Here is a 72089-nt window from a genome sequence, read left to right on the forward strand (position 1 = left end):
GTGACTGGTTTGGGTGTACGTATTTTTTTGTCCTTTGTAATACTAGTTCTTTCTTGTTCCTAACGTCACACCTGCATTGCACACAGTCCAATATTATTTGCTGCAAATAGCCCTTGCACCAGCACTGAACAAGCAGGAGTGTCCAGTGCTCTTACAACTTTGCAGAGAGCCAGACATGATCACATTAAAGACCACTGCTTGATTTATAGCTTGTGCACAAGTCTGGAACTCATTCTGGCTAAGAGAGTCAGCCTCTCCCTGCTAATAGTGCTTGAGAGGCTTGAAATAATGTCTGTTTCTGAACTCTGATTTTTCACTTTACGCACTTTGTAGATGGATATGTTCGTCTTTTATGAGGGTGGTTGTGTCTAGGGTCTTTAAATTTCTTTTTTATCTGCTGTAATATGCCCACAAAAATATATTTTAAAAAGAGCATGTACATAAATCCTCATTATACATAGAAATAGATTTATATTGTCTTGTACCAGCAGAATTTGGCTTACATTTTCCCTAAAAAAATACCTTAGTCAGAGTTGTACATAGTTACTCTTTCTACCCCTACCCTAAAAAAATATTGCAGAAATATTGGGGAACAAGCAAGAGATTTAAGAAAATATGTTGCAAACACTGCATTTTAAGAATCACGGACATTATTTTCCCCCTTGATTTCTGTTTTCCAGAGCATTATTACTAATACAGATTCACAACAGTTAGAGCTGAATGTTTTACTATCAGTTTTTGGCAAAACAGGAAGAATCAGGGAGGTAAGCCACCTTCGCAATTTAAGAAGTTGGACTCATATTTTTACCTGTTAGGTACTTTAATGACTGCTTATTGTCTGACAGTGATTGTTCAAAAAGGTTATGTAGATAGCACTTTTTAAAGTAACCTAGTGAATAATACCCAGATCATGCAACATTTTAACCAACTTCAGCTTGTCTAATGGAGGTATAACTGTGTCTGTCCCTTTAGCTATTTGAATTAACAGGGGAAAGGGGGAAAAGTGATAGACTTATTTTACCATTCAGCTGTTACCTTCCGTCTATTCTCTACTAATGCACTTGAACCCTTGCCTATGGTAAATGCAGGAAAATCACTGAGAAGGTAATTGAATTTATCTCTGCTCAAGGTCACTGCTCAGCACTTGTGCTACCTGATGTGACCTGATCTTTTAGGGGTGCAGGCACATGGCTGCAGAAGACAAGATGAGGATGAGAAGGATTTATTCACTGTACTTATTGCTGAAAAACTAAGTTTTGAATATAATATCATACATTTTACTTTAATCCCCAAAAGATTTAAACACATTGAACTGCTTTTGGGATACAGGGAGTATAAACCTTCTGAACCTTAGAGGCAGCTGAAGTAGTTTAGAGGAAGACAGTAGGTCAGAATTCTGCGTCTGCAGAGAAGGCACTATGTGTTTCATATACACATTACCATCTCCCTTGGCAGCTACTCAGAGCTGTAGCTCTCCAAACAGAATAACAGAAAGAAAAAACAATCACACAAAGAAAACAAAAAACCTAGACCAGCACATTTCACTTTAAGGGGAAAAAAACCAACTAAGGCATATGATAGAGATGAAGTATAAAAACTCCTAATGAAACAGAAGATTACATTTATTTACAAACATGGAAAGGAAATTTCATAATTTTCCTCCTTCTTTCTTTATTTCTAGAGAATAAAGTAGCTACACCCTGAAAATGGCACAAAGAGCCTTAGCAGTGGCATTTTAACAAGCCTAAATGATTTAGAGTACTGATCTTGTTATTTGATTGGATGCAATTAGTATGAGAGATGTATGCCTGAATGCACTGAGTTGTGCACTCTAATAGTCTGACCCATTAAGGGACTTCACTATGAACTGTATGCTGTTGTACTGCAGGCAAGTAGGGCAGTCAATGATTTCAGTTATATCACTGAAAAAGGCAAGAGGTGAGAGTTACTCAGATGATGCTGACTCTCCCTTTCCCCACTGTGACTTTATCTTTTCTGACTACTTATGTAAAATCTGTGAACAGGGAGCTGGGAAATAATATGGCTGTAGTTAAAATCAGAAGGGGGGGGGGGGGGAAGATTAATAGTGAAGTTTATAGAAAACTATAACATTATGCATTAGATGATAGGAATAGGAAGCTAGCTTGCTTCTAGTAACAGAAATCTTAACCCTAGACCTCATCCTAACCAGTGACTTTCAATGTTTTATTTTTTTTTATTTTGCCTTTTTGTTTGTTTAGAAAGCACAAAAAAGTTAAACTATATTAGGAGAGCATAAGTTCTTTGCATTTCACGTCAAGTGCCAGAAAATCAGATCTGACTAACAAAGTGAATTCTATGAAATGTCCCAGGGCAATTTGCTGAAGTTTAAAGTGCAAACAGGCACTTCAAATTTGCTTCAATTGATATGTGCTTTTTGCACTGAAATAGAAGTTGACTACTCACTGAGAGCAGTACTTCTCATTAGTCTCTATGGAGTTATTGCCTCATATGATGATGGGAGTCATTTGGGGTACAGTATATTTTTCATTGTTCACAGTATCTAGCCAAGACAGGATTCTATGCCATGAACATAATTTCAATTCTTTACCTTTTATATTTACATATAAGTAATTAATAAACTTTACACCAAACAAATTAATCCACTTAAGTGGTATTTACATCAACCCAATGTTGTGTATGTTACTGTAGTATTGTTATCAATCTTCCGTAGTCTAAAAATAAAAATTAAAAAAAAGAATGCTCTTCATTCTACTTTTTTAAAGCAATCTGCAAGTACAGTTCAGGTTGTGTTGAAAAGTCTCTTCTCCAGTTTGTACCGTGGAGACTCCAGAGAACAACTGAAATTACATGTAACTTGTATTGTTTTGAGTGTGAACAGAATTTGGTGCCTCAATCATTCTTGTAGGTGGTGTTTGTGCTCTGTGTGTGTTAAGATATAGCTGAAGAGAGCATTGACCACATCTTCCTGAAAACATCTCACCAAAGGAGTCACAGTGCCTCTGTGGACACAGAAATATTCACCACTATGATCGTGGTAGTGTTCAATCACTGGTTTAGGTAAAAACCTTGAGGGTGATTCCTTAAAGAAAAGCTATTGGCAAGCTGAAGGGTGCAGAGAGGGTGGAAAATGGCAGAAAGAAAAAATCCTTGAACTTGAGATGATTTCATGATAGTTTTAATAATGAACTGACACAGTTTCAAATACTGACTTCTGCAAGAGTCAGAATTAAATCTCAACAAAGCAACTAATTTCCCAGTGAAAAGTAACTCAGTACAAACAGAAGTTTCTGGAAGATGACTGTATTGTGACATTGATGAAGACGACATACCAAAATGCTACAAGAAAGAAAACTCACCATGGAAAGCAGGCAGATTGAGTTTGAGGTTGAATTTTAGATAGGAAAAAAGATATCCAGCAGTACAATCTAAAATAATTTCCATCTCCTTGGAAAAAAAAAAAAAAGGGATATTCTAATGGATTACGGCAAGTTGCAAGCATTTGCTGAAGCTGACACAGCATGGACAGAGAGGGCAGAAGCCAGGCGTGATGAGTTCTCCATGGACCAGTGGACAAGATTACAATCAAAGGAAATCAGACAGACAGCCTGAAAAGCAATGGGGCATGTATTGACATTAAGCTGGACACAGACCAGTGTATTGCTGGTGACAGTTACTGGTGCTACTATAAAAAACATTTTGTTGTGGAACAAACATATGAAGCTAAGCGGAAGAGAGAAAGTACATACGTTAGAAATTTATGTATATTAGAAAGATTTCAGTATTTTAGAGAACAAGAAAAATGCGTGGGTGGATGTATGGAAAATGTTCATTTAGAGCTTAAAAACTGTTTTCTCTCTTTCCTTTTTTAAGGTTGCACTTCAAGGAAGAGCAGAGAATGGAGACTAGTTAGCAAGAGTTGGGAGATAACCTCTGTCATGAGATGGTCCTTAGGTGAGCACTGCTGGTCATTCTGTTATCCAAGCAGTACCCGACTTCTGAGTGTGTGTTGTATTTATACCACTCATTTACATTGTGTAAAAGATTTTGGCTTGAAAGTATGATAACAGGGACTGTTGCTTTAATGACCTGTCCAGACAACATCGGGCACGGTCTGAGGTAATACTGTGGTTCCATTCAGCCATCTGGGTTCGGGACTTTTGAGAAGCCAGTCATACAAGCTCCTAAGTGTACATGGGTATCTCACAGAATTGACAGATGGAGCAGCAGGAAAATATCCATTACACGCAAGTGAAAAGAGCCAAAATGAAAGGTCTATGTACAAGAAAAAATAATAAAATAAATACTGACAAGCTGGCAATTAAAAAAAAAGAAATCTGTAAAACTCAATATATCATGGGAAATACGTAACATTGAGAAAGCATGCCAGAGTCTCAAGGGACTGTTTGAGAAACAAGTGAAAAACTGATTTGACTGATTTCTGAACCTGATGAGCTTTAAAGCACTAACGCATTTCCTTTTCATTTGTAGAATTCTTCAGTACCAATCAAATAATATCTGTAGGGGTTTGCTCTACAGAGAATTATATAATTTAAGAATTTGCTGTGGCAAGACTACAGTTATTGCTTGGAGAATTTCTGTGGGAGACCTGGAGGGGAATTAGTTTTAATAAGATATTCTAATTACCACAAACATGTTCTGAGAATCTGGGCTATGGAATAAGAAGACCTGTACACCCTGCAGACCTTAATGTTTTCCATTATTTTGGTGAAAAATATTATTTTGCTTTGCTTTTGTTAAATTTTGTAATTACTTAAATAGCTTTGCAGTAGGGAACCTGTATGGTTGGTAACTTGTTTGGATCCTTCAAGTCTTCCTTCGATTCTGTGAGACTCCTAGGGAGGTATCAGCTGTGTTATTAATATTTGATTTTTCTCTGTAAAATTGGTAATGCTGTCTTGGGTGCTTTATACAAATATACAAGTCCTCAAAAGAGCATATATAAAGTGATAAACTGGAATAAGTAGCTATATTTGAATTAGAAGATATTTTCTCATTTAAAACTGAGAGTACATCAACAGGTCATTGCAAAAACAATCTATTAGCCCACCTCTACTTTTCTTGTTTCCACATTGCACCTAAAAGTACTCCTTTTATAATTAATAATAAATAGGAAAAAGTAAATGCATTTCAGTGGAGTACCCATCAAAAGCCAAGGAATCACCTTGTCTTTAACTCTGGTTCTTGGGGTTCATCCCCAACTAAAAGAAAAAAAAAAAATATATGTACATATATATATATTTTCCTAGATATGGAACCGGGTATATTTTGAAATAACTACATGATGAAAACTTGGTACATTTCTGCTGATGCAGTAATCATTTATGTGTTACCTTTTTACATATTGCCTGCAAGTTCTCTTCAGCTAATTTTTATCTCTCTTGTACAGCTTATGTGTTAGCAAAGAAAAATGATAGTATATATTTTTATAAGTTGGAAATGGAAAGATTGCCATGTATCAGGGTGTCTCTGTTATTCCAGGCAGTTGACAAGATACTGATAGCAAGTGAAAGTTCACCTCTGTTAATATTTCTGTGTACCTCATATATACCTCTATAGAATATTTGTAACTGTTTTGTGCCAGTGGACCTACCTTACTGGAAGGCAGATTTTCACCAAAATATTAATTCAATGAAGTATTATTTCCCCTAGGAGTTCTGAAAAGTCCTGGAGCAATTGCAATGCTAGTATGTGCTGTAACCATAGTCTATGTAAAACCACTTTTAAACTTGATAAAATACATCCTAAACATTCTTTCGAGGGCAAAGCAATGTTGTTATGACAAAAAAAATTATGTAAGAGAACACCTTCTAAACAGCCACCATGTTGACCTATTCATTTGCTGTCTGAAAAGGAAATAAAGCTTTTATATAGTCACAGCATGGGTTGCTTTCTCTAAGAAGTCAAAGTCAGTCTAAGTGGGCTAAGATTTGGTAGATAATATCAGTAGATACCATCTAGAACCATCTCAGATGAAGTAAAAGGTATCAAAATCACACAAAGTGAGAAATTAGGCTTGAATTCTCCTGACACGGGCATCTGTCTCATACAAGTTTTGACTACCTTTAGAGTCTAATGTCGATGGTTTTGTTAGTCGTCCCTAGGCTGTGAATATATGCTGTTGTGTCCACTACAGCTTTCTTCTGTTTAGCACTCAAGATGATCTGGTCCATGACTTTCCCTGGCCCCAAGGTCAGACTGCCAGGCGTATAGTTGTCTGGATTCTCCTTCCCACTCTTCTTGTAGGTGGGCATCACATCTGCCCACTTCCAGTCACCTGAGACCTGCCACGTTGTCCAGGACTGAAGGCAAATGATTGAAAGTTGCTTGGCAATCTCTTCTGCCAGCTTCCTCAGTACCCTTGGGTGGGTATTTGTCATACTCATCATATTCCATGCCATTTTTAACAAGATAAAGACTGGAGTGCATACAGTCAAAATTAATCAAAGAAAGTATTTTTGAAGAAGCTCAACATTTCTGTAACCACAGAGGATGTGAAGAGAATAACTTTGCCTTAGCAACACATCTATTATATTGTAATATGCTCCATCAATTGAAGCTAAAAATTTATCAGATTTTCCAATAAAGATACTGAGTGGATAATTGTGATTGCAATTAACTTCAGCTTAAGGTGAGGTTATGATGAACCCATGTCATAGCCTCAGAGCAGGACATGTATTTAGTACTAGTACTTGACTCAGAAATGAATACAGTTGACATTTGGCCTATCTTCGTTTTGATTTTTTAAAAATCTGTATTTGTGAGTGACTAGTTTGAACTATTTTAGTAGAAATTCTAAATAGATAAAATCTAATTGGAAAAAATTGCTTCCTCGGAATTATTGTTTTATTCAATCAGATGGTTTAATTTATAAACTAATTCTTCATATCTGCATCAAGCTATCTGTGAACATTATGCATTTCATGATTACATGAAGTAAATTTAAGTGTAATGCAAATCTAACTTGTAAATCTTCACAGACCTGGTAAGGTTGAAAACCATTCTTTCTCTTCATGTTCCTCTGAGAGCTTTCATCAAGCAGAAAAAAAAGGGCACAAATCTTGTTTTATAGACCTAAGCCTGTCATCACCCCGTGGACATTTTCATGAAAATCACACAGGATCAGGGTGTGAAGAAACACATAAAGAAGACAAGAAATTCCTCAATGCTCTGGTTACAGAGCTGCTATTGCTCTGCCATGCTTGTGAGAAGCATATGGGTGCTCTGGACAGTAAGCAGACCTTCTAGCAGTCCCACAATGCTCTCTTTCAATATGTCTTTGCAGAGAAGTTACCACCCATGAAAGGGGAGCAGGGAGAGGAAGCAAGAAAGGCACTATAGGCATTGCCTTCATCTATGTTTTCTGTGGCTGCATCTACATAAACCACAAAAGACTACTAACATCCACTCACTTGATAAATTCATCCTAAATCCATCACAGAGACACAATCTGTTTGACTTCATGTACATATACAGAAAGCAAGAAAATGTTATTCTAATATGGTCATTGCCTGCACCAAACATGGTGAAAAATATTTTTTTTCTTTGAAAACAAAATATTTGCACAGCTGGAAAATTTCCACAATGAAAGAAAAACAATGACAATATACTTGAATATTGTTAGACAAGAAAAGGTTCATCTGATTTGTTTTTCATTGTTTTCTTGATAACAAGGTGTACCTTGCTTCCAAATTTCAACAAGAGAATTCTGCCTTCTCAAAATGTCTAACTCAGCTCCAATATTTTGAATAACTTCTGTCCTACGAATAGACAGTAAGTGGATTAGTAAAATCATATTTTCTCTCCTTTCTCTCGTGTCAGGGGTCCATTCTGATTGCTGTATTTGAGTACCTGTGTATTAATTTTGCTGGATCCAAACCAATTTCCAGCAGCTAGAGAGATAGTCCTTTTTCCTCTCTTTCAAAGCAAGTCACATTATTTGGCTGTTCAATAAGGGAAGTAAAAGAGCTATCATCCAAAAAACATAACCAGATATTTGATGAGGATGATTGTGCTAGAAAGTCCATATTACAAACTCATTTTCTCTTTATGTGTGTGCACAAGATCAAAGAGTAATTTTTCTACATGAAAAGCTTGAAGGTCACTCACTTTTTAGAGCATGTAATGCCTGAATAAACTAAAGTTCTGGTACTTCAGTATTACTTACATTTGTATTTTATTCCAAATAAATAGGCATACAACAAAATAAGGATAATTTTTTAGAGTTCTCTCTAATTTATATGTCAAGCAAAAACCAGCTCATGGACTTGGTAAGGATGAAATAAAAACACACTCCCTCAGTGAAGAAATGTTACAGTTAAAAGAAAAGAAGAAGTTGACACAGTCTTATCAATCCTGTTTGCCTGGGGATTATAACAGCTGTTCAATTTCATTTGAGTTGAAAGACAGTTTGTGAGGATTTGCAAGTCAGTTAGAAATTGAAATTTGAAATTTTAAGAGTAACTGTTGCAGTGGTCTAGTGATAAAACCTCAAACTGCATTTGAAGAGCTTTGGTCTGAGTAATGCTGATCCCAGGTGAAACAAGCCAACATCAGATCTTTCACTTTCACTGTGCTATAGACCTTAATCTAGTGGAAGAAAGGCTACATCCTTGTGGGTAGCCATATAGAGTATCTGCAAAGACTGCAGATCTCTGTCTGACAGGAGATTTTGTAGGAATTGTGGAAACCACGTAGGAGAGAGCAGCCAAGGGAACCGGCCTCACATCAAGAGTGGACCAAGGGCTCTTCTGGGGTTGCATTGTATTGAGCCTGGTCAAATTCACTGTGCAGCCAAACACAATCACACTGGCTGTCACTAGGCCGTTGAAACAAAAGAAATATATGGCAGAAAAGTAAGGGTGAAGTGAGCTGTGATAGCTTCCTTTAAGCGCTCTACACTCCTGAAATACATGCATATGTGTATATGGATGCTATTCATGAATATGTTTTAAATAAGTGGAAAGTTACAATTTAATAATTACTGGTCCCACTGAGATTGTATATACTTTTCTAAGCCAGATTGTGTACGGCTTTTCTCAGTGTTAATTTCACAGGATGTTTCATGTTTCAGCAATGCCTTAGCAATGCTAATGTGCAAGAACCTGTTTACATTATGTAACAGCATGCCCTTACTTATAATCTACATTTGAAAAGCTCACTGAGATGTATGTTTATGCAATCAATAAAGTTCCTATGGTCTTCTGGGCAAAGTGAAAAACATCCTTATCACTGATGAAGTAAAAAAGATGAGAACTTCATTTTCAGTTATTTATTGTCATTTCAGTAGAGTTTATTGTCATTTCAGTAGAGTTTATTGTCATTTCAGTAGAGTTTCAAAAGAATAAATATTATTTTCCACCTGAAAATGTTCCAGGGAAAGAGATTAATGTTTCAATGGGTCAGATTGTATTTTCTGAGTTATACCAATTTATCATAGGAGATAAAACCATTGTTCTAGGTAATGTCTTCAAAATTATGAGGATAATGGACTTTATTCCAAGTAGTTCTTCTAACTTTGCCATGACCAAATATTCTGAATTATGCTAGCAGTTTGACAAATCTCAGTAATTTATGAAAGAGTATTTGGTTTGGGGGTCTTTTTGATTCTAATGATTTCTTATGAAACTACTGTAGATTAGATAACTTACTGATCCAATCAACTTTTGGAAGGCTTGTTTTGGGATATTTTTTTTTTTATTTTGCTGGGGAGTTGATTTGTTGCTATTGTGTCTTAGCAGGGGGTTTTTGTGTGTGTGTGTTTTGTTTTATTTGGGGGTTTTTCTGTTGCTGGTGATGGTGTTTGTTTTTTTAAAAATGCAGCTGTATCTCCCTTTTAAAGGAAGGAAATATATTGCTTGTTATACTGTCACCACTGTGGACTTCAGAGATCTTGGATTCTAGTATCACCATTCTGTTGTGACATAACATTAAAGCAGATAGAGCTGTTTCTTGAAAAATCTAGCTTCATGTTATGATAGAAAAGAATGAAGGTTCCTTTTAAGCAGTTGAAATCCAACTATGATAACAGCACAAGTTTTCTCCCATGAGCTTTAACCCTTTGATGATGCTGGAGGTGGTTTCAAGTCTGATCAGAGATTCAGCAGAGACAGAGCAATTTTTTTCATTAACTGTCAGGAAAATAAGAATAGTATGTCCTGGTTCCAGACAGGACAGGGTTAATTTTTTGCAGTATCAGGGGGAGCATATCTGGAGGTTATTCTATACCACCTCGCATAATTTTCCGGGGGCGAGGGAAGGGCTCCCTGCCAGGTCAGAGTAGCATGGTGGAGGGAGAGGTTGAGTATTATCAGGGGTTCCCATGTGAACCGTCTGCCTCTTTCTTGTACCCTCTGTAATGACAGTATTATTGCTTTTACTGTTCTTTTTCTTATCTCATTGGTGTTTCCAGTAAATTGTTCTTCACTCAGTGCGTGATCTTTACTTTTTGTGCCTCCAATTCTCATCTCCATCCCACCACAGTGGGGAGGGGGACGGGGAGTTAGCAAGCAGCATTTGAAATGGTTTCAGTGAAAACACTAAATTGGGGAATACCATTCCTAAATCAGAACTTAGTGTTTATCTATGGTTAGTAGCTAATTGGCACCCACTTTCAAATACTGAATGTGATGAAAAGCAAAGATTTGAAAGTGGTAGCAGACAGTCAGTCCATGAGGTGAAATATTTGGGGCTCTTGATTTGTTTTGCTGAGGGTCATACAGGAGAAGCTACTCATAATAGTGGTCCAGAAAAAGGAGCACTGTCTAGTTCAAATGTAGACAATTTATACAGCTTTTAGAGATATATTACTTCAATCTGTTCAGTTAAAAAAAATTATATAGCAGACTTACTTATGGAAATATAAAACAATTTACAAAACACTTTATCATAACACTTATCTCTGCCTGAAGCTCAGTTTGAGATCCCAGAAACTCTGACAGTTTTTGAACTTTATTTAAAACGATATCCTTCAATACCTTATATATTCAAATAAGTCTTGTTTCCATCAATTTTCAAAGATTAAAGACCCAGCTGGAGGTTTAGCCATATATTAATAAAGCCCCTGGAAGACTATATTACCTAAAAGTTTTACTTAAAAGCATTTTATCATTTTAGAGATCACACTGTTTTTAAATGTCATTTTCCAGCTGTTGGAAAGTCCAGGAAGCTATTGCATTAATTAGCTTATTTTAAAATAAAATGTAGTCCTTATTATGACCTTGATTTCTCCTGAGACCTTCAACTGCAGTTCAAGTAAATCAAAAATATCTTGGTTATTAAGGGAATAGTCAACTGTAATGAACTCAGACAGTTATAATTTTTCTCTTTCATGAACTATTGCTGGCCATCTAAAACACTATTTTCATTAACTTGTCCAAAAGTGTGTAAAGCCTGAACAGCTCTTCTCACTAAACAAAAGACAAAACCAGCTGTGGCTCAGCCTGTGGAATCTGGGCTCAAAAATACACATGGTTGTGTTAGCTGCTACTGATAGCCTGTATAATTGGCATGGACAAGCTTCATAGCCTTATGAGATTTGCTTCACTGACGAAAAGGACGAGAAACTAATACCTTCCCATGAATAATCCAAGCTAAAAAATAACAAAAAGTTGAAACTTAGATTATTACTGGACTAATAAAGTAAAGAAAGCATGAGACTGAGGGGATTTTTTCTCATCTGTCCCTTTGAATGTACAAAATTATCCAAATAGAGCAAGGGCTGGCAGTGAAGAGGCTTGTTTGCTCTGCATGGGTGGGAAGCTGTACTGGAAGAGGCAATCCTCCTTGTCTGTATCTAAGTTCATTAAACTTTGACATTATTGATGCTCATCTTTCTGCCTTTTGGGTGGCAGTAACCAGAATGTCCACTTTTTTGCTTTTTTAAAATTGTGTTTATAGATGCACCTGCAGGGTACATCCAGTGGTCTTGATAGAGCTCTCCTATTTAGGTTATTCCCTATCATCTTAGAAGAGTTTTTTCATTGACAAAAATCTCAAACGAGTGGAAATGGTAAATGTAAGAGAAGGATCTGCCTGCCACAGGCCAGGCAGCCTCGGTTTAACCTCCATCCCTTAGAAAATCAAGAAACATACCTTCACAGAAGGCACTTCCAAATACAGAAGTACAAGAAGGCAATCAGAAATAGCTGGGCTGGATTTACCAAGGACATACAGGACTTGATCTACGTGGTTTAAAGATGAATTGGCTTTAGTTTTATGAGAAAAAAAAAAAAAAAGAAAAAAAAAGTTTTTTATATTGACTTTACCAAACATTTCAATACAGTATTATACCAGTCATTTTAAAGAAATACACTCCTCTGAGTGAGCACAAAAAATGGCTGAATTTTTGAGCCTAAAGAGTAGCATAGCTGGCAGTTGTTTGTGAGTGATATTGCTCGATTCAAAATACGAACATCATCTTCAATGACATTTATGGGAATATTTTCTCATCGAGTTGATGCCAGATTTTGGGAGAGAGGAAGCACTGATAACACAGAATATAAAACCAACTTACCTATAATAAATTGGAGGAAAGGGCTAACAAGAATTCTGTAGTTTTTGATTACACTGAAATTAGGGACCTAGGGTGGAGCAAGTCCATGAGCTGGTACTGGTTGGGGAAGTGTTTATTTCCCTCTATTGGACATTAAGATTTCTTCTGAAATACTTGTGTCAAGTTTTAGACTTCCCAGTGCAGAAAAATTGGAGTGAGACCAGTAAAGGGCCATAGGGTAGATTAGGAGTCTGGGACAGATTACATTTGAGGAGAGATTAAGGGAAATGGGTTTGTTTGGCCAAAAGCAAGCTAATTACAGCCTTTCTGACATAAAGCTGGATCAGGTGGGGCTTACAGAGAAGATGAAGCCAGATTCTTCTCAGAGTTATACAACAAAAGGACCAGAGGCAACACACATGGTTTATAGCAGGGGATATTCTAGCTGTATTTTGGGAAAATGTGGAAAATGAAAGTAGTTAAGCACAGGTTGTCCAGAGAGGCTATAGTATCTCCATCCATGGAGACCTCTAAAACTTGGTATGACACAGCCCTGAGCAACTTGATGTAACTGTGATATTAACCTTGCTTTTGAGACAGATTAACTGACCTCCAGAGGCCCCTTTCAACATAAATTTTTCTGTGGTCTTACTGAATCAATGATAATACAAACACATACTCTAGCTATGAAGTATGAGCAGTGGTTTGCTCCAAGTGATCAAAATCAAAGGCAGCTGATCACTGTAGGGAGGGTCCACTCCAGAGATGGGGCAAGGGCACATCAAGAAATCTAATGTACATAAAAGTCTGGATAGTCATTAGTGCAGATTTGAATTTACTTGCTCTCACTGCCTGTGAGTCCCTCACCAAGAAGTTTCTAGACAGACTTTTTGTTTAAGTACTCGAAGAAACAGTTTCCTTCTTTTCACAGAATCACAGAATATGCTGAGTTGGAAGGGACCCACAACGATCATCCAGTCCTATACGGATACCCACCTAGTTGTTAGATTGTATACTACCTTGATGAACATTTCCAACAGAAATTACTGTGACCAAAGTGAGTACATTTTTTGATTTTAGTTCTAAACTGTAAACTGGCTCTCACAGCATAACATGCCTTTGATACTGTGAACTTCAACAAAGTACTTAAATAGCTTATATCTTCATTTCATAATGATTAATAAAAAATGCTGTATTTATAAGGTTGAAAATGAGAGAGAGAATATTTTAAGTTTCAGTGCTCAGGGAATAAACAGGTAGTAAAGTTCTGATCATAATGAAGCAGGTCACCAAATCAAGACACTGTATGTGACAAAGAAGTCATGACCTCTGAAGTCATTAAATCTTATTTCATGCTGTTTGAGATGAAGACGAGAAACCCAAGCTGAAATAAACCAGTGGGCTTTGAAAGTTTCTCTGGAGGCTTAATGAACTCAAGGAGAGGAAAGGACATTTCAAAATTTTTATAGCTCAATATTAAAGTTTATATTTCATACAGTTACTCTTTTAAACAGAAAGCCCAATAAAGAGTCCCAACGCACAGTAGAATTGTAATTCTGTTATATAGATAACCTCAAATAGTACATCATTTCAATGATAAATGGGCACTTCATCAGACCAGCCGTTCTAGAGAACCCTCTCATGAAGAAAAGGGATTCTACAGAATACTTGTCTGAATGTGTCTTATAGGATTGTGATTACATCCCAGACTCTCCAGATGAGTAATCCCCAATGTCAAAGGACTCATTAGCTGCCATACCAAAGCTCTAGATGGAGCTCAGACTGCTTCCCATGTCTGGGATAGGGCACAAGATGTTTGAAAAAGAGGCTGTTAACAATTGCTTTTTCATTCCTTGCAGCTTTGACTTTATGTTTCCCCAGCTCACACAAACATAATCAATATTAATCATCAGAATAGACACCTTTTCCCAAGCCTTCATCTGCTCTGAGCTTCCAGGGTCCCAGGCAAGTATCAGACCTTGTGAAACAACCTAGGATAGATCTAGTGTACATTCAAAATTATTTTTTCCCCCCTGAACATCTCCAATTTTGGAGTTTTCCAGAAGTCTTTGAATTAAGAGTGAGAGATGTCTAACCCAAGATTTAAATAAGGAAGGCTTTTTGCAGCACTGAACTTGCAGGATTTTGTTATGTTTGGATCTTTTGTTCTTCAAAACATATTTAGTCAATATACAAAAGCATTCTATTTGATTTCAGAGGATTTTGGATAACACTCACAAAGATGAAAGTGTTGGGACAGCTTTCTGCATTCACTGTGTCTGGTTCCTCATGATGGCACACTTTCTTGCAGGTAGCACTTAGATGATACATTTCCTCTGAGTTGTTGTTTCTCATTAGTAGATGGACTTACAGATACAGCTGGCATTTTCTGCCCTGACATCTTTAGCAAGACTGATGTTTTCCCCCTGCGTATTTTGTTGCTTTCACCCTTATAATGATGGCAGTGTCTGTTCCTGCTTCTATTTTTTGCAACAGCAATATTTGTTCTAGATTTTTTCTTTCTTGATAACATTCGCTCTTGCCCCTATTATGGTAGTACTGTACTAGCTTTATTATTCTGTTCACCTGCTTCTACTGCAGTTGCAGCACTTCATCTGACCTCTTTTTTTCTTTTATCACTTTTGATGGTAATGCTTCTGCATTTACCTTCTGCTGTTACCCTTTCCTATGTCTTCATCAATCTGATCTCATCTTTTTCTCAAAAAAACATATTTGCAGAAAATTAAGATAATGGAAAAGAGCTGGGAGACTTTTTCCTTGCTTCCTTCTGCTTCCTAATTTGACTCTCTTGCGTCTAGAGCAAAAATAATACTATTTTTTAAGTGGAAAATAAAAAAAAAAAAAAAAAAAAAAAACCAAAACAAAACAACGGGCAAAAGATAGGAACAAGACTAGTCCTCTTTGCTTTTGTTTAGACTTATATTTATAATTTCAGCATTTACTTCATGTGCTGGTTTAAAGGTAAACCAGCAGGGGAAATGAACTCAACTCAAAAGAGAGATTATAAATCAGAATAACAATTTAATAAAATAATACAATAAGTACAATTATACAGACAAACAATTGGTTTTAACCCACAAAACCCAAACGTATAACCCAGCACCCTGGAGCATGAACAGAGTGGTGTTCTTTGGGCCCCCTGAGTCCAAAGGAAAAGTGAGGGGAAAACCTGTTGGTGGGAGAGCTGTTGCAGTCTGGTCAAGAGTGGTGATTGCAGTCCAGTTGAGGGTGGTGGTCTCAGTCTAGCTGAGAGCGGTGAGCTGCAGTCTTCCTCTGGATCCCACGAGTGATAAAAAGGTTCCAAAACTCCAAGTTTATATATTCTCCAGGTCAGGCAGGAATGCTCAGTCCTTCCCTCAGAGCGGGGAGTTCCACAAAAGGGTATGAGGACAGGAACATCTTCCTATCTTGCAGGCCTCTACTGACAACAGTTTCTGGGAAATGGCATGGAAGGCTATAGAATACACAGTTTTGGGTTACACCCATACCATGATGAACTGGTCTCAGCTGTCCTAACTAGGACACTTCAGAATATCTGAAAGTACATTAATGTACTGATGAAAATTCAGGGTTTTAAGCTTTTTGAAAAATTCTTACAGTCCCTCCAAAATTTTGCAGAAACATTTCAAGAAACTTTAGTTTTAGTTATGTATCTTTATTTCCTACCGGTATAATTGTTTCTTATTTTTAACTACACGACCCAACAAAATTATGAAACTGAGTAGTCGTATATGACAACAAACTTAGCCCATGATGTTCAAATAGAATAAAGAAAGTAAGTTAAAAGTCACCCATTTCTGGTTTTTATTTATGCCCAGAAAAACTCTATAGGACTAATTGGGTTGAACAGATTTGTATAAGAACTAGAATAGGTCCACCATATTTAATTTTAATTTGCTACCTTTTTCTAAACATCGGTCATTATGTTGGGGAGTGTGAATTAACTGAGAAGAACAATTTGTAGCATTACTGTCTGTTACAAATCTATTTAGCTTTTACAGTCATTTTGTTATCACAAAGAAAAAATAGAAATAAAATGCTACAAAGCTATTGCTTATAAAATAAAGATCTGTGTCATAAATTTGTGTCAGAGTGTTTTATCCTTACTGAAAAAGTTCTTTAAAAACGTGGTTTTTATAAAGCAGGTTTATGAGGGCAAATTTTTCTTATAATGTGATTTCCCAAGAACTGAAGTTAATTGAATCTAAGAAGTGCCAGACATCACTAAATATGGTCAAAAAAAGAAACTTAGAGGGTTTCTCAAGCTAAAAATAAGCCTGAAGTTTCAGTGAGTACAGTTTAAAAATGCAGGCATTTTAAATTACAATGTTAAAAAAACAAAAGAAAAAGAAAAAATGCTTTGATCAGCTGCTTGCTTAAAGATTTTGCAAACACCCATTGTATTACATTTTAAATTATAGAAACAATATTTCTGTCTGTTGCTTAGAAAATCCTAGAAGAAAGCACTTCAGTTAATAATTAGTGTAATTAAAAAACTAACGCTAGAACAAAACCCAAACTTATTAAACCCTGGAGAATTCTCCGAATCTTTTTGGTCTATAAAATAAGAAATATGGCTAGATATGAGATATCTATGCCAGAAAGAGATAACATCATTTTTACATGACTTGAGTTTGTATGGCTGAATTCTGCATAGTTTTGATACCCAGTTATCAAAATACATATTTTACAGAAGGAAGTATTCACTATATGCAGTATTTTACTGTTTTAAAAAATATGTAGTTTCAAAGCAAAGGAAGTTACTGGGAAACGTACAATTCAATTTGCATAGTCTATATTCCTCCTGAAATCATATTTTGCAGTAGAATACTATTACCTTGCGTTAAAAATCTAAACATGAACTAACTTCAGAGTATCTGAATCTCAGAAGGCATCATTACAAACCTATCCTGTGAGTTGTTGTCAACACTGGGTCAGAATTTTTGGAGGCAAAAATTCTCTAGCTTATCTGAAAAACATCAGGTCTATTTTTTTGTCAGGTCTATGAGAAAAATATTGTGGGGTGACAAGTATTGTAAACCCTAAAGATAGATGAAAGTGATTGAACAACACTTTAAGTGTTTTTCTAACTTTCAATTCACAATAAACTGATTACTATTTTGTCTTTATTTTCAGTTTTGATGTAATTATAGCAAAACCTGACTCATTTTGCAAGAACCAGTTTAACAGCAGTGCTACCTCCCATCTTACAGAAAGAAATTGCTCTCATTCCTGCAATATACAGGCTGGGAAACTAACCATTACCATGTTCATTAAGCAATTCTATGAAAACCATTGTAAGAAAATACCTAAAGACAGGAAAGAATATTTTCTTTTAGTTTAATTGGATACATCTCCACATAAAGCCAAGAGCAAAAGACTGCTTTGTTGTGAAAAGGCCAGATCAAAAGGGCTGGATTAATTACTGAAACAAATATTTCACAAAATTTTAAAATCTATTAGCAATATGGCAGTACTTATCTAGTGATGAAGGAAAGAAATGTGAGAGCAGCTAACCTTGGCTCTCATCACTTGTGACCTAATCAGAAGGATTCCTGTCCTTGCTTATATCCTTGAATCCTGACTGAATGGTTCAGCTAGTTCTGTGCTTACACAGCTATTTCCAGCTGGTTACTCAATGATACATGAGCCTAGAGGAGGCAAAGGGGAAAGAGTGGCTATACATTTTGAATCTGACCTCATATATAACAAAAGTCTCTTCCAGGCAGGAAAAAAAAATCATTCAAATGTGTCTACTTACTACAAGAATCCCAGTTAAAATATAGAAACCATGATGTTCTGCAGAACTAAATGTGTACATCAACTATTTGTTCAAGGACCTCCTCTCAGAGCTAAGTGTGATGCAAAGGGACTTTAATAAATTTATGAATGCTCAGGGACTTATAAGAGCAGTCAGACTATACCTTTGGTATTTATAATGACTGTAAAACTCTACCAAGTCTTCTCTAGGAAACTTGGACACCTTTGAGTATCTTTGACCTAACCTGAGAGACTTTAATCTAGTAATACCAGGAGACTTAATCTTGTTAATATTGCTGTTTGAATCCTGTGAAAAATTACTACCATGCCTTTGAAGTGATTCTCTGTCAATAAAATGATGAGGATGATTTTGAATCTCAACGTTTACAGCTTTTTAGTGTAGGAAGACAGAGAAGATTTCTTCTTAAATCATTGCTTTCTCTGTAATGGAAACAAACTACAGATTCTTGAGAAGATACTACTCTGCAACAAAATTGTCTTATCAGTAAAATATAAATATGAGGGGTTTACTCGCTGTGTCAGTTTCAACAGGTTTAATAGAAATATCTTCTCCACAGTATTAGATTGTGAAATTTACCCATGTACATTGCAATGTATGTTTAGTATATAACTCAGAGTTTACTATTCAAAAAGCCGATGTAGTCTAGACAGTGAAACAAATAAGGACAGCATAAATGGCCTTAACCATCTGGGCATACCCTGCATTACTTTGCCAAATTCCTTTGTGGAGTGCTGTTAGAAGGGTTTGTTGAGATGCACAGTTCGATTATTAATGGCTTCTGTTCTGATACCTGGAAAAACTTTATTTTGTGCATGTAATTAGGCCTTCTTATTGTTGCATGGCAGTAGTTTGAAACGTACTGCCTGTTCCAACATCTGGGAACATGTAGCAGATAGTTCATAAATTAAGAATAACCACAGCATGGGACTGAACCACACAGATGAAGACAAAGATGAATCATCTCAGCCAGTTTTGCATGACCTCCAGTATGCCTCATTACAAATAGCAAGGATGAAAGTGAACTGAAAGATACTTAAAAAATTGCTACCCAAGAACAACTAGACTAAACCAACCTTTAGCTCATTAAAAATTATAGTAATTTGAGTATTCTGTTTTAAAGTGAAAGATGCCATGAGAAGATCCTCTTTCAGGGAGACAGATGCAAAGCTTTGAGAAACTTCACATGTGAGCATTGCTTAGTTTTTGATCATTTCTAGACCAAAACAATTTTGGAACTTTAATATCCCCTTTAAAAAGCCAAAATATTACATTCAAACCCTCGATAAGTTCATGAAAAAGTAGGCTCCAAACTTTTCACAATTTTTCTTTTGTAATACACTACAGTTGGTTTACAATACAATGAAAATACTTCAAGTTTGCTGCCAGGAGCAAGCCTCTACCCTGTTCCTGATGCTTCTTCCCTTCCAAATGTGTCTTCCTTATTCTCACTGCCATTGACCCTGTTACCTCTCCTACATAATTGAAGTTGTGTTACTACATTTGCTGACAACTAAGATGGCTTTCTGAATTGATTACAATGTTGGAAAGAGTAGCTTTGGAAAAAATTGCTTTTAACTGAGATGATCTACCTTTATCCTACATGACTATCAATTCCTTAAAGTACACAAGAGTTTCTAGATGTGAAAGTTATGCATCCATTTGCTATCCCTTTAAGTGAATGTCCTGTTTTGCTTCATAGGTGCACAACAGGGAGAATGTTGACTGGCATTTGCTACCTCTACATCACACAGACTGACTATCAAGTAGGAGATGGAAGTAAAGGATCCTAAAGAGGGCAAGTCCAACATACAGAGTTTTAAATCACTATCATCAAGCTCCTATCATCGGTAGATGGCGAAATGAATGCCATGCCTAGGTCCTCCTCCATCTTCTCTTCTAATCATTGAGCCTGGTATTACTTTTACACCCAGACTTGCATCCCTCATCACAGGAAGGAGTTTGACAGCTAATGGAGCAAGGTCAAATCAGGCTACTCCCAGAAGGGCTTCTCTAAAACTTTCTAGATAATGGATAGGAGGATAAAATTAAAACAAGTGATCAATGTTTAAATTTTATATTTAATTTTTGTGTGATCTGAATCACCTGAAGTACTCAGATGTGTTAGCAGACTACTGAGTTCTGAACGTTTAGTTAAATGGAGGTCACCTCTTTAGATCTCTGTGTACAAAATATGCTTTGTCAGACCTGCTAATAATCCAAATCCCTAAACTGCAGTAAGCTTAGTTTTATTTCAAATACAAGAACAAAAAACCTGAAAATTGATTTTTCTGGACATTAGCATTAAAGATAGTCAAAGAATGCAATTCATTTGCAGTTTGTGTGAATAACTATTACAGAACCAGCATCAAGTTTAATCTTTTTTTAAGCCCATTTACATGAGAAATGAATTTATAACAAGCTGCTGAGTCCCACAGGATATAATAAATTATTGCTTCCTTTACAGTTTTGGATGTTTTCTCACCCTTCATTGCTTCAAAGGGTGAGTCATAACACAAAGCCCCTAATAATTCCCAGAAAACTTATTTCTATGAAAGAATATATTAAGTGGCACATCTTACATGGGTATGAAAGGAAAAGAGTTTTGTTTAAAAACTGTCTTCCTGTTTTAGAAAAAAAAAAAACCAAAAAATAGTCCTAATAATTAATGGAAATGTCCCCTCAAAGCACAAACTCCTTTTAACCATCCAAATGGATGCTGAGATCAAAAGGTGAATTTCATGCATTACAGGCAGCTGTTGAGTCAGCAGCTCTCATTTAGTCTAACAAAGATTCATTCATGAGCATGAGATGAAAAGACCATTTTACACATGATTACAATCAGCGGTGGTGAAGAGTTCTCCTCATAAATAAGGACTTCCCCTCAGGCTGCATGGTGAACAGCTGGACCTGTATAAAAACAATTATTAAAATCTTTCCAAGATGCTGGAACACTACCCAGAATAAAGTTTTCTGCAGATACTGCCTTCACCCCTTGTTTTCTGTTTAATTAGCCCTACTGAGATGTAGAGATCATTAGCACAGGCAGAGCACAATGTTAATATGCTGTCTTGTGATATGAGGGCGCAACATTGAGGAAATAAAAAGTTTCCCTTTTCTTTCCAAAACTGAATTCAATGAGTAATTTTTTTCCCCCATGAATTATAATAATGGAAAACCAAAGAAAGTAATGTGATCAGAAAAGTTAATCTTTTTGGCAGAGGCATGGACAGAAGCATTGACCTTTTCCCTAAATCCAGGAGGACATTTAAAGGGGAAAAAGGTGACTATAGAATTAATTTCATTGAAAGAGTGTGGAGTTATTTTGTACTTGAAAATGCTGATTTACAGACGTTTGTTAAACCAGGAGGTGTTTATTTTTCTATATATGGCAGCTATAAAGAGCAGAGCAGGTCAAAGCCCCATTCTGCTAAGCACTATTTAAACTGATAGCAAATGACATTCCCCTCCCTGAAGTCATTAGAGTCTAAAATAAATGTTCATAGAATAACCTTCTAAATACAATTTATGTGCAGCATAAAACATTCTATTTTAAGAGAGACATATGGGAAGGAGAAGACTGCTAATAAGGTTACATCTACACGCAAGGTTGCAAGAAGAGATATATTTTCCCTGTTCATGCTCTAAGATGGATTTTAGCCAGTTCTGGCCTGGAGTAACCAGGCCATGTCAGCATAATACTGTTATGGTGGCACAATACTTTGTCTCTTAGCAGGACTTGTTGGCCCTAAAGCTCCTGTGTTTGTATTATGCAAGGACTAGAGCAAGGCCATGCAGTGCATCAAAGAGAACTGAAACGGGAGCTATGCACGGAAAGGTAGATGATAGTAAAATACTGCATTAATAGGAACATTTCATAGAAATTTCAAAGAGTATTGTGAGTTGGAAGGGCATCACAAGGATCATCAAGTCCAACTCTCAGGTGAATGGCCCATATGAGGATCAAACCCATAACCCTGGAGTTATGAGCATGATGTTCTAAACAGCAGAGCTAATCTCAGGACCTTGATACTATTGCTAACCTTGCAACTGCATGCCCCAAAGCTGTATAGCCCTGTCTTCTTGGTTTTCTTTATTAGGAAGACAATATTCCTCTGTAGACAAATGTTCAGAAAGGCATGTTAAAATAAGCCTTCTCTCCTTTGGCTTAACTGAGTAATATTTTTAGACTGGGACCTGTCTCTACCTTTACTATCTTTCATTAAGGCTATATGCAGGCATAGTGTTGTAAGAATGATAAATGTCAGAATAATCAAGTTTAGGATTGTGCAGCAACCATGTTCTTCTTTTGCAGAAGGAGATGTGAGAATGTTGGTAATAAAGGGCAAGTTGTAGTGTCTTAGCTCTTCGACATTATTCATCCTCTACCAATTCTGATTACAGAAGGCAAAAATAAATAAAAAAGCCAAAAAAGCTCCGGAAATGTTCCTCATGAAGCAATTGAACTCACACCATGTGAAAGTAGCCCATAAAGATCAATTACTCAAGAAACTGAGTATAAGGAAATTTGCTCTCACAGGGTCACTAGTGTAGTATTATCAAATGATTTATTATTGAAATACATAGTGAATTGAAATACATAGTGAATTGAAATGTAAGCTATACTGAACTATCTTTGCTTGCTTAAAAGTGAGATTGAACAGTCTAAGATCACAGCTATTCTAGGCTTGCAGTTTGATGAATTTGCGTCCTTCTTAGATTAGGAAAATTTAAAAAAAGAAGGGAAAGGTAGTGGAAAAACAGAAAGGAATCATTCTGATGAAAAAGACAGTACAAACAGATCTCAGTCTTCTTTACTTAAAAAAGTCAAGAACATAAGAGAATGGAACATCACACTGCTGACTGCTCTTGAACCACTAATGTGGCATTCAATTCCTGAACCCAGGTCATGGATCAAAATACTGAACAGCACAGAGGTGAGGATGGAGCCCTGAGGACACTGCTGGTGACAGCTCACCAGCCAGACGTGGAACCCTATGAATCCTGCCATCCAGCTGGCTCTTCATGCAGCACACCATGAACCCCTCACCCACAGCTGGACAACTTGTATAGAAGGATGCTGTGAGGGACAGTATAAAAAGCATCCCTAAAAGCCAGCAAAAAACCACATCCACCACATTCCCTTCATCCACTTGGGTGGGTGATCTTACCCTGGAGGAGATCAGATTTCTTAAACAGAACTTTCCCTTTGTGAACTCATGTTGACTGTGACTGATATTTGAATTGTCCTTCAAATGACTTTCAGTGCTCCCAGTCTACCCTTTTCCTTCATAATTTTTCCAGGTGCTGACGTCAGACTCACAGGTCTGTAGGTTCCTGGGTCTTCTCTGATACCTTTCTTGTACACTGGAATAGCATGGGCCAGCTTCCAGTCAGCAGAGAGTTCCCCAGACTTCTCAGACCTTTGGGAATAGATTAGTCCTGCTGTAACGTTTCCCAGCTCCCTCACCATTCTGGGGTGTATCCCATCAGGCCCCATGGACTTGTGAACATTCCAGTGATACAACAGGTCCCTGACAAGTTCAGTGTCCAAACAAATGGGAAGTCACTGTTCTCATGTGCATGGTCCTCTCATTCAGGGCATTGGGCAATCCTATCCAACCTATGACCTAGTCCAAGGTCTATCAGGATTATTAGAAACTGAGACAAAAAAGCACTGAGTGTCTACTTCTGTCTAGACTTAAGTGGATGCAGGACAGCCTTGACTGAAAAGAGTAGATGAAGCAGGAAAGTAAAGCAAAAACAGATGGATTGCCCATATCTTTCCCAGGTTCTTCCTCTACTGAATCCATCATCCTTGTCTGAAATTCTTCCCTTGGAAAATGGCAAACCTCACTATTGCTCTGGGGAGTATCTCTTTCTCTTTCCTATCATTTATCCACTTCCTTTCTTCTTAACCCTCCTCTCACTCTTATGATATCTTTGAGTTGGAGGAGTCTTCAGAGCTGACTGTCAGCATTAGCACTGAGTTAAAGCTGCCTTAGAAATATTTTACCTCTGCCTAATGTACTGTGACCTGAGTGGCCCTGTTCCCTTGAGTTGCAAGTAGAGAGAGGTCTGGTAAGGATCCTATAAGTTATATATCAAAAGCAAAGCATTTAATGCTGATTTAGGAGCAGACAGGCAGGTGGTTACATTTCAATTAGGTCAGCAATATGAAGTTGAATACTTAGGTGTAAATAGAGACCTACAATGCCTGTCTCTGTCTGTGCTGACCAGTGAAGTCATCTCCAATGAAGTCATCTAAATTCCATCTGAATTTATGGAGAAATATCACCAGTGACTTAGGTGAAATTTGTATCAGGCAACCTAATTCAGACCTTTTTTTTCACATACTAAAAAATACCATTGTCTTTCAGACATTGCCTTGCCCCACACAACTCCAAATGCTAGGAGAAATACTGAAACAGAAAATCTGAGTACACTAAGCACATAAAAAAAGAGGAGGCCTTGTGCATTTTCACTGTTATGTAGATTCACAACTGAGATCACTATCTCAGAGGCAGTTTGCATGTATCTGCCTACATTTTTCAGCTGAGGCATAGGTATTTGCATCTAAAGCTTTATATTAACTCTGATTTTCTTCTCTGAGACTTGGTTAAGACAGGTTGCAGGTTTCCCTGTATTCAAAAATTTGGAGTCAGACTTAGGCAATCAATTGTGTGCTTGTCATCACCTAATTTGGTCATGTAATCATAAGCTTACTTTTTCTCATACATAAAATTACCAGGTATCTAGGACCAGCAATTTCAGTTAGTCGAATGAGGCCTTGCTGTCACACGGTATATTCAGAATTAACAAAGACATACCATCTTTCAAAATTACATTATGACTTAAACTTTAATATACTTACAAGAACAGAGAAGCTACAAAACCTTTAAGGCATTGCTAAATTTTCAGTAATCCAGTCACTCTTTTTAGTCATTACAGATTCAACTTAATTTTTCATTTTTCTGCCTGCCAGAAAACTACTTTCAATCATCATGAATACTAAACCAGATTAAAGCTAAAACATAAGGAACATAGCAATGCATCATTATTTAAAATGGCCACATTCATTTTCAGTAATTCACAACAACAATATGAAACCAAGATACTTCAATTAAGCTGTTATGCATCGTTTTCAGTTCCAGCTTGTTACAGCAAAAAAACCCAAAACAGCAAGGCATGGTGAACAAGGAAAGCAATTACCTAGCTGCTTCAAACACATGTTAAAAATATCAAACCCAAAAATAAACAAACTAACATACAAGCAAAAGATTAATGCTTATGCTTCATAGTAACTACCTACATGGGCAAAGAAAAGACAAATCAGTACTACATACATATAATAGAGAAAATAATGTGAGATTAATTGGCTTCCATTTCTTCAAAATACCAGAATACTTGGATATTAAAGATGAAACATGTGACTTAGTATAATTTGCTTCTTGTGAATGTAGTCCTCAGGAAAATATCTACTTTGTTTTGCATGAGCACTTTCAAACAAATGAACCCTGGAATACCTTTACCAGAACCTCTACATTTCTGGATATTTTCATGTTCCACATAATAAACCATTTTACTTCTTTTCTACTGCAGAGTTCAGAAACATATGCCTTAGTGGCTTTAAGAAAGAAGTCTTTAGTATCCTGTACTCAACATTTAGGCCCCTTATGTATAAACATTCTTTTGCTGACTTGCTAATCTGCCCCCTCTTATTCAACTTCTGATGCTTTCAGCTGTTTTGTGCAACGTGTATGGAATCAAACAAGCTTTTTCAAGGCCAACTACATGAGTTATATGGACGTACTTCTTGCTGGTGGTACAGGTGTCACAATTTTTTCATGCAATATTTTTAATTCATTAAACCAGTTATGACAGGAGACTTGCCCTCAACATTAAGCACAGAAAGACAGACTTGATTTTATTGAGATCATGAGAATAGATTTTGAAATCACAGAATACACATTTATCTTGTATAAGGCAGATTCTGACTTATCTCTTCCTGTGTACTCCAGGCTTGAGCTACTGAAATTTTCACCTAATTTTTTTATCAGTAGGGATGATACACAAAGGTGAGAGAATGGTTGAGTTTATGAAGTGTTCTCAGTTACTGAAGTTAAGCACAAAAACAAATTATTTACTTAAGCTGACACTGCAGCTTTGATTAAATATCTTTTCTCTAAATGATTCAGAGTTTTAAAAAACAAAACAAAAAATAATTTTTAAAGAAACTTTCCAATATGTTGACTTTCTTCAAATTTATGAAAATCTAAAATAATAACATTAAGCAATTAATACTCTCCATATTTCACAAGCTTTATGCCACTGAACCTTGACTGTCTATTTGCAAGTCAGGTAAGTATCCATCATCCCCATATCACCATTGGCCAGTCAGAGCTCAAATCAGTGCAGCAGTTCAACTACCTAGACAGCCTCATCTCCTCAGACAGTAAGATTGATGGAGAGATAGACAACAGGTTAGCAAAGGCATAGAGAGCTTTCGGAAAACTCCATAAAAGAGTCTGGTGTAATAAACACTTGAAGAAAAGTACAAAGATCAGTGTTTACAGAGCCATAGTGTTGTCTACTCTCTTATATGGTTCCGAATCATGGGTCATCTACCGCCACCACCTGCGGCTCCTAGAACGCTTCCATCAACGCTGCCTCCATACAATCCTAAACATCCACTGGTCAGATTGTGTGACTAATACATTTGTTCTAGAACAAGCAGCAGTCACAAGTATAGAGGCCATGTTGCTGAGAACACAGCTGTGATGGGCAGGGCACGTCTCCAGGATGAAGGACCACCGCCTCCCTAAGATCTTGCTCTATGGTGAACTTGCCACTTGCTGCCGCAAGAGAGGAGCCCCGAAGAAAAGACAAAGACTCCCTGAAACAACATCTCAGCCTTGGCCATATTGATCTACATAACTGGTCTACTCTGGCCTCAAATCAGGAGGCCTGGAGACACACCATCTATAACGCTGCTGCTTCCTTTGAGAACGCACGCAGGATCACTCTCGAGGAGAAAAGACAATGCAGAAAGAACTGTGTCTTGCAGAATATACCACCTAAGGAGTCTTTCTGCTGTGCCTTTTGCAATCGGATATGTCTATCTCGCATTGGCCTTATTAGCCACCAGCGTGCCTGTAACAAATGTGGATAGAGCCTTTCCTAAATCTTCGTTCACGAAGCCTAGCCATGATGATGATGATGAAGTAGGTATCATTATCTAAAATATAGAACTGTTCTATGAAGATTTAAGAATAAACACACCATACAACATAGAACAAAGGTAGCTAATGTTTTTTTCTTTATGTAATCTACTCTTTTGAGCACTGAAAGTTTACCAGGAGCACTCAGAGACACACACTCTGAAAAAAATTCCTCTTTTCATGATGAGAGTAAAAGGTGCATTAAGATGCTGAATTTTAGGTTACCAATTCTATTTCCAGTTGAATTCTTCCAAGCCAGTGAAGAAAGAGGCAGAGTTAAATGAGAACACCATAGAGAAACAGCTGGGTTCCCTTTCACAGTGCTACTGTCATTACAACATATATTCTCTCCCAGTCTCTATCAAACAGAAGTGCAGCTACTTACCCATTTTAAAATTTTGAGAAAGTAAAATTAGTATATATTTGCAAGTCAAATGCATATTTTAGGAGCCATGTCTATATGCCTGTAATCAGAAAGTCACCTTCAGAAAGATGACTTGTAATATGCTTAAAGTCATGCTAACTTACACACTGTGAAAATAAAATGTTTTGTGTTTCTCGCTAGTTAACTTTTCTCCAGTTTGTTCTCGTTCTCTTTTTATATGGAAATCGCATTATAACCAATAGGCAATGGAATTTCCACTTTCGCATTATAGAGAATATGTTTTAAGCCTACACAAAAAATCTCACAACATATCAGGCATCTTGATATCAAAATAGTGAATATAGGCTGAATTCTTACACCTAGTCTGAGGATTTTGGAAGTGCCATAGCAAGCTACTGGGCTGACAAAGTCTTCTAAGGTTTTGCTATGGGAGTACCCACCTGTCTTAGAAACTGAGCAGTTCCATGTTATGGCCCTCTCAGCATTCACTGTACATATCTAGACATGAGGATCAATAACCATCATTTGCCAGTTACTCCAACCTTTTAAATGGGCCCTTGAAAGAAAAGACACTCAAGAAATTTCTCTGACATAATGTAGCAGGCATCCTTATTCATCTTGGAATTTTTGCTCTGCTGTGTCCTCATGTCCCTTATGGACCCCAGAAGACTTGAAAACCAGGAGCTATATCCCAGTTTTAAACATTTAAATCTTGAAACAGAAGAGACTTTAACTGTTACCTGAAAATGAGACAGATCTCAGCTACAAAAACCTTTGGTCAAAGGTAACAAAGAGGATTTTTAGTTACTTGACCTTATGTCTATGAGGGAAGGAAATGTTCTTAAAAGGAATTTTTTAAATTCACTTTTCCCTTCAGTTGTTATGTTTCAGCACCAGCAAAAATGAATTACTATTTAAGCCATTCACCCAAGTATTTAGACATTCATGAAACTTATGTTATTAATCTATTAATCTTAAGTATTAGGCAGACTAAACAATTTTCCTGTGTGGTTGTAGAAACCTGTTGCTATTTTTACTTCTATCTCTTTGAGTACATTGCATTCTATGCATATAGGGGCATCTGGAGTTAATGCTGCAGATTTCACAACGGTGCACCTCCATTCTTTGCATAAATTCAGAGTTCATCCATCCCATGACCTTTTTATTGACTCCTTCCTACACATAAAGCACTAGCATCACACATCCCTGATGGAGACTATAACACAGCATTTCTCTCTGACAATGCAGAATTGTGTCTCAGTGACAAAAAGGAAAATGAAGTGAACATTACTGAGACATGGTCTATTTATAGCACCTGTAGCCAGTGGGATCCATATGACATCTGTGTGAATATAGTCCTAGCCCAGAATTTTATCATTGCTGTTAAGGTCAAACAGATTTTTCACTTCTTTTTGTGCTAGGCAGGTAATAAAATTCTGTTTTAATTGGTGTGATTAGTCCACGAAAAATGAGAAAATAAAATACTACTAACTCCTTTGCTTTTTCATTGGTTTGTATCAGCGGAGTAGTAAGGTTATTTCTTTCTCTTATTTTCACTGCAAAAAAATCATAGCTAAAAGTAAAAAATCTAACACTGCAAAGTTCTGAAACTTTTGAAAAGCTGAGATTTCTTAAGTGACATTGAGGGCACACTTGCAATACAACAGGATTGCATAAGTGAAAATTCATCTGGAGACTTGTTACAAAAAACCAACCACACACATTCCGTTCCAAACAGATTTTCAGATCGACAAAAGCGAGCATTCATGTACTTGTAATATGTATCACCTGGAAGTAAAAGAGTAGTACAGACTTTCATACTGTACTTGTAAGATTTTGTTTCCTAACGCAAATGAAAGATATTTGAGTTGGTTTAGGCTGTTTTTCTTCCATTTTGTCTTCCTGAGAATTGTCTTAGATACATTTCTCTGACTTCTCCCATATTTAAAAATTTGCTCCTGAAACAATGTTTCATTATGTTTTTATTACATATTTTTCCTGCTTCTTGTTATGAAATGTTTGAAAACTTTTTCATTTTGATATCCACAGCTCTTTATCCCCATATCACCATTGGCCAATCAGAGCTCAAATCAGTCCAGCAGTTCAACTACCTAGACAGCCTCATCTCCTCAGACAGTAAGATTGATGGAGAGATAGACAACAGGTTAGCAAAGGCATAAAGTGCCTTCGGAAAGCTTCATAAAAGAGTTTGGGGAAACAAACACTTGAAGAAAAGTACAAAAATCAGTGTTTACAGAGCCATAGTGCTGTCTACGCTCTTATATGGATCTGAATCATGGGTCATCTACCACCACCACCTGCGTCTCCTAGAACGCTTCCATCAACGCTGCCTCCGTACAATCCTAAACATCCACTGGTCAGATTATGTGACCAATACATCTGTTCTAGAACAAGCAGCAGTCACAAGTATAGAGGCCATGTTACTGAGAACACAGCTGTGTTGGGCAGGGCACGTCTCCAGGATGAAGGACCACCGCCTCCCTAAGATCTTGCTCTATGGTGAACTTGCCACTTGCTGCCGCAAGAGAGGAGCCCCGAAGAAAAGACAAAGACTCCCTGAAACAACATCTCAGCCTTGGCCATATTGATCTACATAACTGGTCTACTCTGGCCTCAAATCAGGAGGCCTGGAGACACACCATCTATAACGCTGCTGCTTCCTTTGAGAACGCACACAGGATCACTCTCGAGGAGAAAAGACAATGCAGAAAGAACTGTGTCTTGCAGAATATACCATCTAAGGAGTCTTTCTGCTGTGCCTTTTGCAATCGGATATGTCTATCTCGCATTGGCCTTATTAGCCACCAGCGTGCCTGTAACAAATGTGGATAGAGCCTTTCCTAAATCTTCGTTCATGAAGCCTAGCCATGATTTGAGTATTGCTGACAGTCTCAGAAATCTTTCTCTTTTTGTTATTGGGCATGCTGTCAGTGGCCCGGGACGTTATCTTACCCTTATCAGAAAGGGGAGTAACCAACGGTACACTAAGACCTTGATCTGGAAGACATTTGAATAAAAAACAAGAACACTTTTTTCAGTTTAAGAGAAGGGTACATTGACGAGCAGAGGAACCCAGAAATCTCTACAGGATGCTATCTGCCATCCGCACAAAAAAAAAGTAACTTGTAATTTTAATAAAGCTTAACAAAACACCAAGAAAAGTGGTGTGATATTTCTCATTTTTCACATAGTTCCACAAAAAGCTAGAAGGATTTGAAGACTGTGTCAGCATTGCATCGCTAATTTCACCTTCTGATAATGATGTGGAGTGACAATCGAAGCATATTTCCTGAGTTTTTACAGAATGACTTTCAGGACACAACACCAGTTTTAATTAAACTTCTCATAGCATTATAATAAGGACAATTTCCCTAACTTGAAACATTACTAGAGAGTCCCTACAGATCATCTTTTTGTTCAGTAGCAGAGGTGGCTCTCTTGGTCTTCCAGTGCAAGTTCTGATAAGCCCTGACCTATGAGTTGCTGATTGGTTTGGTTGAGTGCAATCATAAATCAGATCTGAAAAAAGGCCCCAGTTCAGTGAGATTTAAACAAGATTCACTGAACAGAATGATAATGATAGATAGATGGAAGAGAAAGATAATAATTTTTTCCCAACAATGTCACAAAAGGACTTATAAACCATTAAGTTGATCGTTCCTAAAGTGGATTGCAGAAAGCCCACATCTGTGTCACATCTGCTCATTGCAACGCAAATTGCTTATAAAGATAATACTTTGCATTTTGATAACTTGCTAATTGAAGAATCCCTTCATCCTTTAAGAATATAAATTATATCTTGATACTATATGCCTCGTTAGATAACAGGTGTTTGGAGGACAGTTGCTTAACAGAAGCTCTTATCTACCTCATACATAAGAAATCTTGCAATCTTAATGTACTCAAATGTTAATATTGTATAAAAGTCCTTCATCTGCTAGTCTGATAAATTGTTCATCAGCATGTAATAATGATTTTAGTCTAAGCATAAAGTGAGCCAGCTTGTTGACTGCTTTGACTCAGTGTGTCTAATCATATAGTTCCTTAGGCTTCAGGTTTCATGATCTGGTACTAATTGTTCTGAAATTGCTTCATTTTAATTGCTGGTATTCCTGTTTTACAGTTAAATCAAACTATATTTTCATTAATACAAATAGCACCTGAGTGGAAGACAATGGGACGTCTTATCTCAATTAGATGAGAAAAATTAAGCCAGAGAAAATGATGCAATTATAACTAAACAAATTTTATGAGGTACCTTAATTTAATATATTATTACATTATACAAGTTGTGCCAGATTTAGTGGACCAGATAAGTTTTATTATCAATCTTAAATAATGACAAAAATAGGATAAGATTCTACATGCATGACTGGTCTTACAAAACAATACCTACATGACAGGCTGAACAAAATATATAATCAAAACCCATAGTTTAGTAACAAAAGAACACTGATAAGTCTGAATTCTGTGTTGTAGCCTAACTAAATTAAGATTTCTCGCATTAGCTATTGTGGAGGTGAAATCATGTTTCCCACCTACCTTGTAGTGAGGAATAACTTCTATAATAGAGAAAGGGCAGTAAGATCCCAAACACAGATAAGTCTTGATCTTGACTTCTGTTGTAGAAATTTTGAATGTCCAGTATTTTACATAGTGTGAACTTCCCCTAGGATTTCTGTTTTAACTATATTAGATTACTTCAATATCAAGTAAGTGTTTTTTATTGCATATTATGTTTAATGTGTTTATATATGTTTACAGTATGTGTTACAGTTGGCTGAAAATTTTAGGTATTTTCCCATTTATCAGAAATAAAGCTTTCTACAGCCTGTTATTATGCAAATTAAGTACATTGCAGAAGGAACAGAAAAAAAGGAGACAAAGCAATTCAATTTGACCAACTTTTTCAGCTTTAATGAATGAAACACTTTGGTTTTCCATTTTCTGCAATGATCTCAGTGTTTTAACATTAAATTATTTCAAATAAGTTGGCACTGATGATTTATAGCATCAAAGTGAATTATTTTTAAAGTACCTTTAAATGAAAATTAATAAAAGTTTAGGGTGATCCTCCTGTTATGCATGAAAGTTACATCTGTGTTTTAAAATACTCTGAAATGAGAAATGAAAGCTTCAGCTAATGTTTATGAAATACGAAACACAAATCCAGTGATAAGATCTTACTATTGTAAAGATCACTGAAATTAATTAAATTTCATGGGGCAAGAAATCAAGGAACTTATCCTGGAGGAGTGAATATATAGGTCTTCCATATAGAAGGCAGAGTGACATCCTTGTTACACATCTAGTTCTCCTGCCCTTTTAAAAACAGCCTCCAGCTGCTCTGTTGTGTTTCATACTTGTTTAGTTGGGATTGGTTTTTCTTAGCAAACAAGAAATGAGGGCTTCCATATTCCAGTCACACTTCAGATACATTCACCTGAGGCAATGCAGAGATGTCTCTTGGAAACAGCATGCAGAAAAACTACATTTCAAGTTCAAGACTTCTCTAGCAATTAGGTTTCTCTTCATAACACATACCAGAGGGATATGTGTGGGGTATTCAGTGTATCTTGATGCAGAATTCATTGTTGGGTTTTGGATGTAGTCTGCTGACTGTGGGATGAAGGAGAAAAATATCTGTGAGTCTGGCATATAAAAAATTTTAGAGTTGTTCTATACTGAATTGTTGTACATTGACTGAAGTGCTAAAGAAACATTAGAAAGAGGAAATTTCCCCAGTTTAGAGCTAAGACAGAATGGATTGTGAATATGAGTCTCCTTTAAGTTTTAGTGATTTTAAATGGAAGGGATGAAAATCTGAAAATGGAACAACACAGATTTATTTGTTCATTTTTTGTCCCTCAAATGTTCACATAAAAAAACACTTACCTTGCTCCATTCTCTGTTTCCCTACATTAAAAATTAATATTCTTTCACTTTAGAGGGCAAAGACATAAATCAGAGATATTAATTCAACACTATGCATAAACAAATTCCTGATCTCCACTTGGAAAGTTGCTCCCTGGGTAGAGGGGAACTAAAGAAATGTCAAACTTTAACATGCATGTGGCAATGCCTTTCAGAAAAGATGCAGGTGGGAGCTGCCTTGCTAAGAATAATGGAAGGACGAGGATTCAGAAGTCATATTTAATAAAAGTAATGTCAACATATACTTTTAGCACACATGACATCTGAAAGATGGGTCTTCAAAGTTCAAGCTATTTCTGTTTCATTTAGGGGAGCAAAAAGTGACAATACATTAAGGCATACAAAATAAGGCCTAAGAAAAGTTTTACATATTTGTGTCATGCATTGAACATACAAGCAAAAACATGTTATCCTCATGCAACAGTTTCCAAAAAGGGAGTCAATCAGAATAATACAATAAAAAAGCAAGAGTGTATCTGGAAATTTATATATATATGTTAATACTACAGTGCTTAATGATGCTGTAAAGTTTTTCTTTCTTTTTAAATATTGATTGTAAAAATATGAATTCGTGAACAAAAAGAGAATGAAAAGTCATCGCTTTCTTAATTACAGCAAATGTCATTGCAGAGCTGAGTGAAATCACTATGTGTACTTTTACATTCCACTAAGAGAGAGTTTTTGATGAGGGTGTTCCATTTGTCAATCAAAATTAAGGACTCAAACACTTTATAAACATCTAATTGATTTTTAAAGTTGGTGCATTGTTGTCATTGGGAAGAAAAACTTTAGTAACACGCTTAACTGTATTGTTTTTCACCTGCTTACATATAAAATAATGGAAAATTTAAAAATCCATTCTCAATAATCAGTATATCTCTGTGGTGTCATATACAAATTTTCCTAATATTGCTGTTTGACCTGTGGTTCTATAGAAGTATTTGATGACTCGTTAGAAATTGCTTTCCTGAATCAGTGAAATGAAACCATGAGAAGAAATCAACAATACTGAAGGAAGGCACTGAATTTTTTCAATTTGATTTTAGATATATAAAATGGTATCACCTTTTTTCAGTCATATGATGCAATTGTTATTTAATTTGTAGTAATTTTAGCAGTAATTTTACAACACAACAGCTGTCCTATGGCACTCCACAGGTGCATATTATTCAATCTTCTGCTTCCAGCTCCATTTGTGAGCAAATGACTTTAAAGGAATGAGAGAGGATAAATCATGTCTCTTCTTCCTAATGCTGCTTGATTCATATTTAACTATATTCAGCACAGAAGACTGCCTGAGTATGTATATTTTGTAATCATTTGTTGATCCCAAGTCTTTAAATAACTTTCTCTTGAAGAACTTGTCCAGTCTGCTGCTTCATTCCCTCATACAAACTTTACAGCACAACAAACTCGGCAGAGAGCACAGCTTGCCCTCTGTTTGATTAGAAGACACCTTCTTTGGTTGTTTTGAACTAGCCTCCCACTAGCATGTCCTAGAGATGGTGAGAAAATCAATTTGCTTCCTCCGTGATTTGTGGACCTGCCTCCTGAAATTTCTCTCATCCCAGTTGAAGAGTGTCAGTTTGCTCAGCCAGACCCAATATAGAAATTGCTTAGTACCTTTGATCTTCCTTGTTGTCCCCTTCTGAAGTTTCTTCACTTCTACTAGACCTTTTATTATTTGTTTTTAAGATTAAGAGATCAGAACTACTCAGACTATTGAAGAGACAGCTGGCAAAATAAGTCCTCTTGTTTCACATAATTCTTTCCCAACAATTTCCAACCTTTCACTTGTTTTTGATCTGAAAATTGTTTTGATCATGAATCTGATTTTCAACAAAACTGTATGGCATTTAGTATCTGTAAATACACATTTTGAAAATCATCTCCATGATGCAGTAAAGTTTTAGGTTTGCTTTGAACATCCCATTATTCCATATTAGACAGCATGCTGTAAGACTGTCACAACATTTGTGCACCTCTTTATCAGTGTATCTATCTTTACTAATCCCTCTCAGATGGAGAACAAAAGCATACAGATAGTAGGTGAGTCACACACAGTGCTTGCAATGACATGTAAGATCAACGCTGGATCTTGATTCTGCTGTTATATAACTTGGGTTAGGCATTGTCTTTCTTACACCACATACAACCTCATGAGGTTTAGCAAGATTGAGCAGTAAAATGGCTATTTCTCGGTTTTCATAGAATACCAGGGTGGAAAGGGACCTCGACGATCATCTCGGACAGCTTTTCTTGGCAAAAACACAGGAATGACCTGGCATTCTGTTCAAACAAACTTAAAAATGTCTAACATTGGGGAATCCACCATTTTGCTGTAGAGATTATTCCAATGGATTATTGTTCTCATTGTGAAAAATTTTCCTCTTGTATGCAATTGGAATCTCCCCAGCAGTAACTTGCAACCATTACCCTTCATCTTTTCCACATGATGCCTTGCTAAAAGGGAGTCTCCATGGTCTTTGTAGCCATCCCTTAAATACTGAAACACAGTGATCAGATCTCCACTAAGCCTTCTTTCTCGAGGCAGAACAAACCCAGTTCTCTCACCCTTTTCCTATATGGCTGCCTCTCTGGTCCTTTGGTCATCTTTTTGATCCTTCTCTGCGTGCTCTCCAGCCCGTCCACATCTCTTTTGTATAGCGGGAACAAAAACAGAACACAGCATTCCAGCCTGACAAGTGATGAGTAGAGTTCTCTCTCCTAATAGTGTCCTTGTTGATGCAGCCCAGCGTCCTTTTGGCTTTCTGTGCCACAGCAGCACAGTTCACTCAGATTGAACTTGTCCAACTGGACATCCAGGTCCCTTTCGACAGAGTTGCTCCCCAGACAAGTAGATCCCAGTCTGTGCTTATATTTTCCCGGGTGCAATATCTTACACTTGTCCTTGTCAAACATCATAAGACTCTTGTTACTCTTCCAGCCTATCCAGGTCTTCCTGCAGGGTAGATCTCCCTTATGAGGTGTCCACATCCCTGCTCAATTTGGAATCATTAGCTGTGTATACTTGATCCCATACTTCAGATCACTTATTGAAGATACTAAACAGCTTTAGGTCCAAAATTGATCCCTGTGGGATCACATTTTTGTGACAGGTTGACCATTTGGAAAGCAGATTTTTACCACCACCCTCTGGGTGCAGCCGGGCAAACAGTTCCTCACCCACCACAAAGGCTACTTATCCAGACTTTCTCTAGGAAACCTTGAAAGCCTTGGAGAAATCCATGTGGACAGTGTTGACTACCTGCCCCACATTGACCAAGCAGGTAACTTTGTAGAGGGAAATCAGGTTTGTCAAACATGATTTGCCCTTGGTGAATCCATGTTGGCTTTTCCCAGAAACGTTCTTCATCTGAACTTATGATATCTCCCAGGAGAAATTGTTCTGCAATTTTTTCAGGGAATTAAGTAAGACTGAAGGACCTATAGTTTCTGGATTCTCCTTTAAGCCTTTCTTGTAAATAGGGGTGCCTTTAGCCTTCTTCCAGTCTTCTGGGTTGTCCCCTGCTCTTCACAGCTTTTCGAAGGCAATGGTGTGACCTCTCAATATCAGCCAGCTTTCTTCACACCCTCAGATGGATATTGTCATGGCTACCAAATTATAGGGGTCAAATTCCTGTAGTAGCTCAAATACTAGCTCTTCCTTCTCTACTGGTGTGTTTGCGTTAAGCCAGAAATTTGTTCCCAAGGCCTAGGACCCAACAGAGATGAAAGATGTGTTGAGAACCTCCCACTTCTCAGCATTGTTGGTGACTAATTCATGTCTTCTCTTAAACAGTAAAAGCTTGAGGAGAGGTCCTGAAGAACCCTTTCTTGTGGCCAATTTCAATTAAAACTGATGTTTTGCTTTTCTAACTGCACCTCTGCACACCCTGGCAATGACCTTATGATTCTCAATGGGTATTTGTCTGCTTTTCCATCTTGGTACACTTCTCATTTGGTTTTGAACAGCCTCAGAAGCTCAAATATAAGCTAAAGATGTTTCTTCCTTCATCTATTTTCCTTACCTTTAAAGGGATAAACTGTTTTCGTGTTTCCAGGAGAGTGTTCTTGAAAAACTCCCAGCATTCGCTGGCTGCTTTATCTTTCATAGAAGCTTCCAATGGAGTCCCTCCCAGTTGCGTTCTAAGAAAGCTGAAGTTTGCTCTACTAAAATATAAAACCTTTCTCTTAGTACTAATCTTCAGCATGCTCAGCTGGATCCTAAACTCCATAATACTGCAATCACTGCAGCCAAGGCTGTCACTAACCAAGATACTACAAAGTGAGTTTTGTGAGTAGCAAGCCCAGCAGTGCCTCGATCCTGGTTGGCACACCTGATGTTTGTATGAGGAAATAGTCCTCTCTGTATTTCAAGAACTTGATGGGTGACATGTGACATACTGTACTCTTCTTTCCACAAATGTCTAGTTAATTGAAGGCACCCATTAGAACCAGGTTCTGTTGACCTGAAGCTTGCTTAAGTAACCTAAATATTGTTTTGTTTTCCCTATTGTCTTGGTTTGGAGGTCAGTAGCAGATGCCCACTGTAAGATCCTCTCTGATCTTGATCCAAAGGCATAAAATAGGACTTCAACAATGACCGTAGTTTTCTTCTATACATTCAAGGTTCTTCTTCATAAAGAGTGCAACTCCTACTCCACTTCTTCTCTGCCTATCTTTACGAAACAAACTATAGGCATTCATCATGATCCTCTAGTCATGTGAGTTGTCCCACCATGTTTCAGTTATTCCCACAATACAAGTTTCTGACTGATTGTGATGCTCCAGCTCCTTGTCTTAGCTTTTATATCTGAGCTGATGTCATATAGTATGGAATATCCCTTTGGTCACTTTGGGTGAGCTGGCCTACTTGAGTCCCCTCCCAGGATCTTGCCCTCAAACTGAGGAAGGAACATTACAATGCTGATGCTGTGCTCAGCAGTAGCCAAAACACTGGGGTGTTATCAACACCCTTCTAGCTACCAATGCAAAGCACGGCATTGTGAGGGCTGCTATGGGGAAATAAACTCCAGCTCAGCTAGACACAATACAATGCCCAGAAAGCACTATACCTTTTGTGATTCCCTGTTAGCCTAGCAGATGTGATCACCTTTGTGTCTCCTAAGAGAGAGGCTCATAATTTCTTTTTGCAGTTTCCACTACATGCTACTGTACCATTTCTCCTAGCAGACCTTGCCCATGGAAGCCTACAGCTGTTAAAGCTGCATATCTATTTTTTTTTGTAATGCTGGGAGTGAGGAATGAAAGAGAGTCCTACTTTTGTGGGTTTATTTTTTTAATAGTTTCATGGAACTATGCAAATTATATGCTGCTTTACCTACTTCCCTCAAAACAACTAAGTCCCAGGAAAGCTGAAGACAGCTGCAAAAGACAACCCAATTGTAACATGCCTATACCAAGTGTTTCAGAATTGATAACAGCATTCTCTCATTATGTGATAGATTGGAGATTTTCTCCATCCAGCATCACAGACTACCTTCACTTCCACTCTTGGCCCCAGAATCAAATTAAAAAGATGTGATGGACAAAATATTCCTCAGAGATTTCCATATGAACAAATTCCATAAATACATTTTTGGCACAATACTTCCCTGGCCTCATATAGATTATTTATCACAGTACTCTTAACTTCACGTCAGAAGCTAGCACCTGATGAAACACTGAGATATAGACAGGTTTTGAAGGCTTACAGGAAGTCCCTTTTCTGAAGACATGGACTCTTTACCGAAGAGCATTTCCAACTTCATTACTTTCAGAGTCCAAATCATTGTCAAAAAATGTGGTCTTAAGTTCTAGATAAATTATAACTTTACTCTTTCTAAATAAGAAAAACTCTCACTCATGCTTCTCAGGAAAACGAATACTTGCATTTCTCTCAAAGCTTTCCACAGAATTTTTTGTAAAGGGTGTGTATTCCATGTTTCCCTGTTTTTCTCTGTTAGCCTCTCTTATGCTTCCTGGGGGAAAAGAGCAGTCCAGAAGAGGATTTTTCTCTCTGCAAATTCAAGCAGAGTCTTCCTCTGTTGCCCAGGAAAAGAAGCATGGCTTCCAGAAGGGTGTGAATTTAAAGATGTTTATTTTCATTCAGCAGATGCTGTGCAAATTTTAAAGATTTCCTTCATGTGTTGCCAAAGACACCTACTTCTAGGTTTTAAACTTTCCTGTACTAGCTATTCTTGGCTCTGACGACTGTTGATTCCAGCAGACGTTGTGGTGGCCAACACTGTAAGACTTCACACTAAATCAACCCTAATCTTTTCGTCAGTCTAGCATAATACACTTCAACACTTAACCGGAGCATCGCTTTTATGCTCCAGTTATGAGCTTCCTAGGACAAGGACCATCCTTCTGTTCATGATGTATGGCACACTTGCACTCAGGACTTTGTGTTCAATTGCCAGGTGTCAGAGTAGAAGGCAGATTAAACAGATACAGGACTCGTCTAGACGCCTATCTGTCAAGTCATGCTTTAAAAGACATTTTCCCATAATTTCTTACTTGTATGGAGATTTCTGAGATACATATACTAAACTTGTCTTCAATTAGCTAAAAGTTTAGTTTTGAGGGAATACCATGGTAGTCTTTTTTGCCCAGTTTCCATGTTGTTACTCACTTTAACAGCTAGTTTTATTTCATAAAAATATTACTTTAAAATAAAGTCTATTTCAGAGATTTCATGCTGCGTTCATTTTTCAGGCTTCTAGTTCTGTAGACCAACTGACATTGTTAGAGCCACTCCAACATGAAGCTTTTATTTGAAGTGATGTAGCAAAAATATTTTAATCTATTTTCAATCACCTGTTGTTCTCGTAAATAATCATAATTTATTTAGTCTTGATTTCAGATAAGGATGTTGCCACATGAAATCCTATAGCTACAATTCCAATTAATAACATTTTCCCTAGAAGCTCTGAAATGCAGCATTTCACTATTCACTACTCAAAACTCTAAACTGTTTCAATTTCTCTCTAGAGCTGTATTGAAGACAATTTAATAATCCTTCATGTAAATTATATTATCATACATAAGATTTCTTCCCAATGACATCTTAAGCAATGATTCAAGTGTTAATATGTGTATATTTTAAATTGGCTAGCAGATGAGCCAATAAAGCATTTTTTAAGGAGAGACAGTGGCTTCTGTCTCAAACTCCTTTTATTTTATGTAGCAGTTAATTCCCCTGTAGTGCTTTCTTATGCAAGTTTCCTCATTCCTAATCTACTGAACTGTCATTTATTATTAATCTTAAACCAATTTTATTATACACATCTCATACTCTTAATAGAAAAACAGTACAGTATTTTGCAGAATCACTGACATTTTATGCTTGGCTCTATGCTTCCCTCAGCTGAGTCCTCTCCTCTTTTTTATTGGGGAGACAAAATTAAAAAAGGCTCTCTGTTAACTGGATTTTAATGTACATTACGGCTTTTTAAACTCTCTCTGCTCACTTAAAAATTCAGGCTCTCCTGAGCTGGGGAAGCAAATTATAGTGAACCCAAATTTCATAATCTTAACATATATGAAATAATAGCTAAAGCAATGAAGGAAAAGAAGTTGAAAGGATGGAGGACAAAAAATCTGATCTGCAACACTTTGATCTCACAGATCACATTTGAGCAGCGGCAACTGAGGGCCTTGAAAATCGAGGGCAGAAAATCTGATCTGCTTCTTGAGAGCTGAGGCAGCACCTACAGCACACAGGGTTCTCCTACCACTGCAGAAGCCTTGTGGCTGGGTCCAATACTTTTCACAGTGTGAACTTCCCATGTGATTTCTATTTTAGCTATATTAGATTACTTCAATATCAGATAAATTTTATTGCATATTATGTTTCATTTGTTTATATATATTTATAATATGTGTTAGAGTTGGCTGAAATCAAGATGGTCTTGCTATCCCTAGTATTCAACAGGATCAGATCATCCCATCTACAGAGTAGATTTATATTCATTTCCCATCAAGGTATCACCTTTCTTTCTCTGACAAAATTCACTCTTTAAAAAAATTAACATGGAAGTTTTTGCTTCCTATATTTGAAACACTTTTTTCCAGGCTAATTGATATCATATGCTAATAGGATAGAAATACTCTGAATGAAGAAAAAAAAGTCTCTGAAAGTACCTTCTGGTATATGAAACCCTCTGATTAAAAGAAGCCAAGCACACACCACCTCAGGTAAACTCAGTCTCAAAAGCCAGAATCCATAAGTCAGTGATTTCCTTAATGGAAGAGTTTTAACATTTCTTGTGGGAATATCAGGCGCTCAAACGCTATTGAAGCAGAATGCCACTTACAGTTTAAGAAAAATTACTGTCAAATGAATAATGGCTGCTCAAGGCACATGTTATCTATTTCTGCAATTAGCAGAGAAATCCTTTTGCAAGACTCGTTTAAAACATCAGTTTTACTGCCACAGGAAAGCAGCAGTGTGTGTTCCATTTGGCAGCACCACTGTGCTGTAGTTAAAGGTCTGTCAGACCTGCTGTAACAAGCTTTTATTTTGAGAACCGTGCAACTGTGGGATATAAATTTTCTCCAAACAAAGTCTGCATTCAAGATTTCCCCCCAGAAGGACTTTCTTCTTACAGAAAATGAGTCAGTCAAAGAGGATTTTTCTCTTTTTAATGTTGTCAAAGGGGATTTTTCTGTTTTAATATTAAAAATATTCAAATCCTAAACTTAGGTTGCAATATATTAAGTAGATGTTCACTTTCTTCATGAAACAGTGGATTTGAGACTTACCAAACTCTGTCCCTCTCAGAGTCCTGCACAATCAGTGTATTGTCTCCCACCAGGTCACATGCTATATACCTTAAAAGTCTGCTGAGAGGTCTTTCCATTGGGAAATTTGAATAAAGGATCAGTGAGTATAACTGTATTCTGCAATCAAGTGAGGACACATCTCTAAAAACAGAGTAGTTCCAGAACTACCTCAATTCCGAAGTAGTGGTAAAAAAATCCCTCTCTCTACATATGTAAAATCTCTGATTTCCAGGGCATTTGCTCTAGCATGGAAGTTTTAGCCTAGCAATGGTAATTTCCATCACATATTCACAATTCCATACTGACAATTCCAACACTCATTGTGCTACAGAAAATTCATCAGGGTTGAAAAACTTCTGCCCGTTACTCGCCTCTGTGTGCAAAACCAGAAAACTTTGAATAAATGTACATCTCAGTCAGAATAAGACAGGAAAGAGAAAAGAATTTTGGGACAAGGATATGACAGAAAATGTAATTCCTAATCTGATATCCTATATCTATATGCAGTGCTGTGACAAGATTTCTGCTTCCTGATTGGAGCTACACCATCCCCTTCACTTTCTCCTCCTTAATGCTGCCCAGATCCACACTCCCACATGTCTGTTTTTTCACCACATCCCTCATCTGAATGACATAAAGACCAGAGAGCCAGGGCATGCTCTTGCTACGTCAAATCAAAGCCATGAGGAGATCTGCTGATCCAGAGATTCAAGTTGAAAATGAAGTTTCCTCTGAATAGAACATTTGGAATATCTTGCTATATTCTCTGTATATGTATTTAGAGACTTTCTGAATAAAAAGAGGCTGTGGCTTTTACCATAAGGTAGGATACAGATGATAGCTTTGCAAACACTACATTTTGTACTTTTAATGGTATTTACTAAATGTCTGCAACATACATAGCTAGTAATACCAAACACTTTGCACTATCCAGGAACACTATCCAGACTGCAATTTCTCCTATGAGATAGTCCTGATGGAAAGAAAAAAATATATTTTCTAGACAAAGTACAATAAATAAGCCTTAATGTACAGAGAACAAAAAATTGATGGTAGGTAAAGTTTCCCTGCTATCTGGGACAGGAGATATCCTTTGAAGTAAACTGTCTTCACACTGTGCTCCTTGTGCAATCTGTCTGACCTTCTTGCTTGGAGACTGCAGTCAGCAAATTACATGCACTTGTGGTTTCTTAGTGTGGTGGTTGATTTGGTACTAAACACCACACATTCTGCAAGCAGATTGGTGAGAAGTAATGTATTTGTGGGAGGCAAAGTGTGGCTTGGGCATAGAAGAGAGTGTGCAGCTGAATGATTGTGCTACATCCACTTAGATATTAATGAGATGTGATGTGACTTTCCCTGGGAGAAAGTCTAACACAATGCAGTGTTCCCATCCTATTAAATGGCATTACGTAGTATTAGATTTTCATACAATGATGTTTAGTGGTCTGGCATCTGCAAGCATTGTCTGATATTAACTTCAATACAACTCAAATACACAGTAATAAGAAAATCTGAAACATGACATTTTGCTCTCTTTAAACTAGATTTCTAGCATTACCCATTTCAAGTTTTGTGTTTAAAGTTATTACATCATATTCCCCACAAACAGGTAATTTAAAATCAATAGTAAAAGTCTTTGTATGTATTCCATGTATACATTCAAGTGGAATTCTTTCTTTGCCCTAAAGAAGAGAAAAGAAAATGTTTGCTGTTGTCATATTAGTTTCACTTAGAATCTCATGCTTGCCAGGTCCAAAATAATATTCAAATTTAAAATATGTTGTCACGTATTCTGTGAATTGCAAATTTGTGTCACATCCTTGGTAGTTGAATTTGGCACATTCTCATGGTAAAACAAATAGAAGGTATATCAGAAGAGGGATCTAGGCCTGAGGCAACACAGACCCTAAATGGAAATTTAAGTGCTCTAACGTGACTAAAAGCACATCTTGTGAAGGCCTGGGAAGAGAATAAGGGCACCAAAATAACAATAACTGTCTTTTAACTGCTCTATCTCTGCAGGGATGATGAAACCTAAACAGTCTTTTCTGTCATAGCACAGATGCCCTGTTTCCAGCCTTGTTTATATAGTCCTTATAAGAAGAGACATTTAATAAATGGACTACAAAGTGAATCTGAAGTCACTTTGTTCCCTCCTCCTACCTTTGTGGACAGAAATCCTTGGTGTTTTGATGGTGTGTCAGTGAAGTTGAGGGTGTCCAAGGCATATATCTGCATTCTCCAATACACCCTAAGTGTTGCCCTGAGGCATACATTACCTTTTCTCATTCATTTCTGATATAACTTGTATAAGACTGTGCACATAAGTGACAGATACTCGGTTCTTTTAAACCCTAAGACCATACTTATTTCTCTAGGTTCCATTCTTTCACTGCTGCATTTTGCCCTGGCACCCAGGAGCAAGTGACATTTTTCTTCTGGAAGCATCCAGTGCAGACACTCTCCAGAGGACAGAGACCTCACAGGAATCCTTTGCTCCAAGTCAAATGCTGCAGGCAAAATCTGTGTATCAGCACATAAGACCCTGTATACATATGCATGCTTCCTTTGTGCAGGTCACACATTTGACATGAAAGCAATGTCAATATTCACTGAATATGAGAGAATTTTTGGCAGATGGACAACTCTCTACTGGCTACATTTGATTTGTGGAAATTTCTTGGCTGTGTAGTGTTGCAGAAGTCACTTTAACCTTGGATCTTTTTCTAGCTTAATAACAGTGGACGTCTGTTGCTTCAGATTTGTTTCCTTATTGTGTATTTTTTCCTTACATGATTATTCTTTTAACACCCCTTTTCCCTGGCAGGGAGTTGATATATACTGTCAAGTTTAGCTTAAGAGTCAGTCAAAAGAATAAATTGCTAGATTAACTGTGGACTTGTTTCAAAGACATTTAATTATTTTATCATTGGAGAAGGTAAAATTAACTGCTGTAACTAAGACATTAGTCAAGAATATGACTCTGAGCCTAGCTTTTTATTTGCATTAGGGTCACAAGCTTATCAGGAAAACAAGGTTACTGAAGTGTGAGTTTGAAGACATACGAAAGTGACACCTGTTTGTGTTACAACCCTCCAAGACTTCCTATTCTCTTGCTCTGTGAAGCCTTTCCAGTCCAGCAATTTCTAGGAGAATTTTAAAATGTATTCTTCTTCGACAAGTGCTTCTGTTTACAGTAGAGCTTTCAAGAGCTGACAGGTATGCCTTAGTGCACTAGTTTATTTATTCTATTCACATGCAAAGCTGCACATAGCTTCTTGGTGCTGTCCCAGGTTGAAAACTGAAAGCACACTATAGCCAGTCACATACTGAATTTTGACACGGAGCTATCCATGTCAACTCAGCTTACAGACCCAGGTCTCCAAGTAAGATTCCTGCTAAGGGCCTGGGTGATTTGTACATTGTTTTTTTCAAAAGCAGTCACCAGCCTGGCCTTTAATAAACCCTATTTCGTGAAAAATGAAATTTCGGAACACACCCTCAAAAACCCTAGCTTTGAGAAAAAAGTTGACTTGCTTGAAGTCTGTGAAACCTGTGGATAGTTTTATAAAGCATTTGCAAAATTAGACAAGATAACAACTTCTCTAAGAAAAGATAAAGAAAGTAGAATTTAAAATTAAAAAAAAATTAATATCATCACTGGCCATAAAACCAAATATCAATCTTTCCATTAAAAGCAGATAGTATAGTATGGCCAGTCTTCGCAAACAAAGATTTGGGAAAGGTCATCACCCTTCGAGCCTGTGCAGTGGATTTTTTAGGTAAGACACAGTGTGCGCTGAACTGAGCCCACCCTTCAATCCTAAAGTTCAACTGCTGGGGCCGAGGAAGCTTGGACGGTGGCAGCGAGGTCCTCAGGATGTAGGTTTGTTTAGAGTGACCTTCTCTTAGATGGATGGCCTTACAGGGCTGACGAGCTCCATTTGCCTGGAGGAGTTCCCTGACCGGGAATCGAACCCTGGCCGTGGCGGTGAGAGCGTCACATCCTAACCACTAGACCACCTGGGGGCCCAAAAGCAGAAAAAACGTGTGCTTTTCTATCTTTAAAATCATAAGGTGGAATTTAACCTCTCTTAGGTATGACTAGTTAGGTAAATTTTATTATAGGCATATCTTGCCATTATTTGTCTCCATTTCTCTTTTAATTATACATTCAGAGCACTGCCTGATATTTATTCTGACAAATGCTGTTTTAATAACGAAATTCTCAAACGTATGAGTAATCTTGATTGACACAAAGGCATAGAAAATTCAAAAGATGTCGACCATGTTTTAGGGCTCGTTTTCCTGATATTTCAGTCTGCTCCTCAAAATCAAAGAAATCCCACACAACCACTATTATATATTCTCAGGAAAGCTGCATACAGAAGATTTGTAGGTGAAGTGAAGTTCACAGTCAGGATACAGTGTTTTGAAATATTTTTTTCTTCTTGTTGTCTATAATAACTTTCTCACACACTTCCTCTTTAAAGGAAAATGTTAAGAGGAGCTTAAAAACTCTGCAAAAAGCCAGTGAGACCCCCTGCCAAGACACAAAGCAATGCTCAGGGAAAGTAAAACCACTTATTTAATCCTCCCTTTTTTTCCCGCCCCATTTCACCCAGTAAAAGCAAGTGAAATGAAACAGGAGACAGCGAGAGCAAGGCACCCAGTGCAGCAAACAAAGAAAAGCAAGCAGAAAATCATCTGAAAGAAGAGCTGATTAAAAAAATAGCATGCCTCTCCTGAAATACCCCTGTTCAATTATTTCTGTCTAGTTTGTTCAGGGAGGTATATTCTTTTCTAGTTAATATTTTACCTATGGTTTTTTGCTGTAACCAGTGCAACAATGGACACGTTATTTTCTTACACTGATCATGGTTTCAGCTGTACTATATCTAGCATACTAGGCATCCATCTTCAAGTGAATCTGAAGCTGCAGTGTGTCCTTGTAAGAAAAATGAGAGTGTGCCACATAAACAAGAGAATAGAGGAAGGTTTGCAAGGGACTCAGTAGTGGTATGGTGATGTAATGTGCTATGATAACTAAATCTGTACAAATTAAAGTTCATCCAATTCTTAAGTATGATCGGTGAGGTCAAAAAAAGCCCTGCTAAGCCTATTTGCTTTCCCACTACCTCCATAAACAGAAAGTCTGGAAAATAATTGTAGAATTTAATACTTACGTGAAATGTTTTCTTCAACGTGCAATGAAGATTTTTTATGAGTATGACAGAAGAGTCTGCTTACTACTTTCATTTTAATTAACTTGGCACATGGGCTTGTCATGATTCAGAGTAGAACCAATTACTTTTTTTCTTTAAGCCTTTTTCTGAGGCTCTTTCTCCCTTTTTTTTTTTTTTTTGTGGCTTACAGGATAATTGTGTAAGGGGCAAAAAAAGTTTATTTCTGCTGTAAAACCTGAGCTTGGGAGAGTAACCTCCAGAAGTCTTCTGCCTGCGTTTCCATACAAGCTGGACAAGCATTCTCAGGGTGTACAGGGCATCTTCTCTGCTGTTTTGCTTCTTTCTGCTCTCTCTGCCTGTGATAGTGAAGGGCAACTAGTCAAGTTCAAGTCAGCAGTAAGGTGGGCAAGATAAGTCCCCAGTCAGTGTATACTGTCCATTGAATTAATTTAGAACTGCTACAACCCATAATGTGTGCCTTCTTTCTCTCTTAGCAGTCATTGGAAATGGAGGACATAGAATACAAGTTATTTATTGTGTGTCTTTTTTTTTGCTTTTGTGAAATAATTCACCTTATCAAACACAGGCATGTTTGTTCACAAGTTCTGTTCTAGCTCAGCAACTTCTTGTTGCAGTAAGTGTGACACGGGCGCAATGTTCCAGAGAGACTTTATAACCTGTGATAAATTTCCACCTGCAATTTCTCCTCCTCTTCTGCCTTCTCTGCTCTTTTCAAAGAGTAAGCAAGATATTGAGCAGAAAGTACATTTTACTGCTAGCAAGTAATTTTGTGCAGATGTTGCGTCCAAACCCCCAAATATATGTTCATCTCCCTGATATACAGTGTTCTGCACACTTTGGTCTGAGAGACATTGTGTAAAAGTAAATAACAGTGTAAGACATGACACCACAAGACATTCAAAGAGGAGCAGTACCACCCCCTAGCACACGATTCTTTCCTTTGTTTTCCAAGGGCAATTAATCAGTTTTCAGTGAAAAACCTCCCACCTTTGCTGATTTTTTTCCTTTGCAGAATGTATTAGTTAAATCTTCTACTTTGACAGAAAAATCTCTGCCTGAAATGGTGTCCCCAATTGAAAAACAAATTTGTCATGCCTATTTAATCCTATAATGCTTATCTCCCTTACCACGTTTGGGGGGTACAGACTTTCACTATCATCAAAGTCACAAGCCCTCTCTCCTCCATTTCCCCATTATAATCCTATAAATAAACATTTGAAGAACAAAAAGGACTAGTTTCTGTATGGGTGGGGGAAGGGGTTCCTGGGTGATTTTTGAAAGGACATTACTAAGCTAATCACTTGCCTTGCAGATGTGCATCTGTTTTTTTCAGGCTTGCCAAAAGTTTCTTTCATTTGTATCCTTTCATTTTGTGTCAGATTAACCCATCAAAGTGATTTGACAGCCAAATTCAGATCCAAAATGGACTTATTTCATAGCTTGCAAACTCAAATTATTCCCTGGCTTTTCATATGTCAGCTGCTGTAAACATGCATGGAGATAGCAGCAAATATCAGAGCTTTGATTGAGCTGGCATTGCAGCTCTCAGCACCACCTCTTGAAATGTACGAAGGTATTTTAGTAACACAACTTCATCTTTTTCCTAGAAAAAAAGGTTTAATGTCTTACAGCGTTAAAAAATCAAAAAGAAAAGACTTTCCTATGTGATCACTTGCACAAAGCTGCTTTAGAGACAAAATGCTAATGGAGGATATTTAACAAATGTAAATCATGAGAAATTTCAAGAAATAGTGTATGTTTTCAAACTTCTCTGTACACTTCATTTTTCACATACATTTCTTCAAAAATCCTGGTTCAGACTTAGTCATTTCAGACATCATATGGAGGTGCAATGTCTAAATGGATATGCTGTGAAATCTAAGCATGTGTCTAGACGAGATGTTAGTATTTGGGAGATCATTTGTTTCTGTTCACAAGGAATATTGATATGTTTTTGACCAAAATTATCTTATTTTTGTGCTGTAAATCTGGAACAAAACAGGAAAGTTCATTCACTAAATTAAAAGATGAAAAATTCTCTTCCACTTCAATCATCTCTTTCTTATATTCTATTTTTTTTTCTGAGACACCAGTCACTTGTCAAAGATAATCCTACATGTGCAGTTAAACTACCACAAGAAAGCTGAATCATACTCTACCACTGTTAGAATCTGCCAAGAAGGAGATATAAGAATTAAGATATTCATGCCAACTGCTTCTTTAAAATGCCTGTTTGTTATATTTTGAAAAGTCTGTATCTGGAAGGTCTTACTTGACAAGTAATAAACCTAACTTTAAATACTGAGTTCTTCATAGACTGCTCATTTCCACACAAACATACACATACACAGACACTGTGTAATCTGGAGGTATTCGTGCCTGAGTTATACTACAAATCAGGAAAACCAAGGCTGTGTCTTCACATTGTAATACCAGATAAAACTGCATTAACCTGCAGTAAATTTCAGGAAGTGAAACCTACAGCCATGAGCTCAAATACCTCTTGCCATTTTGTATTTCCCTTTACTATGAATCATAAGCTAAACTGATCCTAGAAAAGGGCAGAAACAAGATGTCATTTATTATACAATCTACCAGATTTCCAACCATGGTCCATTCCAACAAACATAAGAATTTGATAACTAGTTACCATTAATCATGTTAGTGAAGAAAATCATGTCATTGAAACCAAACAGAACCTCTTCATACACTTTATCATTGACTGAATGGAAAGCAACTAGAGATCATATAATGTCTTCATTCAGTACTTTCCTACAGAAACCTAAAAGGACGTTCAAACACCATCACTGACCTATGAAGCATAATGTATAAACTTCCAAAGGAAGCATTGAAACTGTGAAAGTTTTTGGTGTTCCTGAGCATATTTTAATCATTTTCATATTGTCAAACCGAGAGGTATTGCATATTTTTGCTATAAATTCTATACCGCATGTGCTGAGGTTTTTTTCTCTGTTAAAATCTTTAGTACCCCATCAAATTATGACGTACTAGGAAATGCCAGAAACAAGGTCACAGTAGACCCCTGCCTGATTAAGAATAAGAGTGCTTCAGCTGCAATGTTGGTTTAAATACATGTATAAATAGAATGCTGGGGCAAGATCTAAATTACTCTCTAACTTCCAAAATGTTTATTCTCAGTAAAGTTAAGCCTATTTCAAATAAAGGTGGCACCTAATTCTGACTAGTCAAGGGATATAATGAATGTCTTGTTCCAGGTTTTATAGACAGAAGGGGATATATGTATAGGAAAGCTGAATTTGTATTCTTTCTCTATACACTTCTGTCTTCGGCACTTATCTCCATTTGAATGACATCAAATTGGAATTTGGTGTATCAGACCAGATGTGTGCAGTGGTTCCTTTATTTTGAAGGGAAATGATTAGGAGAGGTTTTGAGAAAGTTGTGCTTTTTCATTTAAGAAAGCAAAGTCTATAAATGGGTAAAATTTTAGAATTCTTGCAAGTACAAGACTGGAGAGAAAAAAAACATTAGACTTAGGAATCTATTCATTCTCAAATGATTTTAACATGATTTTTCCGCCTGTAATTTTGAAATGCTGCCGTCTGAAGAAGTTAAAATGTGTAAAGTGGAAAAATTAGTATCATGAGCATTTATACTTGTCCTTAGTTAGCCTTGTGCATTTCCAGTTTCCTCACTTTAATGGAAATGAACAGCATCACAACAGACTCAAACTACGTCCCTCCAAAGCTAGGGGTGACAGACTTTATTAGTGTCAACAGGACACCTTCATGGTGTGAGGTTCTTGTGACAGCGCTGAAGTCCAAATAGTACTGAGAAATGGTAAAATCTCCCCTCTTGAGAGATAATTTTCAATAGGTTGAGTATAAATCTTAGGAGCTGTATCATAACTTTCATGTTTGTATTGTAGCAAGTCTAGACAACCTTGTGATGTCAGACTTGTGCTAAAGCATCTTCTGAGCTGGTCTTTTGGTAAACTTTTGTTGTTCTCAAACATACTAAAATCAAAGTTGAGGCTTTAGCACCAGCTGAAAAAAGCTGACTAGAGCACATAAAAAGGTAAAGCTAAATTTGTAGATGAGTCCTCTGTAAAGTGAATCCATCGTGGTTGTTAAAGTATCCCGTGAAGAGAGCTTTCTTACCATGTCCAGACCATCTTTTGGTCCAGAAGGTTGATTCACACACTTTCTAATATTATTAGTGCTTTCTTTCAGGAAGCACTTCTTTAGGAAGTAGAGGGTCCTCCCATTCTTCACTTGCAGGTCACTTCAACACCTCAGTTCATGTCCACTGAATCAGCATCATGGGGGTGTGTACCACTGCAGTCTCTGCAATAGTGGACAAAAGAAGGTGTTCTAATATTCATGCACATGTCTACTCACATTGTTAACATTTACAAAACTTTAATAGCATCCAAACAGGTAATTATTCTTTAACATTTTCAAATTCTTCCTTCAGTAGACATGTTTCCCAGAAATGGGGCAGAGGGCAGATGGAGAACTCACACTCTGGGGTTGTTTGGAAGAAGTTCAGTTTTATTTTTAACAGTTTATCTCGTCACAGTTTTGTGATAAAACAAGGGTGGACTTGCATGTTCAAGGGAGAAGGATATACTATTACTCAATATTGTTCTCACCAAAATTAGCATTTAAGAGAAGTATGTTAAACAGCCTAAATTTGTATATTGTTTGTTATGATATGTTTAATTGGACTGTGGACTTGATTTCCTTAAACTGCCTATTTCCAAAAATTATATTATTTCTTAATTGATTGAAAATGCAAATTTTTAGTTTTGTATTTACTGAAGAACAGATCTTGGGGGTTTTTTATCTGTGAAGAGATTATTTTCCCCCTTTCAGTAAACAGTGGCACGGAGACATAAAGTGAACATACAAAATCAGGATGAAAGTACAGTGATTTCTCCACCTTAACCATGCCTTGTAAAGATTTATATTCATTTTAAACTCATTTTGTGCTTTTTAATCTACTTCTGTACTAATTTAAAGGCGCACTACCTTGATGCAGATGATTTAACCTTCTATTAGTTATTTTTGCCCACTATATACATTCTCAAGTTTCCAAACACCCTCTCAGCAGCCATCCTTTGCAAGTGTTTAGCTTTCTCTCCAACTCCAGCGAAATAGTAGTCTGGAAAAACATGAACATGACTCTCTTCTTGAAAAAATTCATACTACAAAACTGTCACGTTTGTAGTGTTGCTAGAGGATCCTTTCTAGCAATAATACAAAGGTCCTGTCATTGTTTCCTGAAGTAGTCAGGAAACAAGTTAAGCTATTTAAGTTAAGGAAACATGTTAAGCTATTTTTTACTTTACTAGATTTGCTCTGTTCATCTTTAAAATATACATTTTAAAAGTTATTAATTCTCACTACTGATGTAATAATAATCTTTTGTATATATTGCATTTTCATACCAAAAAATTAGTAATATGGTATCTTAAATTACCACTAACCAACAGCAGCTTATCCCAGTGCTTAGAACCCAGGACATGTAAGCAAGCAGTACTGCTCCACTATCTTGTTCCCCACAGGAAAAGAGAATAAAAATAATAGTGGAATTTACTCTTTCCAGAATGTGTTTTTGAGTGTTTTGGCAGATGGAAGAGTGTCAGGACAGATTTAATTGTTCTATTAATTTCAAAGGCCAATTCAAAACAAGTTGACTACTTAATTAAATAAAGCCTAAAGAATTTGTCTGTCACTCCAGTATAAGCTGAATGAAGAAGGGACACTCCAAATTCAAGGTCAGCCAGTCTCTTGAAATTACATCATGTAGTAATTACCAGTTCCACATGCACCACTGCATCTTTCCTCAAAAGAATGAAAAGAGCCTTATTTGGATTGGTTGGTCCTACTTATGGCATTTTATATGCTGAATTAGAAAAGGACTCTACATATTCTGTTTAATTTGGGGAATAAAACATCATTCTATGACCAATTCCTAGAAAAGACTTTAAAACCATGATAAGCATTAGTTTTCTGATACTCTTTAGTTTCAGATGTTAAAAATATATCTTTACATAAACCAGATATTACGAACTGTGTTAAACTTGGCTGTGGTGTATCAGGTATCATAAAATTTTGAGTTGAAAAATGGATCTTCAGATTAAGGTCTGACTGTCTATCCCAACAATCCATCCCACTCCCTAACCTTTGCATAGAATACAAGCAATAACAAAGAGATAGCATTCTACTTTAGTTAGCTTTTGCTGGGGAGAAGATTTTCAGCTTTATTTTGATAAGAACTTCTCCAAATGGTTTATATTAACCACCAGAACTGCTCTGAACTTTGTGTGTTTATTTTTACAAGCCCAAGATCATTTATTCACTGAAAGTTCTGATTGAAACACTGCTTTGCTGGTGGGTTTGAAGTAAAGCAGTCACATGAAAGAATCTCTTTCTCTGTTTTCTATTAGAGATCCTCCTCTATATCCTCAGATGTAAAAAATCCTCACATATGAATAAGGGAACTAGAATTGAGCCACAATAGCAGTAGCTCCAAAAGAAAGCTCATTTTGCTGGGTTCTGCAGACTGACAGATATGCCAAGGTTTACCTGTTAGAAGTGACATTTATTTTGTCTCTCACCTTCTTAGCCTTTGCCCCATACCTTAACCCTAATTCAAAGATAGATATACCATCAGCAGGTGTAAAAGACTTTGAAGTCTGTTTGCATGCATTCTTCAAGGAAGCTGCTGTACAAAGCACCTCATATGGAGTGCATAGATTGTCTTTCCTTACAGAGAAACACACATAAAGAAATACAGTTTATCTTCTGATCAAGATGTGAGATCATTCATACATCAAACTAGTATAAATGAGTTGAAAAAGCCAGCAGAATCTGTAGAAGCTTGTCTAGGTACGATTGAGTAAGGCAGGTCTGCCCAAAATCTGGCCTATAGAAGGAGAAAAACATTTAAGACTTCCCACTGTTCTTTCTATAGACTACCAGTTAGAAATTGCTTTTGAAGTTTCCTATTTATGGTCAGAGGTGAAGATTAACGGATTTCATTGTTTTCTGATAATGTTGTATGCATTCATAGGAATTCGGTAATACATCAAAGCAAATAAAAATAAAGGTGGTATTTTTAATCTGCAGTCATCATACAAATTAAGCCAAATTTAAGTATTCCCTCATACAAGCAGAAGTTCACAGCGTTGAAGAAACATCTCTGCTGCGGAGAGCAGGATTTCACTATTAATTGCACCCTTGTCAGCTCTCTTCAGAGCAATCACTGTGAAGCTAGACTGAAAATTAATACATGGAATAACAAATTTCATCTTTATGCACTAATCCTCATCAAAATCAGCTACGTGTGGGCTAGGTTTGAAGGATTTCACCCACAGAGTAATCCAGATCCAAAGCATAAGGATTAGGAGGTTCTAAAACACAAACTGTGCCTAATAAACCACCAGCAACAACCCTACGCATAGTCCCTCCGGAAAGCCTTTGCAGAGCACAGCTGCACTGACACAATCTATTCATAACCTTCATTGTTAGTGCTGCAGTTGTCAAGGGAATATGATGGCGAATCATATAACCTTCCAAGTCATAGCAAAGCAGTAAAGCAATGTAAAATCACCTTTTTTGTCTTCCCCAAGGGTTATCTCCTCCCTGCAAACCATCTTTTTGAATCCCTACTGACTGCAGGAGAGCTGATATGAATCCTTTCAGCTGTGTACCAATTGGTAGGAATGGCTCACGTTCTTGACAGCTTCCAAATTTAGTAATATGACTCATATACTTCAATAATTTAAAAAAATCTTCATTATTTCTAGTTTATTCCATTCTGACCTACTATACATAGATTAAGTACCTAGAGCATGAGAAAAATCACTTCTGAAAAGCCTACTGGCACAAAAAAATACTTCTAAGATAAGTTGATCACAGATATGGGCTGTTTTTCAGCACTGATTAACTATGAGGAGAATGATTATGTGAAGTGCATTGAAAGGTTTTTTTTATTTTACAAAACACTTTCAAAAATATGAAGCAGGTTTTGGTTTATGATTAAAATTTATTGCATAAGCAGAATATTCAAAGGTATTTAAAACATTTTTGCCAGGTTTTGATTGAAGACAAGATTTGGTTCCAACAAACAGATGTATGCAAGGTAAAGTCAATCCTAACATAAAATTAAGCACATTTAACAAGTGACAATGGAACAACAAGAAAAACAAGCAAATAAAAATACAGAATTTTCTTTTGGGCTCATCTTAGGTGTTCAGTCACTGTCACATCAAAGAAGTGATGGGTAAAATGGATTACTTCAGTAAGTATCAACTGAAGAAAATTCCATCCTCATATAAATATATTAAAAATGCTAAGCCACTGATTATGAGGAAGAAGTACCATTGACTTTTAAAAATAATTTTATTCTGCTAATGCATTTTAAAGCTTTGTTAAATTTTTAAGATCGTAAAGTTTATTTGGTTTTGATCTAAATTAAACATTTTTCTAAATTACTCTAAATTTCTGGTATTCTGGTTCAAAGCTCCTGAAGGACTTACTATGATTTCTATCAGGATAATAATATTTGTCTTGTTATTACTTTATATGTCAACAGATTTAAACAATTTCTGCAATTTCACTTTAAAATATAGAGACATACTTAAATATTAATCTAATAGAACAAGTATCCTGGTCTGTAAAGTGTCCAAACTGAGGAGTTTATCCTGTTATTATCTGCTACAGCATATACTCCCACAGAAAGGTTACAAAGCCCTGCAATTTGTCTTTTACTGAAACTGTTCAAAACACATCCAGCTTTTTATATATTTATCGCTGCCAATGAAGTGGTAACGGTGTAGAAAATGAAATCCTTGTATACTAATCACAGGTAATGGACAGTTCTTAAGGTGACTGTATTCCTGATTAGAGTTTTGTAAGCTCAAATGATACTAGATCTCCTCATGCTGTTGAAATATATCAGCTACTGAACAGATTTTAACTAGCAATAAAAAGCAAAGGATGTTTTGAAATGCAAATTCAGATCTCATATTTCCCTTCTGTGCTTACTATTTAATCTTTCCAAAATGCCTGAATAAAACCACAAAGCATCACAGCCTTGCTTAATTTCAAAGCATCAACCTCCTTTAATTTAAAAAGGGCTCAATTGTTATTTGTTTATGGGAAAGCTACAAAGACGTACATTATAACCACTCACTGATTAAGTTCCAAGCATATAATTTTGCTTCTATACTTTCAAATGATGAGTAGTCCTTTCTGACTATGGAGAATGTAGCACTATTTAGTGAATATTCTCCTTGTTCTGTATTCCCATTTTCTAGCATTTACTTAATAACAGTTAGTTAGATTCAGCATAGTTATGGGTTGCATTTTTTATGGTTATTGCTGCTCAATTCCATGCCAACTTGCAGCAAATGTGCTCATACAGCATAGATAATAACATGTGATTTTCTTCCTTAATGAAAGATAAATAATTTGGCAGTTTTGTCTCATGTATTTTTTTTTTAATTGACACAACTCATTGTTTGGATTAGGTCTTTTTTAATATAACTTTGCAAGCAGAATGAAATGTATTTCTTAGTTCAATTATGTAGCTTTTAACACAAGGTACTGCTATTTGTAGAAGAGATTTGCATATGATCATTAAGTTCTAATATTAATTAGAATTCGATCATAATTATATAGTTCTTTGTTTACAAGCTAAATAATTTACTATATAGACAGAACATTTTCAAAAGAAACAGTAGAAGGCACAGTTATATCAACCAAATAGAATAAAAAGCAGTAGTCAGTTCTAATTTCCATTAGGCACTATTTCTTCTTGTCAACAACCCTTAACGCGAAAAGACACAAGCCAGGGCAGGACAGAGCTGAACGAGGACAGAAATATTTGTGTAATAATTTCCATTTTTGGTTCAGGTTGTACTTCAAGGTGTTAGGTTTGCAAATCTCAGGTAGATATTACAGTTTCACACCTTACAAAGGAGTGCTTGACAGAAAAGAAAACCCAAAATGATACCTGTACTTCAAACTGTGTTTTCAAGAATAATCTTCGCTTTTAATTTTTAATTGTTGAGAGGAAACTTAATAATCTGCCAGAAAAGCCAGACAGTTCTACTTTAGTGTACTCCAGTGACCATGAATGATGCATAAAGATGTTCAGCACTACCCAGGGCAGCCAGACAAAAAGGATAACAATCAGCTTGGCAGTTTTGGTTTTGTGCTCTAGCAATTTTTCTGCAAAAGTGGGACACCACAAAACATGGAAAACAAAGGGAGCAGAGTGATTTAGGTAGGTCAGAGGGCTGGTTTATCATCCTCGATTTTTTTAGCTGCCGGAAGAGAAAGTTATACAGGAAAAAAAATACTGAAAGAAGTAGAGGGAGGGAGAAGTGAAACAAATGATCTTCCAATTAATCTTTTGCTTAATAATTCTTGCTACGATAAATTCAGTAAGAGCAATATGGAGTTCCAATCAAAAGTGAAATGGTTACACTTAAGGAGTATTATGAGAAAATCATAAAGCTAAACCCAAGAAATTAAGTATTTGCAAGTAAAATATGTTTATGGGGAAATGGCAAAGTTTAATTTAAAATATAATCAACTTGGAAACTTCCGTGAGACCAGCATACTTGGTTTTGATGGTGTGTTTTTCTTTGATCTGCACCAACTGAAGCAGGTATCAGCAGCAAAAGAAACAAGTCTGTAGGTGACAGAGTGGATATGCAGCTGAATAAACCATTGGACTAGAGCACTGCTGCTCAACAGTTTTTATATTTTAAGTCAAACTCTGTTGCTCAGACTGGGAAAAGGAAATTCTGCATGTATCTCCTTGGGGCCACCAGTGGAGTAAAACATTTAGGTATGACAAGGTCAAAGAAGAGTCAGGAAAATAAAATCAGGAATAACACTTAAGTACTTGACCAACTAAAGGCTAACTCTCCTTGGTCCTGGTAGCTAAATGTAAAGCAGGAATTCCCATAGTGGAGGAGAATGAGAGCAGCATGGACAAAGGAAAAAAGTATCAAACCTACAAACTCAGTTAGAATTAAACCCAGTATTTCATTGCCAATAGCCAAAATTAGCTACCTTTGAAAGAACCTGTATGTATTCTACGTGTATTTTGTAAGCATGATATTGGTTCAGAACATATTATACAGGAGAAGGAGGGCACATGAAATAGTTAACAGTTCCAGGACCTAGCACCATAATGCACTGAGTGCATTTCAGGTGGAGTTGTAGAATTAGTGTAGGAAAGGTTTCCTCTGTTCCAAATTTGGAGTTACTTTTTCCAATAAAACAAGGTAAGTAGAGAATCTATTCTCTAACATAGCATCTGGAAGATTATATACATCCAGAACAGCACACATGCCCCTTCAAGATAAGTATTTAGAGCAATTATGGAATTAATATTCTTTTTACTTTGTTGAAAAGTTAATGGATAAAAGAGAAAATTAGCAGCTAAAAGTCCCCTGAGCACCCAGAGAAACTCTAAGCCATTAGGTCATTGCAGAACATGTTAGTATTAGCTGAATTTCAGGAAAAGCAGATGGGCAATCTGTGAACCAAATGGCTAAGAAAAAAAAAGAGTGATGGGATGGAGAGAAGAAAGTTAGAATAGGCTTGTGTATTGGGTCCTACTGTCTCCAGCACTTTTGTTTTGCTTTACTATAAGGAGTTAAAGTTCTTTATAATCACAAATGCTACACTGTCCTGAAATCTGGAATACTTTTAAAGACCCAATATATCTATATCATTAAGCTTCTGCAAGACTGATGCAAGATCTATCTGCCCGTTGAACTTCAGAAAGGAAAATCCCTAGTTTTGCACGATTTCCTGAATTCATTGGTGTGCACGTAACATATTTCATTATTATAAAAAAATTTCTTATAAAGTCATCATTCTGTTTGTATAAAAAAATTTACCACTACATTTCCTTTTGTTGCATAAGTGACATCCTTCAAAATCATTGCCAAATCTTTGCATATCTGAGTCTGAAATGAGGAGTGAAGATTGTAGAAAAACAACTAATAACAAATATATTCAAATAATTCTTTATGGGTGCAATAATGCCTTGGGGTATTCAAAGCAATGTGTGTTTTCAGTATAAACCAGAGAGTACAGATGAACTTAGGCTGCTTCTGTCATGTCAATGAATTGAGCAGATGGATACACTGTTTTCAAAGGTGGTATTGTAAAGGGCAAATAAAACCTGATGTGTTCCATAGCGTCACCATTTGTTCCTTCTTGCCCGTCTGTCTCACGCCACCTTGCAGGTCTTCAATCCCAACTTGTTTTGGAAAAGCCTTCCCACCTGCTTTTCCCCTTTATCTTTTATCCAACATACCAGAAGACAGCATGTTCCTGCAATATTTCACTACCGTAGATTGTAAGAGCCCTGGATGGATGCTAATCCCTTTGCCACAGCTGCCAAAAGCTGCATGGCGCCTGAAGCAGCTGAGCACTGATTTTGATTGAAGCAACGCTCTTCAACAGCAGCTGCATGGGCTCCTCTACCTCCAGTCCAGAGCTGATATTAACCCTGGGACAAGAGCAGCAGTAGGGCCACTAACATTTTCTGAGGTGCACTAAAAGCACGGCAGAATGTAGGAGGCAATAACCAGGCAAGAACACACTGCTTTTAGGCAACATTTAAAGAATACTTGGATCTTCCGCCAGTTCTCTGCACAATAGCAAATTTCATCTGCAATGACTATGAAAAAAATTGTGAACTGGGTAGCAAAGTGAATTTCCTGCTATTACTGCAAGGCACAGCTTTCCATTTAGCTTAAAGAAAAAAAGGAAAAAGTGAAGGTTAAAAAAAAAAGAGAAAGAATGCATGCTGTTTCTGAGACATAACTCTTTACAATTAAGAGCAGGAGAATATGAAATGGTGTTTGCTGTAATGGAATTACAATTCCTAAATACTTAGGACATCATCTCAAACTCAGAAAATATCTTGCTCATTTTGGGCTGTAATCTACCTGGTAATGCAGAGGTGGTCTGAACACTTTCAGACTCTCTTCAGTACTAGTTATGTAGTTCAAGACTCAACAATTCAGTCCATCACACAACAACCAGTGAAGAATGATCTGGATATTGCCCCCACTTTGGGAGAAACCCTTAAGGACATACAGCAGGTGAAAATTAGCAAGGCAGTTGGGGTTGATGGAATTCCACCTGAAATATGGAAACACGGGGGCCTTGCTCTCCATGCTAAATTTCACGAGTTTGTGGTGCGCTGTTGGCAACTAGGCCAACTACCATCACACCTTTGTGACGCAGTCATCATCACTTTGTATAAGAAAAAAGGAGATAAATCAAACTGTTCAAATTACCGTGATATTACTCTGATCTCCATTGCTGGTAAGAATACTTTTGAACAGATTAATACCTGCTATAGCAGAAGGAATTCTACCTGAAAGCCAATGTGGTTTCAGAGCCAACAGGAGGACCACAGACATGGTGTTTGTTCTCAGACAACTGCAAGAGAAGTGTAGGGAACAGAACACAGGTCTCTATGTAACCTTTGTTGATCTCACCAAGGCTTTCGATACCGTGAGCAGAAAAGGTCTGTGGCAGATTTTGGCATGTTTAGGTTGTCCCCCCAAGTTCCTTAAAACTTCCATCTTACTTCATGAGGATCAGCGCGGCCAAGTCAGATACGGCGATGCACTTTCTGAGCCCTTTCTAATTACCAATGGTGTGAAACAAGGTTGTGTTCTTGCACCAACCCTGTTCACAATCTTTTTCAGCATGATGCTCCAAAGGGCCAAGGCAGACCTCGAGGATCAGGATGGTATCTACATTCGATACCGTACTGATGGAAGTCTATTCAATCTAAGGCAACTGAAGGCCCACACCAAGACCTTAAATCATCTTATCCGGGAGCTGCTTTATGCTGATGACGCCGCCCTTGTTGCCCACACAGAAGCAGCTCTGCAGCGTTTAACATCCTGCTTTGCTGAGGCTGCTGAGCTCTTTGGGCTGGAAGTCAGCTTGAAGAAGACAGAAGTTCTCTATCAGCCTGCACCTCAGGAAGTCTTCCATCATCCCCATATCACCATTGGCAAATCAGAGCTCAAATCAATCCAGCAGTTTAATTACCTAGGTAGCCTCATCTCCTCGGACGGTAAGATTGATGGAGAAATAGACAACAGGTTAGCAAAGGCATATAGAGCTTTCGGAAAACTCCATAAAAGAGTATGGCATAATAAACACTTGAAGAAAAGTACCAAGATCAATGTTTATAAAGCCATTGTGCTGTCTACTCTCTTATATGGATCTGAATCATGGGTCATCTACCACCACCACCTGCGTCTCTTAGAACGCTTCCGTCAACGCTGCCTCCAAACAATCCTAAACATCCACTGGTCAGATTATGTGACCAATACATCTGTTCTAGAACAAGCAGCAGTCACAAGCATTGAGGCCATGTTGCTGAGAACACAGCTGTGCTGGGCAGGGCACATCTCCAGGTTGAAGGATCACCGCCTCCCTAAGATCTTGCTTTATGGTGAACTTGCCACTGGCTGCTGCATGAGAGGAGCCCCGAAGAGAAGATACAAGGACTCTCTGAAACATCATCTCAGCCTCGGCCATATTGATCATCATAACTGGTCTACTCTGGCCTCCAGTCGGGAGGTCTGCAGACACACCATCTATAACGCTGCTGATGCCTTTGAGAAAGCACACAGGATAACCCTTGAGGAGAAAAGACAATGCAGAAAGAATCGTACCTTGCAGAATATACCACCTAAGGAGTCTTTCTGTTGTGCCTTCTGCAGTTGGACATGTCTACCTCGTATTGGCCTTATTAGCCACCAGTGTGCTTGTAACAAATGTGGATAGAGCCTTTCCCAAATCTTCATTCGCAAAGCCCAGCCATGATGATGAATACAGAGGTGAATCTAGTCCTATTCACAGACAGCTTTGATGCTACAGAGGAAGACAAATGGAGAAGGAAAATAAAATTCAAATCAGAACTAGCATATAACCTGAAGGTTTGAAACTGAAGATGATTGGCTGTGGTGGGTTGACTTTGACTGGATGCCAGGTGCCCACCCAGCCGCTCTATCACTCCCCTTCCCAGCTAGACAGGGGAGAGAATAAGGTGGAAAAACTACTTGTGGGTTGGGATAAGACAGTTTATTTAAAGCAAAAGTAAAGTGGAAGCTTGTGCATGCAAAAGCAAAGCGAAGCGAAAGATAACACGGTTTATTTTCTACTTCCCATGAGCAGAGGTGGTCGGCCACTCCCGAGAAGCAGGGTTTGGGTATGCAGGACAGTTTCTCAGTAGGCAGCCATTAGACAAGTGCCTGCCTTCCTGCTCCTTCTCTTAGCTTTTATATCTGAGCTGACGTCATATGGTATGGAATATCCCTTTGGTCGCTTTGGATCAGCTGGCCTACTTGGATCTCCTCCTAGGATCTTGCCCTTGACTGAGGAAGGAATGTTACAGTGCTAATGCTGTGCTCAGCAGGAGCCAAAACACCCGGGTGTTATCAACACCCTTCTAGCTACCAATGCAAAGCACAGCATTGTGAGGGCTACTGTGGGAAATGAACTCAGCCAGACCCAGTACACTGGTTCTGTTATGATACAATGCAAGTAGACTTTAAGGGACCAGACTGTGGCTTTCAAGGTGAAATAGATATGCTGTTTAAGAATTTCAGTCCAGAAAATGCATCAAGAAAATCATGTTTCTTATAATTTCTGTGGGAAGATTTTCTCTTCCCCACTCTTACTTTAGACAGAAAATTAAGCTTTAATTTTAGATGCACAGGGTACAGGAGGACAAGGATGGGCATATCTTTGAGTCAGAGCTTCTAACTCATAATTTTTGTCATACTGGTTACAGGTCAAATTGACTTTTTCCTCTCAGGGAAAGCCTGGCTCCAAATCACCGACTTTGAACAAGTTTCCCCCTATTATTTTTATCTCCTACAACTTTTTTTTTCTTTTTAAGTGCAATTTTCCACCTACTACTCAGAAGATTTCATATCACTGAGGAGTCCTTGTTCTTAGAGCACAATTCAAGTTCAAAGGCTTTCTAGCTAGTTTTACTGTACTGAAAATGCCTCTTTAAAGATTGCCATGTCATTGTTAGCAAGTGACGACATGACCTTGAGAACTTTTGTATGGCAGAAAAAGGTAGTTCTTGAAAGATTTATTACACCATAGAAAGGAATTCCTGCACAGATATTCATAATGTTGTTTTCAGACTCCCAGTCATAAAGAAAACAAAACTTAATGTTGACAAATACTTGCTTTTCACAGTTCAGGTTTTATGAAACTGAACCATATAATGCCATATAATTTCTCTGGGTCCTCAAAAAATTCTGAAGTTTGTATGTGCCAAGTTGTTTTAAACCTCTGTGCATTATGCAAAGAGGAGCGAGTGGAAGAAAGGCCAAGTCTCAGCACTTGTGCTTGACAGAAACAAGACCATTACTCTGTGTGTTTGCAGGACTGCTAACTACTCTTGGTGAGACCAAGAAGCACTCAGGAGGAAGACATCCACAATTTAAGCTCTAGGAGGCTGGTAAATCCCTCTCTGTGTGGGTCAGTCCTCCCTCAGTGAGTCTTAATAACCCAAGTACATTGAAAATGTCAGGAAGAATGCCATTTCATAAGCCAGAGAGAAGGAGAAATTTAAGTCTCTAAAGACTGTGGGAATTCTTTCGTTCAAATTGTAATGGTAGTTTAACTATGGTACAATACTTTATTATTTTATAGCATACTATTAATTAATTCAGTGGTTTACCCTGTGCCCCTATGCCCTTCCTCATGTACTTACTCTATATTTCAAGAGTTTAGCCCCTCAAGTTTTCTTTTTTATTTAATCATGAAATTATAAAAAAACCCAAAACCCTTTTTAAAAACTCCAGAGGAATATTCTCACATATCTCACAATGTAGATTTTCAATTAAATAATTCAGTCAAATAAAACTTCCTCACAGCAGTGCAATAAATAATTTGTCATTAATTTCTATTTCCCTGCCAGATTCCATTTTTCAGTCTAAGCTGTTTTATCTGAATGCGAATTTGCAACAAAACACATTACATCTCAGAAGCAATTGGAAACAAAACAGATTTTAGATACACATCCTGAAACATGTTGCCTTGCATTTCTGGACTCAGCAGAAATTCCAAACTGTTTTTACTCAAACAGATATAAAGGGTATGGTATTTTTCATAGGATCTTGAGATTCTTTGAGAATATACACAGCAATCAAACAAAAATACTGCCAACATATTTGTTCCCTTACTCCATACCATTAAAGCAGCCTCTCTCTACTCTGCAGGCTGCAAAGGAAGGATTTAGTTGAATGAATCATTCTATTTGTTATAGCCATCATTAGCAACTATGATTGCTTTCCTCCTCCTTCTTAAACTAGTAGTTCAACTTTCTCAATTTGGCCTTTCAACTGCTGAAAATATAATACAAATAAACTAAATAGCCCACAATATAGATAAATAATGCACCCAAAATGAGACGGAACACAAAAGTTGAAGAAGAATGTAGCTGGCAAGACACCAAAAGCTCTGACAAAACATTTTATTTGAGGACTTTGAAAAATGTTCCTTTTCCATCCTTTTTCAAGAAAACACAAATTTTAATGTGCATAAACTGCATTTAAAATGGAGCACAAAACGTCCATAAATTATAGCACCCCCTGAATTTTATCTATTCAGAAGATAATTGATATAAGATTATTTTGCAGGAGTTGTTTACTGATGCATTGGGGTTTTTTGTTGTTGTTGTTGGTTTTTTTTTTTCTTACATCTAGAATACTATAGCTCAGAGAAAACTGTTGTCTCTGTTCTCTAATCAATTCCTAACCCCTAAAATACACTACTGCTCTCTCACATAGACTGGTTTTCCAGTAAAAAGAAAAAACTCTTCTCTCTCCTACCAATTGCAGTCTCCAAATGGCAGAGCAATGTAGTGGTAGATCCTCAGTCTAGAAAAGGTCTTTTTGGAGGAAGGACATTAGAGCTGGGAAAAGACAGAGAGAGTATGTTAAACTCTGGCAGATCCCAAACAGTGATTAGCACTGGACATATGTTAAAACAAAAAAGCTTAAGCTACAACAAAGCAAGAACTTGTGATCAAAAAAAAAAGCAACAAAGCACAAAACCAAACCAATAAAAAATCTAACAGCCCTATGAAGTCACAATCTGTGGAAGTCTTCCTCTATTATTAGTAGGAGGTGGTCCCACTTCCCACTATTCCATGAAAGCTGCTTCTTTGACCATAATATAAGGGGTTCAAGACCCCATGAAAATTTTCTCTCTTTTAAATTACAAGCATTCAAATAATGTTACTACTTGTGCAAGTTTCGAGCTGGCTTCCCTCCAAGTCCCCGAAACTCGACAACAAGGACCTGCTTCCCAGAGAGGGAAGAGGAAAAAAAAACGACTTAAGCAGCCAAAGCTATGGCAAAAATATATATATATTTTACATATGAGACATACATATGAGAATACTATACATACATACATATGTATGTATGTATGTATACATACATACATACAATGAGAATACTATAAACCACAACTCCAGAAATCCCAAACAGCTCCCCAAAAAGGGAAGAGGGGGAGGGAGAAGGGAAAAGGACAAAAAGGGACAAAGACCAAACAAGTCAACCAGCCAACTGAAGGTAAATTAGCAAAATCTCACCACTTCCCTTTGAACCAGCAGGATGGCTGGACACGGCCCAGCGCTCTCCCCTCACGCGTGGCAGATAACAGCAGTCACTGTAGGCCTCGGCTCCAGATAAGCCAGACCGAGACAGGGACCCACCGTTCTCGAACCTCGCCAGAAAGGAAGAACGTCCCTCCTGCTGGCTTTATTTATACCTCAAGTTACGTAAAGGAATAGCATGGAATACTTCCATGATCACTTTCCTAGTTCCTTCCTGGTTACAAGCTGGTCTCCAGGAAGGCCTAGAGTGAAACCATCACACTACTTTTCAAGATAAAAGTAAACATAGCAGTTTTCCTCTCCGCTGCATACAGTGAAATGAAATAAGTTTTTTGCACATCTTAGTGCAGCTTAAACTCGAGCAGGTCATGAATCTCATATTCCCACAATATAATTACAAATCAGTATATGCACCTAATTTATGTTTACATGTGCAATGGAGTAAAAGGTGGGCGTATTTCTGATTCAGTGCATCTGCTCCCATCTCTGTTAGGAACAGAAATAATTTTGCAGGACTGTAATTGCGTGGCTGTTCAGCAAAGGACCACAGTTGCAGAGAGATGTAGAAAATCAAGAGTCAGAAGAGTCAGCTAGCTTCTCAATAGTAATATTGATTTTGTGGATTTAAGGCTGCTAAGCTACGGGAATACTTGTAATATCAAGTCCAGAATGGAAGGAGAGCCCTACACGGTTCTTTCAAAAATCAGTTCACACACAGATTTCTTAGAAAAAAGTGCTACACACTAATTGTTTATCACTGATTTGTAGCATCCTGCCTGTTAAAGGCTTGAACTCTTTTACCTGGGTTGTACCTTCCAGTAAAGATGTGTCTGATTTTCTTAACTTTTATATATATATATATCAGTTAAAGAAGACAAAATAATATGCTTTTGGCAGGTTTGAGTCCTGGAAAGCGAAAGAAAAATTATAACAGAACTGGTACTTGTGAACTCTGTCACTTTTAAACCCTGCTTGATATCTCTGGGGAAGGTAAGAGAATTGTGACTGAGCACCATAGAAGACAGACTGCCATCTTACGTTGTAAAGTACATTCTGAAAGGATTCTTCCAACATAAAGCAAAGAATCTAACTTTTTTCAAGAAGCAAGTTCACTGACATCTCTGATCCACTCTGACTAAGTGAGAAAGAGAGGTGCAAAGGCTTTTATTTGCTAGCTAGATGCCATTTAATGTTGCTCAGAAAACAAGGTGTTCTGATTGATGTTTTCTAATGTCAAACTAATCTCCCTGGAATTTTCTGTTAATGTGCTCACAATGAACACAATTCTCCCTATTTCAGGTAAAATAATAGAGTGGGGTTAAATAATGGAGTTAAAAGACTAGCAAGCCTAGTAGATGTGTTCCTTGACTACCTGGACAGAACACAACAGATGTGACATAAATAGACAATGCAGACAAGCAAAGTGGAACACCGGTAATGTGTTGGCTGGGGAAAAAAAAAAAAAGGAAATCTTCCCAATCTTCTCAAAACCTGAAGTTCTAGTGTCCTCCCTTAAAACATTGTCTAGGGATTGAGAACTGTGATTCCTCACCACGTCACATTATCCAAAAAGTTATGGAACCCATGCTTACTGAGGACTTACAGTCTGGGAACGCAGCACAACAGAAGAGAACGTAATCACAAATGACACTCTCTGCTACTGGGAGAGCACCACTCAGCATTTCCCATTTTCCAGAAAAAAACCACTGACACTAGAAATATGCAGATACCATAACCAAAAAAATACTCATAATAACTTCCCTTTTATTTTTGCAATATCGTTTTCAGCTGATTGTAGGTTAGAATTTTAGATCAGCCTCTGATTTTGTATCTTGTCATTTCATTCTAAAGGCTTAAGAGAAATTTGACTTTGCACACCAGTCAACTTAAAAACATAAATACACCATAAGCTAGAAAACATTTCCAGCTGTTGGGAAAACGGTTTGCTTAAAAGTGAAAAATCCTGAATATTGCTATTTAGCAAATAGTTTGGAATTGCTGTAGAACTGCATTGGTATTTAAATGTGTAATATAAGCACTTTTTTAAAAATATAAGCACTTTTTTTTAAAGCTGTCTATGCAGCTATATACCAAGAGATTTTCCAGTCTTTCGTTATCTGACATAAATTCTGCAAACAACATTCACAAATAAACGTCTGGGATATATAACACAATTCTTTGAAAAGCTCTCTCTCTAAACTTTTATCTGGCAGAATTAAACTAAAGACAATGGGACCTAGCTGGTTAGTTACATTCCCTTGGTAAAAAAAAAAAAAAAAAAGTCTACATCTGTTCCAAAGTGAAAAAAAATAGCCTCTTCTCAGCACCTATGCACATTAAAACACTGGTGGTCAGTGAAGTGAAGATGTCAGTCTGCTTGGCTTAGATACAGCCAAAGACTAAGAAGATGGACCCAGAGAACATATTGCAGCTGAAAATGACACTTGCAGGATAAACAGTGTTTTTCTCTAGGTGATACATTACACTTAATTCTCAGTAAATGAAAACATGATTAGAGTAGAATAAAAGAGATCAATTGCCTACAGAGTAGAATAGAAGAGATCAGTTGCCTACATAGTTTACAAACTATAAAATTACAATCAATTAAGGTAAGTGAAAACTATGGGAAGTACATGCAATAGTCAAACAGAGCTTTCCCAGCAGCCAGGCCCAAATTATGGAAACAGGATGTCATCACATCAATGCCAGAATCACATATATTCTCTAGATGAAACACTGTTCTCTGATCCTGTCTTCTGTAGTAAAGCAGATATTTGTTGCTACTTATTGAAATAAATATATTATTTATCTTGATTAAAGATTCCAACATGTCATAGTAACATGGACTATGTATGAATTTTAAGAACAGAAAATAACCTTATGGACACTACAGTAATTTTGGCACTATTTTGCATAAATAATACTTTTATTGCCAAAGGGAGTTATCTAGGAAAAAAAATCTCTTTAGCATTCAACATTCCTGCAGTAAGATTTGGCAGCGAGGCATAAAAAATTATACAGGGAATATAAAGACAAATCAAATTACCCATTCATTGTAAGCTGTCAATATTCAACTCCCAATTTTTATTGCAAGGCAACTAAATAAATTTTACTTATTTTAGAATCATAGAATGTTAAGGGGTTGGAATGGATTTCAGTGATCACCTAGTCTCAATTCGCTCTTCCATGGTCAGGGACACATCCCACTAGAACAGGTTGCTCAAGGCCTTATCCAACATGACCTTGAACACTTCCCAGTTTGGGACACCCAGAACCTCCCTGGGCAACCAGTTCAAGTGTCTCACTACCCTCACATTAAAAATTTCTTCCTAATATCTAGCCTAAATTTCCCCTCTTTCAATTTGTATCCATTACTCCTTGTCCTGTCATTACAGTTCCTGATGAAGGATCCCTCTCCAGCTTCCCTGTAAGCCCCCTTCAGATACAGGAAGGTTGCTATGAGGTTTCCACACAACCTTTACTTCTCCAAGCTGAAGAGCCTCAGCTTCCTCAGGCTGTCTTTGTAGAGGACATACTCTAGTCCCCTTATCAACCTTGTGGGCTTCTCTGGACAGAGAAGAACTCCAACAGTTCAACGTCCTTCTTATGTTAGGGACACCAGAACTGGATGCAGTGCTGCAGGCTGGGTCTCACAAGAGCAGAGCAGAGGGGCAGAAATGCTGGCCACAGTCCTTTTGATGCAGCCCAGGACTTAACTGGCTTTCTGGGCTGTGACTGCACACTGCTGGAGTACATTGAGTCAGCCAGCATACCCAAGTCTTTTTCTGCAGGGCTGCTCTCAATCACTTCTCTCTTAAAACTTGTAGGTGTGCCTGGGAATGCCAAGACCCAGATTCAGGACTTTGCGCTTCATTTTGTTGAACTTCATGAGATTTGCATTGGCCCACTTCTCCAGCCTGTCAAAAACTTGCTTGTTGTTAATTTATCACAATTGAAATAGGCTGAAAACAGCTTTTATGTTTTACCAGATTGTTGAAAAGTGGAGAAGGCTCAAGAAATAGTAATAACATTCTGACCATATGATGATTGGAACAGGAAAAATTCATATAATCGATTTCCCATCCACTAGCACACATTCTAAGCCTGTGGTTATGGTGAATAGAAGGAAGATACCTCAAGAAAGTTGTGTAAGAAATGTGCTAGTTCTTTTCTTAAACATCCCCTATAAGGTGGAGAGAATGGAACAAACAGGATTAAGCAGTAGATCACCAAGCAATGAAATCTACTTAAGTTGTTATACTGTGGGTTAGACTGCTTCCACAGTGTGTGCTGCAGTTCTGGTCTCAGTTTTCTGGGTGGAGAAAGGAACATCTGATGTTATATCCTTGCATAAGACATCACCTTAAGATGAAAAGACTCACAGTGCCTCATCATATAGACTTAACCATGAGTATTCATTTCTTGTCTGCCTATTCATAAGAGGCTTAGTTTAACAGAGCAATTAACCTTATGACAAAAAATCAGAATTAAGAGTCAAATTGAAAAGTGTATCTGCTGCATATCTGATCTTTGTATATTGCCTGGCTGCAGAGACATCCACAGCATAGGTCATAAAACAATGATAAGTTTCCATTGCAACAACACAAAAACTGCTCCAAGAGAATTAAAACAATGCATTTGGCTCACAGTTATGCTCTTCCCATGCTGAGGAAGTTCCTGGGAGCTGATTTGCACTTGTCAATTGACTGAATATTTAGTTTCTGCCCACAGGACCGTAATGGAAATGAGCTGCCATATCCTGGATATTAATACAACTTTTGATGCTGTGGTTAATAAATATTTTTCATACTTTTTCCAACTCTGCTTGTGTAATTTCAGGATAAGGAGTAGTAACGTAAGCAGTCATACTAAGTGGATGTATTTTTCACACATTATAATTTTACTGTAAGATGTATTTCTTTCACTTTCGAGTAAAGGCTTTCAAACTTAAATAATTTTTAAATTTAGATACAAAGAAAAGGCTTCAAAAATTATTAAGCAATTTATCAAGTCCTATAAACTTCAGCTCTTTAGAATTGCCAGAAGTGACAGAAGTATTGAAATGCAAAGTATCTAAAGAAAAAAAGTTAGCTGGAGCCTTTATCTGTCATTTGAAATCAATATTAGTATTACGTTTCACCAAGAAATTAAATGGCTTTGTTTAAATAGCCAAATGAAGCCCAGAAGCAAATGTTATTTCTTGCAGGTAACTCATACAGTATGTCAGAAAACATTGGCTTATACAGCTACATTTCTTTGTGCTTCTCATCATTCAGAATTCTCTTGTTTCTTTTACCAGTCTGTGAGTCATTTGTGGGACAGACAGAAACCCTCACTTTTGATGTACACCCTTAACAGGGTTAGGTCCTATTGTAACTCTTTCCCTTCTAAAGGAAACATTCATATGCAGACAAGGAACTGGGAAGGAAATTCCCCAAGTGGACGACTTTAAATCTACCTCCGGCACTTATTACCCACATATACTTGATAACTTTCTTCTGTTTAAATATGA

At 37.2% G+C, this 72089-nt stretch overlaps 1 long non-coding RNA gene across 1 annotated transcript; it reads right to left on the reverse strand.

The window, feature by feature from the left end:
* Positions 1-49288: 49288 nt before the first annotated feature.
* LOC135406977 (uncharacterized) lies at positions 49289-52552 on the reverse strand. Its single transcript, XR_010426611.1, has 2 exons — positions 52021-52552; positions 49289-49481 (listed from the first exon to the last, which is right to left on the reverse strand). It is a non-coding gene; the product is annotated as an uncharacterized LOC135406977 (long non-coding RNA).
* Positions 52553-72089: the final 19537 nt, after the last annotated feature.

This window comes from Pseudopipra pipra, chromosome Z (assembly GCF_036250125.1).
Source record: "Pseudopipra pipra isolate bDixPip1 chromosome Z, bDixPip1.hap1, whole genome shotgun sequence".
NCBI lineage: Eukaryota > Metazoa > Chordata > Aves > Passeriformes > Pipridae > Pseudopipra > Pseudopipra pipra.